This window comes from Camelus ferus, chromosome 11 (assembly GCF_009834535.1).
Source record: "Camelus ferus isolate YT-003-E chromosome 11, BCGSAC_Cfer_1.0, whole genome shotgun sequence".
NCBI classification, from domain to species: Eukaryota; Metazoa; Chordata; class Mammalia; order Artiodactyla; family Camelidae; genus Camelus; species Camelus ferus.
In genome coordinates this window covers 8,020,651-8,092,739 of record NC_045706.1, presented here as the reverse complement: position 1 = coordinate 8,092,739, position 72,089 = coordinate 8,020,651, and the positions used below count along the sequence as shown (strand labels likewise).

Below are 72,089 nucleotides of genomic sequence, written 5' to 3'. Positions count from 1 at the left end.
CATGCATAAAGCTGTGGGTGAGTGTGGTTTGTCTGGGGCCCTGTGGTTAAATGTGATATTTACCTTTGAAAGACTTGGCTTTCTTGCCACAAAGAATCAGACATTACAGTGAGAAAAGGGTATGTTCCCAACTGTCCGTAGGTGGAGTAGAGGGCTTGTCACATACAGGATGCTGCCAAGTGTTCTTATGTGTTACCTCCTTGAGCCTCACGACAAACTCATGAGGGTGAATATTATTATTTATTGCTGTTCTACCGTTGAAGAGACTGGGCAAATCAGTCGGGATGTGTTTGGTTGTACCAGGAAACTCAACTCCGATCAGCTTAAACAATAACTTATTATTTCAAGTAACTGAAAGATCCAGAGTTAATGGCAGGTTTGAGTCAGAGTTTCAACAGTGTTATCAGGGATCCAGTTTCTTTCCGTGTGACTGCTCTGCCTTCCTTAGTATCTCCGTCTTGCTAAGGCTGATCCCTTTCCTGGGTCCAAGATGGCCGCCAGCAGCTCCCAGGACTCCGTGCTTCCTTGTCCACATGCGTGGGATGCTTTTGTCCCAGCATGCCCTGCAAGAGTCCTGGGGGTTCCCTCTGATTGGACTAGCTTGGGTCACATGGCCATGGCTGAATCAGTGATGTGGCCTGGGGGATGGAATGAATTGACTGGCTTAGCTTAGATCACTTTTGCTACCCTGGGAGCTGGCATTAGTGTCAGTGTTCTCGTATCTATGAGGACCTCAATATGGAAGCCTTGGGGAATGAAGACAACCCCACAAGTCCACCAGGGACAGGGACATGAAGTAACTGGTCCATCGTTCATGCAGGTGTTAGTGACAGAGCCTGAATCTGAACCCAAGCAGAGGTACTCAAGAGCCCTTTCTCAAGCCATCATCCTTCTAGCATTCTCTAACTCAAGTCTTGTGGTGAATATCTCATACACCTCTCTTACAGTTTCTTTGCTAAGAATGTCACTGTGCACTTAAGTAGTACAAACTGTCAGCAAACAGTAATTCCAGAAAACCACAGGCTGCATTATCACCTGATGACATGAACTGGTAGGAAGAGCTCTGAATTAAGAACTGCCATTGGTCACCTCGTTAACCTTGGATGGGTCACCTCAACTTGCAGGGCCTCTGTTTTTCTCACAGATAAGTGAGGGATGATGTCTCTGCTTATGTACCTGGTGGAGTTGTTCCAGGGCTTAAACAAGAGAGTACTGTTTGAAGGAACCTGAAAAGCTCTAAATATCTGTGTGCACATAAATTATCATTATACATAGGATCATGATCAGTTTCATTCAAAATATGAGAAACTGACATTTTGTAAAAGGTCCTCTCTTCAGCCTCAGACACATACTGTAATTTAACAAAGTTTTTCATTGATGTGGCCTAGAAATATCACCCAACCGGAAAATTATCTGGTGTTAAGGATGTTTCATGAAACCCATGCCAAGGTGGCAGGATATGTATTCATAAGAAGCTTTTAGTTGCCTCTTGTTGTGTGATGCCTCTTGAGGTGTGATGATTACATATGTAAATGTTATTCTGCTTCCAATTAAACTACAGCCTCATTGAAATGGAAGGTGGAAAGATCCTGACCAACTCCATTTCAAGATACAGTATACCTATTAGGTGGAAAAAAGCACATGGAAATAGTAGGCATCAGATGGCACTTAGAGATGTGATCTGTCCCCTCCCTTCCCCATTACCTACCTTCTCTGAGGCTGCGTTATGAATAGAAACAAGCAAACGAAGCCCACACTTACAACAAAATGGCAGAGTCACCCAAAGATTTGACATTGATTTTCAAACAGGTGGTTTTAAGGGTACCTTGTGACCTGTGAGGATGTAATGTCATTACCAGGTGTGTTCACTAACCTGTATTATGTATTGTTGTTTCTGATGAGGTGACCAGAAAGGTGACTCATGCAGGGAGGTCAATGGTATCCTTCCTTCCTTGTTGGCTTCCTTTACTCTTTGCACAGTTATTTATTGAGAGCCCCCCGTCTCAGGCCTGGAAGATGGCAGTAAATGAAACAGATATGAACTCCTGTGCTCGGGGAGCTTATAGTCAAGTGTGTTTCATGTCCTTTCCTTCAGGAAGATGTTAGACAGGACTTCCTTGGGATCCTTGGGATCCTTGGGGCAGAGACACTGCACGTTGACTTGTAATCCTCCTTGAAGACAGGCGATTCATGGTCTGGGTGGGTGAGGCCTCTGGAGGTGGGCCAAGGTCTCTGACGTTTTTTTATCCGAGGCGCTGGGTGAGGACACGGTTGACTTGTCCTCTGTGCTGCAGCCACACCTAGCTTCATGCTGCTCCTTGGACACACCATGTGTCCTCTCATCTCTGACCTTTGCATGTGCTCTTCCTCTGCCTGGAACATGACCCGCATTGCCCTCCTCTACCTCCCTGCCCAACTCCTGCTCCTCCTTCAAATGTCAGGTTACATACTTCTTTCTTTGGAGACTTCCCCTGAGTCCTCACGCCTGCGTTTGGTGTTCCTGCTGCACGTTCCCATGTCTCCTTTATTACTGTACTTACGTACGTGCCTGTTTAGCCGTCTGCTGTCCCCTCTGGGCTCTAGGCTCTAGCCACACTTGGGTGCCACTCTATCCCAGGATCTAGTGCATGGCCTGACATGGGTTGGGGTCTTGGTAAGTATTTGCTGATTGATGAGCAGGTTCTTGTCTTCCTCATAAGACTTAGGGTGCTTTCTAACCCCCGTTTTTCATTTGACTGCTCCATTGCACTGAACACTTGTAACAACTTCTTTTTTTGAAACTCTTCCCCGCCTGGTTTCTCAACTGTTGTTGTCTGCTGGTTTCCTTCTGGTCCTAGGGTCATCTATCTCAGCCTCCTTTCTGTGAGTCCTTTGACAGTGGACATTTGTTGGTGGCCCCTTGACCATTGTTTCCCTATTCTCTCTCTCCCAGGTCTAACTTCATTGATCCTTGCAGTTCAGGAAAGCTGATACCACCCCAGGTTCTGAGGGTAGAGCCCATGACCTGGGTTAAGCCACTTGGCACATTCTGTGCCCCTGGCCAGAGGCACTGATTTATTTATAAGTGGGTATCCATCTGAGCCAGTCTGCAAGAGAGGAAGCTCAGGACTTGTGCTGGGGCAGAGATGCTCCTTTTTGAGGAAAGGTGTAGCTCTGGGAGCCAGCCTTAGGATGAAGACAACATTGAGGAAAGCTGAGCAGAGAGATGGAAAGAAAATGGGTCCCTGCAGACCTGACTGTGTCCATGGATCAGGCTTGGCCTAGGCCAGAGATTCCCTCTGGACTTTCCAATTTCATGAATTTATTTTATTGAGGTGACTATTCTGTCACTTGTAACCAAAAGCAACCTTAGCAATGCGTGTTCCTCTTCCATCCCTTGGAGGCTGTTGCTCAGCACAGTGTTGTCTTCGACTTTCTTCTCAATTCCACACCTGCCCTGGGCCTCAGGGTTCTCCTGTATGATGAAAATTATACTAAAATTATACTTAAATTGTACTATGACTTAAGTTGAACTCACACCCTCCTCTTGAGTTCACCTCTCTACAGATCCAGATGCCTTCTGCTCATTTCCACTTGGATGTCTGGGCAGCACCACTATCCTAATGTGTCCCAAGATGAAGGGGACTCTTTCTTACCTTGTAGCTCCTTCTTCTTTTGCCTTCTCTCTCTCAGTTACTGATCGGCATTGCTGTCTACCTGGTTGCCCTAACTGGAGTCCTTGTCCCCTCCCCTCCCTCACTTCTCACCCTGCCCATGAAATCATTCACCAAGTTAGACTGACCTCCTCTGCCACCTTCATAATCTCTCAAGAGCATCCACCTCTACCCATCTTCACTGCTGAGTCTAGTCAGAGCATCACCATGACAGGATCTTCTCAACAGTCCTGGACTTTCCAGGGCTATTCTCACCCATCCATCCGAGAGCCAGGGGGCCCTTCCAAAGTTGGGCATGATGTCCCTCCCTGGCTTAAAATCTTTGGTGACTCCTTGCCACCCAGAAAATCAACAGGGGACCCTCATCTTATGACTGAGACTAGCTCCTGGGTCCCTTCCCACTTCTTCCTCCTACATCTTGGCTTGAGCTACCAGACATATTGATATAAGCAAGCCTTGCTCTCTGTGACCTCAGCACACAGGTCTTTGTCTATGCTGTTCCCTTTGCCTGGAAGGCCCTTCCTCACCTCCTTTCTTTTTTCTTCCTTAGTTGCCTCTTCTTTGACCTTCAAGACTCAGTTTCCTTTGAGAGGCCTCTTCTAAGTCCCTGCTCCAAGTTTGGGTTTGGTGCTTTTCCCAAGGGACCCTCTGCCCTGCTCAAAGACCCCCTCAGGCTGCAGTGGACACTCAATGTGTGCTGGCGCCCACTCGTATCAGCTCACCCCAGCTAGTAACAGCTCATGCCAGCTCAAACTGGCTTGTGAGAGGAAAGACCAGGCATCCCTTCCCAGCCCCAAGTCCAGTGCTCTCACACAGACAGCTTGAAATTGTCCCAGTGGAAGTATTTACACCATAGGAATCTGTGTTACAAATCAGGGCATTTTTGTTTGTTTGCTTTTCCCCCAGAGAACTGGTTTACCAGCACATCCCTGGGCATAGCTGTCTGCTGACCCACCCAGTCCCTCTCTAACCTATAAGGTCCTCGGGCAGCCCCGGCAGCCCACCCAGTCTCCGCCCAGTCTCCACTCAGGGCTCACTCACAACACCATGCAGGTGTTTAGGGTGCTGTGGGCACCACACCCTCCTTTCTCCTTGCTTCTGAACCACAGGGAAGCTAAAAGTCAAAGCTTTTACTCCTCCAGATTCTGAAGAGCTGGAAGGGATTTCTGACGAAGTATCATATTCTGACCCACAGCCTGGAGCCCTTGGTGTCCCTAACTTTATCTGTCCACGCGCTCCTTCCCAGTTGCCACTAGCCTGGTCCAGTTTTCTAAAGGAGACACATTTCCAAAGAAGTGTGTTCTTTTGTTTCCAAAGGAGACAATTTAGAGTGGACACTTTTCCATCTCTCGGGGATGTGTGGTTTGAGCAGAAACAAAGGGAGTTAACAGACAAGGTGTTTATTAAACAGACCATCCAGGATCCATGTTTTCTTAAAAGGTAGCATAATTGAATGGGTGAAAAATAACCTTGGAAAATTGTTCTTTTTTCTTTTTTTGGTCAGCCTTCACTCTTGATTTGTTGAGTGACCAGGGTGAGTGCTTCGTACTTTCTCCTCCACCCCTTAATTAATTAATTAATTGTTTCTTTTCCATTATGGACTCTTACAAGGTATTGAATATAGTTCCCTGTGCTATACAATAAATCCTTGTTGTTTATCTATTTTATATGTGGTAGTGGGCATCTATTAATCCCACACTCCCAATTTATCCCTCTCCACCCCTTCCTCTTTGGTAACTGTATGTTTGTTTTCTATGTCTGTGAGTCTGTTTCTGTTTTGTAGATAAGTTCATTTGTACTACTTTTTAGATTCTACGTATAAGTGGTATCATATGATATTTGTCTTTCTCTGACTTACTTTTCTTAGTATGATCATCTCTAGGTCCATCTATGTTGCTGCAAATGGCATTATTTCATTCTTTTTCGTGGCTAAGTAATATTCCATTTTGTGTATATGTGTGTGTGTGTTTATTACATCTTCTTTATCCATCCATCTGTTGATGGACATTTAGGTTACTTCCACGTCTTGGCTATTGTAAATAGTGCTGCTATGAACATTGAGGTGCATGTATCTTTTTGAATTAGAGCTTTTGTCTTTTTTGGATATATGCCTAAGAGTGGGTTTGCTGGATTATGTGGTAACTCTACTTCTAACTTTTTAAGGAATATCCATACTGTTTTCCACAGTGGTTGCACCAAACTGCATTCCCACCAACAGTGTAGGAGGGTTCCGTTTTCTCCATACCCTCTGCAGCATTTATTATTTGTAGACTTTTTAATGATGGACATTCTGACTGGTGTGAGCTTCATACTTTCTTGCTTCCTGGGAATAGCTTCAGTCTTCTGCAATTCTAGGGAACTTACCAGCTAAACCTTGGTGCTTGAATAGATAAATTCAGTTCATTTGATAAATAACTTAAAATGTTGGTTTAAAGACTCTAAAGACTCTGTAATTGGCATGGAGTTGTATATTTATTGTATACATACTTTGTGCCAGACACTGTAATAGGGGCAGTTGATACAATTTACCAAGATAGAATCCTTTCTCTAAGGAACTTGTGGTCCAGTCCAATGGGCTGCACACATAAGCACCTGCTATTTAAGACAGTAGCAAGTGCCTATCAAGGAGTCACACGTAAATGAGATTCAGGGAGGTTGCGGGCTTTAATTCATTCAGCGCGTATTTGTTGAACATCCCTCATGTCCTGGGCTCAAAGTGGGCTCTGGGGATGTGGTGCTGGACTCAGAGCCAAGAGGTGGGGCAGGTAAATAAATAATTACCAAATAGACTGATACTCACTGGAATAGAGGTTCATGCTCAATGCTCTCAGGAAGTAATTCTACTAAGATTTCTGGGAATCAATATGGCTTCTCACAGGGAGTGACCACCAATTTGTGATATGAATAGATGTCTAAGAAATCTGCTACCATAAACAACCAAAAAGAAGAGAGGCAAGTGCGTTCTGAGCGAGTGAGAAGCATCACCTGAGTGTGGAGGAAAGACTGGACGTGTTGTGTGGGGACAGTGGCCGGGCTGGGTGACAATGGCTGGGCGTCTGGAAGGAAGGGGTCTGATGGGCTCCCTTCCATGAGATGCATGGGAGGTGAAGCCGTGAAACCCATGTATTTCTGCATCATTGTCACCATGATTATCTTCCAAGGCCAGAGGGAGGATCTCCAGGGGAAATCTGTGAGTCCGAGTTCCACTGCCCTCAGCTAATATAACTTACACTCTTGGTCCTCTGGACCAGCCACCTGGGGTTTGTCTGGTGGTGTGGACCTCCTGGGAGTTTGTCTGTCAGCTAAACCAGAGTCTCAGTTACAAAGTTGAGAACTGGGCACATTAGGTAGATTTGTGACACTCCCCAGAGGATTCTGGGCACTTAAACGAATGAACGGATTTTGCCAAGACATAAATACAGCCTTTTCCTTAATGACAGATACTCCAGCAATCTCCCACCTGTGCTTCCTCGCCAGGTAATCGTGCCGAATTGTTTTCAGGGAAACTCACTGAGATATCGGAAGATACGGGGGCAGGTTGGAGCCCGGGGGAGGGGAGGATGGCTTGCTCATTTGAACTCAGGGCTGGTGCGGTGGACATGGGCATGGAGGTGGAAAACTGAGCCCATTCTAAGCTGAAGGTCAGTTTAGTCTGATCCTGCTTAATCAACAAGTATTTGTTGAGAATCTACTACAGGCAACCTCATTTTATTGTGCTCTGAAGTTAAGTGCTTATTTTTCACAAATCACGGGTCTGTGGCTACCCTGCAACGAGCAAGTCAATTGGTGTCATTTCTCCAATAGATTTGTTCACTTTGTGTGTCTCTGTGTCACATTTTGGTAATTCTCGTGATATTTCAAACTTTTTCACTGTCATTGTGTTTGTTATGGTGATCCGTGATCAGTGATCTTTGATATTACTATTGTAATTGTTTTGGGGCACCACGAACTACCCATATAAGATGATGAACTTAACCAATAAATGTGTGTGTTCTGACTGCTCCACCGACTGGAGTTATCTGACTGTTCCCCCATCTCTCTCCCTCTGATCAGGCCTTCCTATTCCTTGATACACAACAATATTGAAATTAGGCCAGTTAATAACCCTATAATGGCTTCTAAGTGTTCAAGTGAAAGGAAGAGTCGCAAGTCCCTCACTTTAAATCAAAAGCTAGAAATGACTTAGTGGGGAAGGCAACTCAAAAGCCAAGATAGTCATATCTTGAACCGGTAGTATCTATGAGGAATGCCTGTGTGTTCCAGGTACGGGGTCAGGATCTGATGATACAGAAATGGCCAAGACACGATCCAGTTCCAAAGATACCTGCCATATAAATGACCACATTATAATAGAATATTCCAGGTCTCAGGCTCTGAAGCCAGACTCTTCCAAGTTTGAATCCTGCCTCTGCCACTTACTGTGTGACCTTAGGCAAGCTACTGAACCTGTCTGTATTTCCATTGCCTTATCCTCAAAACAGGGATGATGAAAGCTCTCACCTCACAGGGTCGCTGTGAAGATTAAGTGAAATGATGTTTGTGACGTGCTTGGCACTGTTTTGTAGCTAGTGGTCACTAAAGGTACGACTGTTTACAGCCCAAGATACAAATGTCCCCCACAGTAATAGGAGCTGTGATGGTGGTGCGCACAAGAAACAGAGGGGTCACGCACAAGGAGTGGTCAAGTAATTCTTTATGTCATTTACTCTTTACTAATTTTTTTCAGGTGTGTTGATCTCAGCACCTTGAGGTCAGGGCCATGCTCTCTGCTTTTCTGCTTGGGCACAGGAAGGTCATAGGTATTACCTGCTGGCTTATTGGTGGAGACAAATCTATTCCAGTTCAATTGCCATTAACACACATTTCCTGACAATCCTTGCATTTGTTCACCAAATGTTAATGGGTCCCCTGGGGTCCCAGGTACTGGCGATGCTGAGATGAACTTAGTCTCATGCTGGATCTTTTTATGTCTAGTGTGGGAGCCAGACTTGACAATAAACCCCTGTGATTCAGGCTCGTGCCTGCTGCCGCCATCTCTGGACAGCAGTATTAATACTAACAACTCCAGTGATAACAGCTAACATTTATTAAGTGCTTACTGTGTGCCAGGCCCTGCCCTGGGAGCTTCACAGTCATGACCTCATTTCATCCTCAAGGAAACCCTAGCGGGTGGGGACCACTGCTCTCCCCATTTTACACCCAGAGAACCTGAGGCTCAGAGATGTTAAGTGATTTTCCTAAAAACACAGAAGGCTGCTGGCTGTCCTTTATACTTGTTGTGTATCTTTATACTCAGGAGTTCTTATTCCCAGTGTGGGAACCTTGTCATTCTCAGCAAATCCCCTTGAAAGCCCCAAGTTAAAAAACATTTCCGGTGCTTATTATAAATCTCTGCATAGTAAACTGACTATAACTCAATAAAAAAAAATCTCTGCATGGACTAAACGCCCCCTCTGACTCTGGCAGATATCTGGGCTTAGCACTGGTCAACTATGTAGAATTTTACCCAATGCCAAAGGTTTATTTGGTCAGTCTTACCCACAAATTTGTTACCATACATATGTGAATTCAATAAAATCATAGTTCTTTCAAAGTCTCCTGTGATCCACATTTTAGTAAGAAAAACTGCTCTTAGATTAACAGTGAGTTCTACTGTATAGCACAGGGAACTACATTCAGTGTCTTGTAATAGCCTATAATGAAAAAGAATATGGAAAGGAATATACATATATATGTATAACTGAAACATGATGCTGTATGCCAGAAATTAATAGAACATTGTAAACCGACTATCCTTCAATTAAAAAAATTTTCTTTTAAAAAAGACTGCTCTTGTCTCCAACAAGTGAGGTTTCGAACAAACAATAATTGGTATTTCTAAAGAGAAATTCACTTGGTTCACGACAAAGTTCTGGGAAATTCGAGAACAATCAGATCTTGGAGTGGGACAGGCTTAAGGGTAAGAAGTGCTGGCTCAGGACAAGAACAAAAATAAAAACAAATGAACAAACAAAAAATTAAGAGCAGGTGATCCCATGTGATGGAAGGCAGGGACTGAGGGAAAAGTGAGAATATTTATTTAGCACCTGCTGTGTACCAGCACTGAACAAGACTCCTGGCAAATGTTATCTATCAGAGTAATTGGTGACAAATTCCCCACACACAAAATAACTTTGCCACCCTCTACTGAGAAACATTTCTAGCCTAAGAAGGGAAAGAAATGCTAGAAAACTGTGTAATGCTATAGCGGCGTCACTGGCCTTTTGGCTGAGTACAAATTTGGTTTGCTCAGCCAATTTCTATTTCCTAAAGCAGAGGGGGGCAAACTGTTTATGTAAAGGGCAGATAGTATACATTTTAGGTTTTGCTGGCCATACAGCTTCTGTTGCAAGTACTCAACTCTGCCATCGAAGTGTGAGAGTAGACACAGATAACATATAAATGAATGGGCACCGGGCAGTGTTTCAATAAAACATCATTTGTGGATATTGAAATTTGAATTTCATACAATTTCCACATGTGAAAAACTCTTCTTTTGATTTTTAAAGAACTTAAAAAAATGTAAAACTGAGAACCATTCTGAGCTTGCAGGACATACAAGAGTAGGTGACAGGCCAGATTTAGGCTGTGGCTGGTTTGCTGACCCTCGTCAGAAAGAGAAACCTAAATTGTATCTGGGTAGAAATCACATGTGAGTAGTACTAAGCCTTGACAGGAAAAGTGAGCTCGAGGGTAGATGCCTTTAACTGTGGTCGTCCTAACGGCTCTCGGGAACTGGACTGTCATCTGGTAATCCAAGTATTTATGTGCAATTTCCATGTCGGCCAACCTGTTTTGAGTTTATTGAATAGATCAGACAGTAGGTTAAATAACTCGTTTTTTAAACCCTAATTCAGGTGTATGTGCAATATGGAAATCTGAATATGTTTAGGATTTTGATGAGATAGAAAGTTGAATCTGTCAGATAGCCTCTGAGATGCGCGGGTTAGCTATTACCTTGATTCTCAGCTCTGCGTGCTTCAGGTGGGTATCAGTTAACGGTAGGAGATGTGTGAGAGCTTGTGATCAATTTTTATTTATTTATTTATTTATTTATTTATTTATTTATTATTGAAGTATATCAGTTTACAATGTTGTGTTAACTTCTAGGGTGCAGCATAGTGATTCAGATATATATATATATATATATATATATATATATATATATATATATATATATATATATTCCTTTTCATATTCTTTTTCATTATAGGCTATTACAAGATATTGAATATAGTTCCCTGTGCTATACAGTAGGACCTTTTTGTTTACTTTATGTATAGTAGTTAGTATCTGCAAATCCCAAACTCCCAATTTATTCCTCCACCCCCTTTTCCCCCTGGTAACCATAAGTTTGTTTTTTATGTCTGTGAGTCCATTTCTATTTTGTAGATAAGTTCATTCATGTCAGTTTTTTTTAGATTCTACATATAAGTGATATCATATGGTATTTTTCTTTCCCTGTCTGACTTACTTCACTTAGGATGATGATCTCCAGGTCTATCCATGTTGTTGCAAATGGCAGTATTATATTCTTTTTTATGGCTGAGTAATATTCCATTGTGTATAATTAATATTATACACACACACACACACACAGACCTCACATCTTCTTTATCCATTCATCTATCGATGGACATGGTTGCTTCCATGTCTTGGCTATCGTAAATAGTGTTGCTATGAACACTGGGGTGCAAGTATCCATATATCTCTGGGTATATGCCCAGGAGTGGGATTGTTGGATCATAATTACCATGCTGTTTTGATTACTCTAGCTCTGTATTGTCTGAAGTCTGTGGGTTAGTCCTCCAGCTTTGTTCTTTTTCTTCATTATTGCTTTGGCAATTCTAGGTCTTTTGTGATTCCATATACATTTTAGGATTATTTGTTCTAGTTCTGTGAAAATGTCCTGGGTAATTTGATAGGGATTGCATTAAATCTGTAGATTGCTTTAGATAGAATGGCCATTTTAACAATATTAATTCTTCCAATCCAAGAGAATGGGATATCTTTTCTTTTCTTTAAATCATTTTTAATTTCCTTAATCAATGTTTTATATTTCTCAGTGTATTAAATGTTTCACCTCTTTCCCCAGGTTTATTCCTATTTTTTGATGCAATTTTAAAAGGGATTGTTTATTACTTTCCTTTTCTGATATTTCATTGCTAGTGTAAAGAAACTCAGCAGATTTCTGTATGTTAGTCTTGTATCCTGCTACCTGGCTGAATTTGTTTATCAGATCTAGCAGTTTTTGTGTGGAGTCTCTAGGGTTTTCTATATATAGTATCATGTCATCTGCAAACAGTGACAGTTTTACCTCTTCTCTTCCAATTTGGATCTCTTTTATTTCTTTGGCAATAAATTTTAAAATCACCACGTGTACTTCATGTGTTGTTTGTACTCAAATTTACCATTCTGTGTAGACACCAGGATATCCCACCAGCCGAACTCAGTGGAGAGAACCACTCTGCATGGGTTTGTGCCATTACCATTTCTTTTCCATCTAGGGAGCATCTGCCATTTCAGTATCTTGAAAACCAATAGATTTGAAGAGGATGCAGACTGCACTGGACAGGAAACCATTATTAAAAGGAAAGAAAATTTAGCAAAGAGAAGTATGGAGGAAATGAGCTTGAGGGAGGCAGAATAGGTGGAAACAAGCAAGCAGCTGGAGTTTCTCCTTCTTCGGAGGAAATTTCAAGATGAAAAAGCATTTTTGTCTTCCTGGAAAACCTAATTGGCTGGCCTGATACGTGAGAAGCCAGCTCGCGGATCACTTAGTACACCAAATATTCTGGTTTCCCACCAGCCACCCAATCTTTTTGATGAGCAGAGCTTTCTTTTAAGTAAACATTTAAGGCCTAATTGGATCATTGGTGTGGTGTCGCAGTAATTAACTCCCGGCTTGGAGTAGTTACATAAATGAAAGTCTGAGCAGCACCCAGCACTGCGGGGAAGTCAGAGAGGGCCTGTGGGAACCAGCCAACGGGACATATGCACAATTGTTCTCAGTGATGAGGAAGAAATAGCAGGAATATCTCCAGGATACGTGGTGTGTTGTACAGAGATTTGAGGAAAAAAAAAAAATCTCAACAATGGCTGACTAGTGATTAAGGCCTTATTATTATGCTTAGCTAAGAATAGATGAAAATGACCCCCAAAGAGAGAGTGCAGTGTTCTTATTGATTTCATGTCCCATTCACTGGTTAAGACTGGATGCAGAAAGCAACGTGAGCTATTTTCAGCCTAACAGAGGAATTCACCGTAAGGCTACGGGGGTATTTTGCTGGAACCCAGGATCAATACAGCTCGACTTCTGGGAAGGAGTGATTTGGGAATGGGAAAATTTGCTGCAGTTTCTTCACAATCTCCTGTCTCTGTTCCCCGTAGCTTGCCTCACTGCCCCCCCCCCCAGAAGTTTTCTCCATGGCTGTTCTGGTAAATATCTAACTATCAGCTTTCTGGGGGGAAAATAAAGCCTTGATCTGGAGTGTTTGCCAATTTCCATGGTGTAAATACTCCCACTGTGGCTGAGTCAAAGCTCCTGCATGAGGTGGAGCTGGGCAGAGATGCCCAGGAGCACACCATTATACAGAGTTTCCACCACACAGTGCATGGATGTAAGTACTCTCAAGAGCATAGATAGAATAAAATATAAAGTCATAATAATAATGTCAAATAATAGGAAATGATTAAGAAGTGATATGTTGAGTATTCATGACCTTTGTTTTTAATACAATTTATTTAGTTGTAAGGCTATGTAATTTGATTTTTAAAAATGGCTGTGCTAAGAGTTTTGGCTCGAAAAGTTCCCTGTGGTTTAATAGTCAGCTTTTGTGAGCTGGTACATGTGAGCACATCACTGGCTTCTCACTTAAGTGCATAACATAAAGCAGCAGGGCCCGCCCCACAGCTCCCGTCCCTAACAACCTCAGGCCCAATTCCACATTCCAGGGAGAGAGGATCTGGTTGGTTGAGACTGTGTCAGGTGTTCTTTTTGGCCAATCAGCCCTGGCTGAGGGTGGGGTGGAGGCTTTTCTTTCCAGGAACGGGCAAGGATACTGAGTGTGTTGCAAGAATTTCTAGTAGCTTCTATGTCCATGGGGAATATTCAGAGGGTAGCATTCAGGATTTATTATGTACTGGACACTTTACAAATATTTTCTCATTTTGTAGTCAGAATTCTGTGATCTGGGCACTATTGTTCCCAATTTACAGATGAGGAAACTGAGGCCCGGAAACATTTAATGACTTGCTGCAGGTCACACAGGTAGTAAATCACAGAGTTGAAATTCATATTCAAGCCCATCCTTACCTCCAAAGCCTGCTTTCCACCAACCAGTTGTTTCTGATGGGAAGAGATCCTGCAAATGGGACACTTGACCCACAGTGATAAAGTTCCTGACCCTGTGGAGGGATCACAACAATTGGGAAAGAGAAAAGGGGTCAAAAGAAGAGAGACTGAATGAGAGATACGAGAGCAAAAGCATGTATTATTTTTACCCAAAAAAACCCAATCTCTCTGCGGCTGCTTCTCTTTTTTCTTCTAATCTCTGAGGGTCAGGAGGCAGATACTGGCTTCATTGTAATTTAGGGTTTTACTGCAGATCAAGTTGAGTTGAATAGGGGTGTGGATGTTCATTTTTACCTTTTCCATTGTTTGCCTTCCCTGGTCACTTTTGTGTGTTCCTGCCCCCAGGTATTGGGCACAGTTAATTCTTCCTGCAATTAGTATTCATGGTCAGCTAAGCAGAACTAATGCAACAAACCATTTTTACTTTGAAGGTTATATTACATGTGTCCAAGCTCCCGCGGAAAAGGCTCTTTATGAATCAGATATTCTTGACTATCTCTAGGAATTTAATTTTCCCTTTTCTGAATTTTCAAGCCTGCCTATTGAATTCTTTAATGTGATTCTCCAGGAAGCACCCAAGCCAGACAGACAACCGGATATAGCCAAATTGTTGGTATTTTAAAAATCTTTTCTTCCCTGGAGGTGCAAGTCAAGAGTACATGCCCCTGCTTCTTTTAGAGTGGTACGTGTCTCTTCTTTTTACTGGTTCCTTTGATATATGTATATTGTTCCTATCAATCATATTAGTAAAAAAAAAAAAAAGATGCGCATATATTTAAAATAAATACAAGGAGGGTGCTGAGAATTCTGAGTTCTGAACCTTTCAAAACTATATTCAGTTATTGCAGGTAATTTCCCAGATAGCAGAAGAAGCAAGAAATATTCTTTTTAAAAATCCTTAAAATTATTTTTTAGAATAGCAAAGTGACTTCTTTATACTGAATGCCTGATACCAATTAATACTTTAAATGGTCAAAAATGGTCAGAAAATTTGTTTAAGCAGCTTTGGAAAAATCCTAATGACTCCAAAATGATGGTGTAAATCAGCTAATTTAGCATTATTTAAATGTGGTTTAACACAGTGAACACATACAACCTTCAGCTATTCAGCTTTTACAATGTGCTGATTTTGTCCCATTTTCTTTCTTTTTTATTTTCTATATGGTTAAAATTAGCATCAGATTTTCAAATAATGCTCTTCAGAGTTTTACATTACATATAAAACAAAAAATCTAGGAAGAAGTAATATCTGATTTTTTAAAAAAGATGCCTTTAATTCTTGGTTTCTGAATCTTGACATCAGATTTTGTTTATGTTTTTCTTTTCAGACTAAAAGATTTTTAATTTTTTTAAATTTGCATTTCTCCTTTTGTCAATAGTGAATCTTATGTCCATAAGACTGTGTTTTCCATTTTGCTTTGACCACTAGGAAGCTCTGACCCAAAATTGTGGCCAGCTTCTAGCACTTAGAGGGGTGTATGAACCCAGCTCCCCTCCACACCACCCCGACTTAACTTTTTCTCTCTGATTTGTTAAAATTTTGTTTGTGGATGTCTATATGCCACCTACTTCCCTCTTCCACTTTTAAAAAACATTAAATGGAGTGCATGAAGTATGCAACAAAAAAATTGCTCATTGGGAAAATGGTGAAGCCCCTAAGAAGGCATCTTTCATTTTCCTTCTGGGGTTGCGCTCTCCCACCTGGCTGCCTCTCACTTAGGGTTTTTCATTTACATCTCACTCTAGGGTCTCACCCAGAGCTGGGCCCTCCAGTGCCCGATGGGGAGGGCAGTGTGAATACAGAGTTGGGGGTGATACGGTGGCTGAGGAGGGCTTAGCAAGGAGGCCCAGGAAACTCACTTTCCAAAGAGCTCTTACACGTAACGGGAGGAAGCAATTCTGCTATTTGTGAATGAAGTCTTCTTCGAGCCAGGTCTCTGGAGCGCAGTCTTGGCACATGCAACAGGGGCCTTCTGGGCTCGTTGGGCGGGGTGGGGTCTTCTGCCCCCAGCCTGGAGATTATAGTCTGCAAACCCTCTTGTGGTGAATGTGCTGTTTCCATCTCTGTATACGTATGCGTGTGCACACTTTAAAAGCCCCCCTCCTTACTTCCCTCTTCTTTCCCCACCAGTTTTCCTGTGGAGGTGGCTCCCCGCCAGGGCCACCAGAGACCATGTTCACTTTGAGTCTGTGTCTGTCCTTGTCCTGTTCACGCACTGCCCTCATCTCAGGGGAGGAAGACAGGTCTCCTTGGGAAAAAAATACCTGTTTTCCCTAGAGGATTTGCTTAAAAAACTATGGAAAGCTACAGTTGCATCTGGAGAAAAAAGGAAAGTGGAGTTTTCTCTCTTAAAATCTGTTAGGTTAATAAGACACCTAAACAAACAAACATATAAAATGCAAGGCCATTTTTTTTTCTCTGATTAAAGTATAGAATTTTATTGAACACACCAGATGATCATGGCTCTTTTTCCTTCCTGAGATTATGCATTTCAGACGCATAACGCAGTCCATCGACTGTTCATTTCTCAAAGAAAAAAAAAAAAAGACGTCTGTTGGTGGATTTCTTCTCAAAATGCGTGCTTCGGACAGCAGAAATTTCTGACGAGTCAAGTACAGGTGATTAAAGCTTGCAATGTAAATCAGTTAACATCTGTAATTTCCCTTGTTCTCTAATGCTATTAGTTATTTAAAGGGTAAAAAAGGATGTTTTACTTAATTTTTTTGAATCTTACTAGGTACCCGTAGCTTAACTTAATGATTTGTATAAGTGATAGTAATTGCTGGGACTACAGTTGAGTATTATTAGCTATAAAATGAACATGGTTATATGTCCAACAGAACTAGCAAGGGACAGAAATGCAGTTGTATCCAAGAGAAAATAATTACAGCAATAATCAGTGTAATTCATGATAATGGCTGAATTGAATTTCACACCATAGCTCCAAGCACTTACATTTAATGAATGTAGTTTGTGCTTGTTTACTAAAAAGGTTTTTAGCAGAAAATCGATAATGTAACTTCAGTGTTTCTAATTGCAAATGCAATTATTTTTTTTTAAAGCAGTGGTTCAATAAGGATTTTGTAGAGAAAATTGAGGTATGTGAGTGCTGCAAATGCTGGCGCTTTAATTAGTCTACCTGTACATTAGTGCCATGGTGCCTTAATATCTATTTATTACAACATATTGATTAAAATGGATTTGTATTCAATTTTAAGGCTAGCTAATGTAATGGACATTGAAACTTTTCTGGAAGCATTGGCTGGGATTACAACATGTCATTGGGTAATGAGGCTTTCCTTCAAGAGGTGATTTCAGAGATCATCCTCCAACCCCGCTGGTGGGGCCAAGGAGGGGAGGGCCTGGACACGTGCTGTGCTGGTTTCCAAGGAGCGAGTGGCAGGGACACGTGTGGCTTTCGGTAAAACAGGAGGTGGGTGGATTTTATCTTGTTGTTACAGATTCTTGCTTACTTGGGTTAACTTCTGTTGGTACCTTTTCCAAGCCCAAGATACGCCTAAAAGGGTTATGCTGGGGTTGACAATCTTCTCCAGAGTCAATCCTTTGGTCAGATGTCTGTGTTTGGAGATCCCAGCTAGTCCAGCATGAACCCCTCATTCTGAAGAACCTGGAAAAACACATTGTCTCAGGTCTCAGGCCCGTGTTCACGTCTCACACTGATGTGAACGGATGGATCAGTGTTCTTTGCCTACCTGGATCCTTTTCTCAAAATGAACTTGGAGTCGCCCCTTTCCTCCTCTTGAATGGTTGTCATGGTCACCATCACATCACCACCACCACCACCACCATCATCCTCTTTCTTGATGTCTTTATCTCTGTGGCGTGTCTGTTGGATGTGTGATACAGTCTTTCTAAGCATTACTGGAGCTTTAGTCCACAAGTTGGGGGAAGACCCAGCTCTTGTGGAGCCAAATGGCCTAAATTCTAAATATATTCCCTGAATTGGATTTCTAACCTTGCTTTGGTAATATCCTGGTGTTTCTATCCCAAAACCAAATTAATTTTTTTGTGTGTTCAAAAATATATTGTATTTATTTTTGGTTAAAATCAGAAATAATCCAATGCAACTATCAATTTTTGCAAATGAAGATGCTGAAGCACAGAGAGTGATAAGATTTGCCCGTCCCACAAAGTGGCAGAGTCAGAAATAGATGCCAAGTCTCCTGATTCTTCAAAACAGAATTAATTTTAAACTTGAATATTTTGCACGGAGGGAAGGAGTGGGGTTGTGTATTACAGCTTTATAACCAACGTGGATATGCTGTTGAAATCCGAAAGCTTTAAGTGCTGGCTCATACAATATTGCTAGGAGTCCAAGTGAGAAGCAAGCATCCCAACAAACCTGAGCTCCCACAGGGTCTTCTGTCATGCTTTTTTTAAAAATGAGCCCCCAGCAGGAGGCCAGTTGAATTTCTAGACCACCATGACAAGGCCTGGGGTGCTAGCTTTGTGGATTACTGTCCCCTACCTTCCAAGGGCCAGCTAGCCTCCCAGCACCTCCAGGAGGCCTCTCCTAAGAACCAGGGCCTGTGGGTCACTCCCTCCTCTGGCTTCCTATGGTGTATCTTGTGTTGGGGGGCACCTAATTAGCGCTTCTTATGAGCCATGCAGTGTGCTGGGGACATCACACGAATCATGTCCTACTTTTACAACAGCCCTTTGGGGCAGGTGGTATTGTTCCTCCCATTTTCCAAATGAGGACACTGAGGCTCAGTGGTGTTAAGTCAATGGCTCAGACTCAGATGGCTAAAAAGTTGATGAAGAAGCTAGAGTTCCAAGTGTTTCCTGGGAACACTGGCTTCCTGACTCCTTGGTGTCTGTCCCATGTGGTCCACATCAACTCTACCTTCTACTATTAGGTTGAGTCATCAGAGGTGCATATTTTCATTTCTGGGCTAAAAGTTAGATTTCTCTACTCCCTTTCCTGCCACCTCCCTCCACTCCTGGTATCCTGCCCCTAAATCAATAAATGTTGGGTAAGTGAATGATGCGACAACTTGGGTGAATCTGACTTGATCATGTCTTTCTTTACACAGAGAGCACAGCTGCCGTCCATGTCGGGTGTGAGCCTCTGCTCCGTCTCTCTGGATCCTGGAGGCCAAGCATGTGACCCATGTCCGTGTGTTAAGACCCAGCTGACACCTGCACAACAGCACCAGGTATGTTGCTTTTATCTTCATGCGCGCATCCCGCAGAGTCAGTGAGATGAAAAAACCCATGCGAAGCAAGTATTTTGTCAGGGCTGAATGGGGTGGGAAGAACATCAACTGTGGGACCTCTGGGGAGCCCCTTCCCTTCCTGAGCCTCAATTTGCACATCTGCAAAGTGGAGCTAGTGGTCCCTGCCCTGACTCCCTCCTGGGCTCGTTTGGCAAGGCTCAGCAGGAGTGCGATATTCTCCCTGCATTTTGGAAACTGTAAAGGGCTTGGCAAGGATAAGGCCATCTAATTAAGGAGGAGGATAAACAAAAGCCACCAGATGACTGGGGTTTCTGGTAGTGAACTCAGTCCCATCCAAAGGGAAATACCCTACAGGTGCCTCATCCTTTGCTGTCCCCTAATGAGGAAACAGCCCAAGCCTTTGTAACTAGAGTCATTAATCTGCGAACTAAAAAGTTAATGGCCAGCCAAGCTTTCTTCATCCTTTTTGGCGCATGGTGTATATTCAATATGGCTCCACGGAGCCAACCAGAAGCCCCTGCTTGACGGAATGATCTCCGTTGGGCTGGAAAAGACAGACACCCTGACTGTTTGACCAACAAATGTATAGAAAATAGTGGCTGGTAAGTAGCAATTATGTAATAATCTTATCCAAAGAAAATGTGGGCTCAAATTAAGATGATTTCACCAGGAAAACATTAAGGTGTACAAAGAGTTCTTAATAAATAGAAATAAATAGTGCGGGGTTTGCGCCATGGTTATTTTCGATGGTTATCTGCCCTCGCCGCTGCTGTTCGGGCTGCATTTTCCGCGGGGCTCAGAGCAGCATTTTGCTCTACAAAAACAACTAGCTCCTTCCCAGCCAATGATTACTTGTAATTATGCTTTCCCCTGCTATTATTCTAATAGACCTGTCATGTTGCTTGAAGGACTCTGGCGTTTGGAATATACGATGGCTTTTATGGATGGACTGCTGGAACACTTAATATAGCTCTATTTTTGAATTATCAAGTTCTATCCTTTTGAAGTCTGTGTTAGTGGAACTCCTATTTATGAGATGTGCTGTGCTTAAAGGTTTGCTATTGATAAAGAGGTCCAACAGAGCCTTTATCGTAAGCACGGCAGCATTCTCCCTGAGAGATAAATAGCAGTGCTAAAAGGTATGGTGTGTACCTAGGCTGCAAATTACTAGCCAAGTACCTCGTAACAGTGTACTTCAAAAATACCTTTATGCTTCTTGTTTGTTCTCTTTTCCATAGAGATGAATGACATTTCTTAAAACATAGAGGGGTGGATGCATGCTGGTCATCACTGGTCATCAACATCACTCGGGCTGGAGGAACGTGTTTGTTCGGGCGCAGGGTGGCTGGGCTATATGCATACGCGTGGCTTACATCCTCTGTGCTGGATGTTTCAAGAATTTAACTTGTTTTAAGTTTCTTTAATTTAAAGGTGGGTATAGCTGGACTCAAGCACTTTTTGGAGTCGGATGAGAGTTTATAAACAGGGATGACTGTTGTGGGGGATCTAGAAAACCCTACTGAGGACTGAGCAAGGGCTGGCAGCTGGTGTCTTTGGGTAGTGATATGTGCAAAGGGTGGGCGGTGGCATTTGGCTTCTGGCAGAAGGGGCTGGCAGCATGCAGAGATCTTAGAAGTGGGTGGCCTGCTGGAGAAGTTGTCATCAGAAGTGGTTCCCAAAAGTCTGATATCTGGGCAACTTGACCACCAGCTGGGTGAAAGTTTCCTTTAGTTGTTCAACCAGGTTGTTCTTTTGTGGAGCCAAAGTTGCAGGCATTTGAGGCTGAAGTAATTGACAAGGCAGGCACTTTCTTTGGCCTTGGGTAGCTGTCACACGGGAAGACATCGTGCGGTTCACACACGCAGGAATTTGGGGTCAGTGGATGGTCTGGCTGCCTCATTGTGTATAGAAATGCATCTCTGATACTCCAAGGTTCTAGCAAGCATCTCGGATGCAGACAGAAATCCCTTGGCAGCTGACATCAAAGACACAGAAGCGGGACTATGGAGCAGCCTTTGACCGCTGCTAGAATTTGCATCGATTCCCCAAAGAAGGCAGGCTGCTGCTCTGGAGTGTTTGCCTGGTGTTTTTCATTTGGAACCTTCATGCGTCAGACCCTGACTACACACTGCCTGTCTAATTCATCTTCACCCATATATTTTACCATTACGGATAGCCTTCCCCTTAAGCTTGTCTATTTACTAGCTGGTGTGACAGATGACAGCGACTCTGAGCCATGTTAGATGGCATTTGTATGGCTCCGATGCCAGAAGCATTCTAAGCGGCGGTGTTGCATATTTATTGATCTCCATATTCCCGATAATCTGATGCCCGTCACATTTGACAACATTATGTGGAGAGGTCAGCTAGACAGGGCTAATGAAACTGTTTCCAAGATGGATGTTGTTTTCCACAACATTACCCTTGCAAATAGCTGTCAGTGGGGCATTTCACTGTCGGGCCAGGCATTTGAGGATTTTTTTTTTTTTAATAGTTGGTGTTAATATTAAACAAAACCTGAAGCTATTAAATCTTAGTATTTATATACAATAGAAAACATGGATATCCTGGCATCTTTCCAAATGAAAATCTTATTAACAGACATGGTGCTTGTGGCAAAGCAATTGGAGATTGGCTTGGCTGTCGAAAATGTTTGACGGATTAGCTTGAGATGATATGAAGGGCCAAATGGGAACTGGCTGAAGTCTGGAGGATTAAACCAGCAAATAGAAAGGCTGGCTGCAGACCAGAGGCACGTGGTGCTTTTCTGACCGTGTTTCCAATCTTCCACACTGCTGCGAACAACCAGCACAAAACGCGCTCGGATTTAGATAAAGATTTACAGGGAAAAAGAAAGAAAAGTATGAAATAGTGTTTGCAAAGAGGATCCCATTTAACGAAATGCTGCATGTGAATTAATGACACAGGAAATGCACCGGGAGCAGTAATGAAAATATTAAAGATGGGTTTTCCGCACCTGAATCCAGAGGTCTTTGAAAACCCAGCAAAGGGACAGTTAGAGACTTTCTCACTATCTGTCCTGAGGGTCACTGTGTTGGACAGTGAACCTGATGACTCTTCTAAAGAATCCATCCTGGTTTAATTCCAGATGGATATATATTGGTTAAAGATTCACCGAAGAGTCATAAGCAGCTATGTACTGATGTGATTTTTGAGAAATTTGTTGCATATCTCTGTAGGGCCACTGAGAATTTTGGATTCTTTAAGAAAAACATGGTCAATCTTTGGTCTGAAATGCACTATTTTACAAAGGTAGGTATATTTAATTGGTTTCTTCGTGACAATGTTCCTCTTCCAACTCTACTTCAGAGTGGACACAAACAAGGATATATAATGGAATTAGTAGTACTTGGCTACTGGCTCATCCAGAACTTTGTCAACAATGAATTCATTTATTCAGTGCTAGCATTCAGGAACACAAATCCACCACATTGCTTATAGTCACAAAAACTGAAGAACTTCTCAACTTGTTTATTTTGTAGGGTTGGAGGAAGGATGCCAGAGAAGAGGTGATTAACTATTGTGCCTTTTCCTTTAGTGGATCTCTGTACCTCTTTCCATCACGGCCTTTTGCATTGTGTTGAATGAAGAGGTAGAAAAGAATTGACGAGCTCGAGAGCAGTGAAGTTCATTGCTGGGCAGATGCTTCTGTTCTTTTCATTTGGAAAGCTTGCTTCTCCACGCCCCCTCCTCCGCTCTCATGGGATATATACACCATTAAGAGAGCATGTTCTCTCTTTGACAAACACCTAAAAGTAACAGAGGAAACAAAGTCCGGTAATGGCAAAAGTTAGCTCCAAGTAAGGAAGACTGGTACAGCATGCTGCCTGCAATTTGAGAGACACAATTTTCTTTAAAGAAAAACATCAACCAAAAAGTCATACGTGAGAGATGCAAGTTAAAGCTACCCTAGGCAGCTTTAATTTAGGCATGAGCCAATTACCTGAATAGTAGTTGCTATAGTAACTAGTAGATAATACGGCATTTATGTTGCTATTGAGATATCTTGTACTTTACCGGAATAAGAAAAAAAAAAAAAGACTTCTAGGAGCAAAAAGACACTATGTGAAGGGAACATTTCTCATAACCATTTTACTTCTTCCATTTTACTATTTATTTGTGATGAAATGGGCATGTACAATTACAGGTAACCTGGGGTTGGTTTGTTGTTATTGATATTTTCCTGAAATGTCCCTTTAAAAGCCCAATCCCTAGGGCATCTCTGAAGGAGTCCTGGTTGTCATCTTGGATGGCCAACACGGGGAGAATTCTGTGGTGGGCCTGACATTCTGCAAGGTGTAGGCCAACATGGGTCAGCTCAAGGTGAACCCAACGGTCAAGAATGCCCAAGAATTCAGATGCTGTTGGAGGCTGTCATGTTATGTCTTTAATGTTATGCATCATGGGGTATTTGGTGGTTAGTGCGATTTTAGAAAGGATTTGAGATCCTTTCTGGAGACAATTACAGTTTCTCAAGGAGGACTTGTGATGAATGAACTGCAGTTGTCTCACATCCAGGGCTGAAGCTGATGGAGAGGCAGTAGAGAACAGAGGAATGCGGGCAGTTGCCACTTTGCTGTGTGCGGGAGTCTGGCAGGCTGACCCTAATAACTCAGGTCCCAGTTTGGATTTGGGGGCCTGTCTGCTGACTCCATGACAACTCCCCCAGCAGTTGCTCTGCCTTTCACTGCTATATAGTACCACTTCCTAAACTGGTTTGGGGAAACTCCGGGTGCTACCAGACCTTTCAAATTCTTAAAGCAAAATTGATTTACATTAATTTAATTTAAAAACTCATGTCAATTAGGGCTTTTTTCTTTGGGGGTAGAATAGGGGATTATTAAGAAGGGGAAATTCAGAGGTAGGGTCCCACCAGCCCCAAATGATCATAGTGATGGAAACAAAACTTGACTGCATCGCGATGTCTCCATCTGTACATACTCCTCACTTCACACTCTTCTTAAGCAATTTTCTCTCCACAAGATGACACAGAATAAAGTAAGCATTGTCTTTGAAGCCAGAAAACCTGAGTTCGAGTCTCAGTTCTGCCATTTCCTAGGATTGTGGCCTAAGGGAAGGAATCTGTGAATATTTCTCATTTGTAAAATGCTCCTAATAATACCCCCCTGATCAGCAGGGACTGGATGAAGCTAAAACACTCTGGCTGAGCATCTGGCTATGACTTCCATCTCTTGACAGCTGTTCTGTATTCCCACACCTGCGCTGGCCAGTCCCAGATGTCAGAGACTCATTTGATTTCTCTGGCCTCAGTCTTCTCATCTGCAAAATGGTATCCTTGGCCTTGCCGGCCTCAGAGATGCCCTGCTGCTCTTCACATTCTGCGATGATATGGCATAAGCTTTCCCAGGTTCCTAAATGTTGTTCCCTTCTGAGTCTTCATGGCCTAATGCAAATTCATCTTCTTTTCCTGAGTTTGAAGAGCTGCTTAACTGAAAAGTTGGTTTGAAACGAAGTCTTGTATATATCACAGGCATGGCTTCTGGTCTGCAAGGAACAGAAGAAATCAATTTGAGCTTTTTGCCTTTAGGCTGATAATGTGTTTTAATTCCCATTTTACAAATGAAACAATTGAATTTTCTGGAGCTTAAGTGACCCATCCAAGACCTCACCACCCTCAGTATTTTGGTAGCCCCCACCTGCTATATGTTTAATCTCCCAGGGGGTTCACCAGAAGGGGGCAGTTCCAAGGAAAAGTGTTCAAAGGGGGAGGCCAGTGCATGCATCTTTCCTCAGTTACTGTCAAAACAAACTGCATCACCCGAGAAGCAGATGGTGGGCCAGGAACCCACAGGAGGTGGCAGGAGGGAGAGAGAGGGGCATTGAACTGTTTGAAGAGCAGTATTTGGTCACCTGATTCATAATTCCCATCTATCTCCACAGCCCTCAGTACCTGAGACCCTTCAGCACCTCACCTCGCACCATTGCCTCCAGATTGCAAAACCCATTAGACTGTGAAGTAAGCCGAGTAGGAATCAATTTTTTGTCTAGCCCCTGAAATTCTTTGGAATAATATGTCAAAATGGTTATCTCATCTGTTGCGATTGGCTTGAAAATATCAGAATTTCTGTGGATATTTATGAGATTTCCATGTACCATCTGGCTCTCGCCATGTGAGGGTGCCTACACAGATGCCTGGATAATGTATAGGGAGCCAAGCACGTTTATTTTTACAGAGGGTAATTATTACAGCCTCTCCTTCCTGAAATGAGCCTTTTGTTTTATGTTTTCAGAGAGAACTTGTGAAATATTAAGATATTTTACGGCCTTAATGTTCTGAATTGTTTGCCTCTCCATATTGCAATCTAAAACTCATTAACAGTTGAACAATTTAATCAGAATGAATCAAGTTGTGAAAAGGATACACAGGCAGTTCACATAGCCATAAAGCATGGCTGAAACTTTTCTGAACAGCTTAATAAAACTTAGAAGGCAGCAGGAAATAAATGATTATCCTGGACAGTATCAGGGTAAACAGAACCTGGAGCCATGAACTTGGTAATTGTTCTTTCCCACTCAGCACATTTGCCAAGGCTTGGTCTTAATTCATGGGATGGACCAATGAGGATAGGGGTTTAAGTTGCCAGTCCTTCTGTAAATTCTTTCTCTTAATAATAAGCACGATCAAGGAGGCAAAGCGAAAGTGGGTGCATTAAGCCTGACTTCAAATTCCAGAAGTTTTCCTTCACTACAAATAGTCCCCAGGGACGCCGGGAGGCTCCAACCCACAGTTTCTGGGGAAGACCTCAGTTTCAAGATGGACTTATTCATTATACTTTATAAATATCATTCATCCCAGAATTCTCTCTGCAGAGGTAGGCAAGTGTGTTTTGTGGAAATGCGTGTTAGTTTCATTCCTCAGTTTGGGTTGTATCTACATCAAATACTGTCTGACAGAGTTGGCTGTATTATGCATTTGAATTCAAGGCCATCAGTAGAGTGACCAATGTGTCCTTGATTTTCCAGAAACCAGAGACCCTCAGGCAAATTGGAATGGTTGGTCCCCAGCGAAAGCCCCAACTCCAGATATTTCCTGGTCTCAGTGCCTGAAGTTACTCTCCCTTCCAATTTAAGAATTATGCCTACAGCTTCTCAATCAGATGATTATCCAGAATTGTTATATATGTGTATATATACACACATGTATATATATACAGTCATATGTATATACACACACATATACATACATATATATATATGTATATATATATACTTTGTTCTTGTTCATAATTTTTATCCCGTCTTCTTCTGAGAATGAATTGAAACATCTACATATAGGCTTCCATCCTATGTCAGGGTATTTGAAGTTTCCCCATCCCTATGTGTTCAGTGAAAACTTGTAAAACAACAAAATACTCTACTGTTTTGATACTATAAATTCAAATTGCAACCTCTACACCATGCCTTTTTTGTTACTTTGTAATTTGCACCAGCAAAGCACCATTGCTATTCAGCACAGGCTCGTGGGTCCCAAGTAGTGAAACCCTTACAGTCTTGTCACTTTGCTTTCTTTCTCATTATTAAGATTTCACCTTCAGGGTTGAGTTTGTTGGACAGACACGGGCTTCTCAACATCTGATCTGAAACATCCGATCTGACGCTTTTGACCTGTTCAATCAGAGAATTCTAACTCTACCACCCCCTGGCTGTGTCACTGTGGACAAATTCTGTCCCACATTATGCCCCAGTTTTCTCATTTGAGAAGTGGAGTTGGTAAGACTGAGGCTGTAGAGTTGCCAAATGGGTCGCCATAGCTACAACCCTAACCAAAGTCCTAAGGGCTGAGTGCTTTGGTGTGCCAAAACATGCGTGGCCGTGATTTGGCGAAGTCTAAATGGGCGCTGTGGGCTGATCTGGTGGGCAGGGGCCCATTGCTGGCTGGTTGGGGGTGTGCTGATTCTAGTGTAAGTGCAGACCCTGAGCCCACAATTTCAGGGGCACCTTATGGCCCATGGTCAAAAAGGCACCGTCAGAGAAAGGGCCAGCTCAATTCTTTACGAATTATTTCTGGGCTTGTGGAATGTTTCAAGTTCAAAGTCAAGTTGATTGTTTTATCACAGTTTGTATACAGAATAATCCTTTCCCAGTTCCTTACTTGAGATTTTGTTCTACCTGGGTTTACTTCTGAATACTTTCCCTAACTACCCATCATTGAATTAATCAAAATTTGGAAGTGACGTGTTATTTCCATTTGTTTGATGGCTACCCTTAACATTTTAACATGCATATTTATATTAACAAATAATAAAGTTTCTCAGTATCTTTATCCTTCTTCTAAACTATGAGGTCATTAAAACTTTACACGTATCCAGCAGTAACAATGAACGCTTTGGCAATGTTATTTTATCTGTCCCATTATTACCATTGTTATTATCATTATGGAATATTTTATAGCAAACCCCAGATATCACGTGTCACCACTTAGAAATACCTTAGTTGATAAGAACTTTTTCTCCTTAATATAACCACCATGCCATTATTAGCAAACAAAATTAGCAATAATTTCTTAATATGATCATCTATCCCTTCCATACTTAAATTTCCCCTGTTGTCTCAAAAATCTCTTTTTACAGATGATTTGGTTGAATAAGTGGCCAAATAAGGTCTGCATATCATACTTGTATTTTGAAAAAAATGTAAAATGCCCCATGGCCTGGACTTAGCTGGTTGCTTTTACTTGATGTCCTATGATTTGTTCTTCTATGCCCTGAGGTATTATAAACTCTTGTTTCAATTCAGTGACTACTTGAAATTCAGGACTTTTTGGGTAACAGCCCTTCCGAGATGTTGCCATGTACTGATTGCATCACACCACGAGGCACAGAAATGTCTGGTGTCCCACAGTTTTATTGATACTAAGATTGATCAGGGTTCAGGTGGTATCAGCTACATTTCTCATTATGAACCTCTCCATCAACTTTTCATGTAATGCTTTGTAAAAATTATGGTAAAATATGCATAACATAAAACCTGTCATTTTAACCATTTTTAAGTGTACAGTTGTGTGGCATTAAGCAGATTCACAATGCTGTGTAGTCATTGCTCTCTCCATTTCCAGAACTTCTTCATCATCTGAAACTGAAACTCTGTACTCATTAAACAGTAACTCCCCATTTTTCCTCCCCCGGCTCCTGGCAACCACCATTCTCCTTTCTGTCTCTATGAATTTGCCTCTTCTGGGCACCGTATGTAAGTGGAATCACTCAGTATTTGTCCTTTTGGACTGGCTTATTTCCTCTAGCATAATGTCCCCTGGGTTCATCTGTATTGTAGCATGTGTCAGAATTTCCTTCCTTTATATGGCTGAATAATATTCCATTGTAGAGATAGGTCACATTTCGCCTATCTGTTCATCTGTTTACGGACACTGGGATTGCTTTTGGCTATTGTGAATACTGCTGCTATGAACATGGGTGCACTCTCTTGGTGCTTTCATTATTGACTGATGCTCTTTGTCTAGATCCATTACAGGAAGACCTCATTTTATTATGCCTTGCTTTATTGCACTTCCAGATATTGTGTTTTTTTACAAATTGAAGTTTTGTAGCAACCCTGTGCTGAGCAAGTCTACTGGTGCCGTTTTTCAAAAGCATTTGCTCACTTTGTATCTCTGCATTACATTTTGGTAATTCTCAAAACATTTCCAACTTTTTCATTTTTATTATATTTGTTATGGTGATCTGTGACCAGTTGTCTTTGATGTTGCTATTGTAAGTTTTTTATTCTTTTGTAATTTAAAGTATGTACATTGTTTTCTGGATACAACTGCACTGCACACTTAATAGACTACAGTACTGGCAAAACAAAAAAATTCATATGACTCACTTTATTGCAATATTTGCTTTATGGTGGTGGTCTGGATCTAAATTTACAGTATCTCTGAGGTATGCCTATATTTCATTGTAGGTCATAAAATGGTGACTTTTTGATATTTTCTGTTTATTTACCAATTTCAGAATAATGAGTTAGTGTACCAGTATCCCATAAAGGTGACCAATGAGGTGTTTGGGTTTTTTTTCAACCAACTTTTTTTTACAGCTTCTAAAGTTGGTTCTTGTGTCCTGTGACAGCGTTCCAGTAGACTTTTATCACTTCTTTTATTTCTGACACTTTTATTAGTGTCCCAGACTAATCTTGTACATTTCCTACCTGACGGGAAGAAGCTCCTTTTCTCTTTTTTACTCACCACTCTGCTCTCAGAACTTCACTTCTGAACAGCAAACACCAAGCAATTTTCCAGTTCTCTGTGGATACCATCTGAGTGTCCTACAGTTTAATTCAATTCTGACACTGTCTACCTGGAGATAGCATCAGATCTCCCAGGTTAAAAGCTCAGTCCCAAAAGACTGCCCTTCTTCTCTCCCCCTTCAGACACCAATTGCAAGTCCAGGTTTCACCTGTGCTTCTGATTGACTATAAATTGGAGGTTCCCATCACCCCTCCTCATGTTCAGTATTTACTAGACTGGCTCATAGAACTCTGGGAAACATTTATGTTTATCAGTTTATTATAAAGGATACAGTTCAGGAATAGCTGGATGAAAGAGATACATAGGGCAGTATATGGAGGAAGGGGTGTGAAGCTTCCATGTCCTCTTTGGGCAGGCAGACCACCCTCTGCATGCCCAACCCTCCCCTACCGCCCAGCACCTTCGTGTGTTCACCAACCAAGAAGCTTACCAAACCCTGCACTTAAGGGATTTTTATGGAGGCTTCTTTTGTAGGCATGATTGGCCATTGGGTATTAATTCAACCTCCAGCCCCTCTCCCCTCCCTAGAATTTGGGGTAAGGCTGAAAGTTCCAGCTTCTCTAATCAGATAGTTCCCCTGGCAACAGGCCACCATTCTGTGGTTATCTAGGGGCTTTCAAAAATCACCTTATTAACATAAGCTTAGGTGTGGTTGAAAGGGTTTTGTTAAGAATAATAGAAGATACTCCTTTCATCTTGGTCATTCTTATCACTTAGGAAATTCTAAGGGTTTTAGGAGCTCTGTGCCAGAAATGGGGATGAGATAATATATATTTATATATATTTATATATATTTTATAAATCACAATATCACACTACTCATTCCCGAAATCAGCCACTTTTCCAATGAGACCTGGTTCTTCTGGGGCATGGGCTTCAGACACTACAATCTGGGTACTTGTGTGCTCACTGCTGGTGGATTATCACTGTTCCAGGCTTTTTGGTAAACAGAGCTAACATATATATATATTTTTAAAGAGAAAAATTATAAACTCATACTGATATTTTTAATCAGTGTTTTTACTCCTTTGACTTTACACCTGTATATCTTTTATAATGAAAATCTTGGTTCTGTTGAGTTAACATATTATTTTATTCTAGAATATGTCTATAGTGGCTTCAAAATAGTAATACCAACATACATATGATAAGATGCTGAATGCAGTTTCAGATTTTTCCCCCGTTGTTGTTCTTAGATTATATCCCATTAGGTATATACAATCAAACACAGTGCTTTAACATCAATCAAAGTAAATTTTTTCCCTTTGTGTATCTATAACACCAACTTGATATATAGTTAGATTCATTCATTTCAACATGCTTTCAAATTTTAGAATTTTTTTTTAAGAAAAGAAACATAAGATCCTAAACTAAAAAACTATGTGTAATATGTACTAACATAATATATATTTTAATTATATATAATAGATATATCCACAGAAGTCTTGCTTCCATCCTTTCCTATTCTGTTTCTTTCTTCCTAATGAATTATAATCATTTTCATTAGTTTTTGGCTTATACTTCAGCTGTTTCCTTTTGAAATTATAAACAACTTCCTTTCTTCTGGGAAGAAAGAGAACATACTTTTTCTTTTCTTAGACAAAAGATACGTATCTTTTAGTGTGCTTGGTACTGCACTGCGATGCTGTCCTGAGAGCTGGGTATTTGGGCTATTTGCGTCACTTGGCTATTATAATCAATGCTGAAATCAATAGGCTTGTGATTACATGGCTTTGCATTTTTGCCAGTGTATCTTTGGGATAGATTTTTAAAAATGGATTTCTGGGTTAAAGGGTAACTGCAGAGTAAATTTATTAGACAGTGCCAAATTCCCCTCCCTGGTGACTTCTCATTGTGCACCCCTGTAATCACCTGCAACGTAGGAGCCTGCCTGTTCCCCACCACATCAGCATCATCGACAGAGTATATTGTAACACTGCTTTAGTTACTGGGAGCAGTTACAACATTAATTTGTATCTTGAGATTCCTGTAGCACATGGAAAGTACAAATTTGGACCCCTCATTTAAGCATGTTGGGGTTTCTACTTCTTGGATGTTTGGGGGGGTTACTTTTCCCCCACCTAGAACCTCATCAGATGACACTATTTCTCTGATTCTTCCTAAGGTGGAATTTTCTAGCCACATTTTGATGGAGGGGGCAGCCTTTTGAGGCCTTTCTATTATGCTGTCTCTCGGTGTGGGATTCCTTCCCACTGCGGGCCAAGGCCCAGATTCCTGTCCTCCTCTGGTGTTCTGCCTACAGCCCTGAGCGGTGGAACCTGTGTCTGGATCTGATCCCCTCTTGGGCATCACGTTTTCAGCTTCTTTGTTTACCACTCTGGTTTTGAAGGCCCTCTTTAATTCTGGTACCTGGAGATTTCCCTTTCTTTCTTTACAGCCTTTCTGTGTACTACATTTTTTGGTTACATTTGATGTATATATTTCTATGTATAATGAGTGGGAGGGGATTCTACAGAATCTCATGTCTCCATGTTGCTGGAGGAAACTCAATGCGTATTTTTGTAAAAGTTATACCAAGGTAGAGAAGTAAAATGGAAATTGGGAGTGAAAAGATCATTTGCTATGTAAAAATACCCTTTAAGGATGGACTTCTCTTAATGTGTTGAAACTAAAATTTTATCTGTAACCAAATTGAGTTTGTGAGTATTACTCAGAATGGGGTATACCAGTTATGCAAAGTTTCTGTCTCTGTCTCAGATGTGAGGACCCAGGGCAATGGGCTACATATTTCTGCAGTGTAGGCCTGAGCAGAGGAAAAAAAAATCACTAAACGATCCTTTTGGCCTCATTCCAAAGTCAAACTCCAAACACACCACAAAACGTGGTGTATCAGGCAGGTTTCTGGGTAGAATAGATCATGAAGAGAAAAGAAACCAGGATTACCCCTAATGGGATAATTAGGAGAATCCTTTAGTCAATATTGTTTAACTTCCTTTCAGATTCCTAGTTGCCCTATGAATGGTGTTATCAGTGCCTTCTGATAATTTCTGAAAGGACCTAGAGCCAACCTTTCCCCTTTCAAGTGGGTGGGCCTTTCGTTTCTCTTCTGGAACTCTAGATATTTCTAAATTCTGGGCTCTGCTGTCTGTGGTTTTGTGACAGCAATCACGTTAGACTGGAATTAGCCCAGATGGTGGAGGATGGAAAACAGTGTGTTGCGCTTTTCTATGACGCACGGTCAGCTCAGCTTGGATGCTGATGCGCCTTGTGTGCTGGTAAGAGTGGCGGCTCCCAGATGATTCATGTACTGAGAACAGGTTTTGGTGTTACCTGCTGTTGTCTTGTCCCCCTTAACCTGCCAGCGTGTGCCCTGTAGGTATGGAACTTTTAAAACTTTTTTTGAAGAAGAGTTTTTGGAAATCATCTCTAACCTGGATAACTAAATCCTGACTGGTCTTCTTTCCTCTGATTTCTCCCATATTTACAAATTCTAAATGAATAGGCCAAAATGAAAACTCTTGTTAAGTTTTCTAAATGGAGACCTGATCCTGTCACCCCCTCTGCTAAAAACCCTTTGGTGAGTTTTCTGAAGAATCGAGCCCAGTTTCCAGGCCTGGTACCCAGGCCCTCCGATGGGACTTGATGGCCTTTTCCTCTTTCACCCTCCGCAGCTGGCAGCCCAGATGCCCCAAGCTCTTTTGTTTCTTTCCGCCTTTGCTGTAGCTGTTCCCTGGCCTTGTGACACCGTTCCCCTCAGAGGCCATGCCAATAACCCCTGACATGTAGGACCACACGGGGACCAAGGACCGACCAAGGACAGTTGTACCAGGACTCCTGGTCCACCGGTTTTGAGCATTACCTGCGATAGCTCTGTGGCTTTACCTCTCCTCTGTGGACACTTTCTAGGCTTTTCCAGCTTGCTGTGGCCCTCTGCTGGGATAGGACTTCTCAACTCTGCCTACCAAATTCCTACCTCCCCTCAAGACTCGCTGCTCTGGTTCCCAGGGCAGGTCCTCCATATTCCTTAAACTCTTTCCGAGCATTTGCCATGTTAAAATTGTAAACCTTCTCCACTTTTTGCTTGGTGCCCATGTCAAAGGAGGCTTCTTGCCTGGTAAGAGGAGATTAGTTGGTGAGACAAATGAATGAAAGACTACATTCAAACAGGTGTTTTCAGTTAGGCATCATTTTGCCTGGAGGAATTTGAACCAGAGTATCTGGTGGGGCCCCGTCCTATGTGTGAGGAAAGCAGGCAGATTTCATCCTGTTATTAGCTAGTTTATTGCCCTCAGTCTGGCCTGCTCTGCCATGAGGGTTAGACTGGTTTCCTAGACTGAAAGTATCGGAGGCCAGAGACTGGAACCTCTCAATACTCCATAAGAGGAACTGTTCCTAACAGAGAAAATGCTGAGTAAGTCGATGAATGAATCAATAAGAGTGTGTGAAGGGGGAGAGAAAGTCAATCACCATGATGAAAAAAGGAATCTCTGGGAGCTTCTGGAAAGGATCCAAGGACCTGGTATGGACAGGAAGGGCAATAAAAGATTATTTCAGTCCAAGGATAGAGGTTGAGCTGAGCTATGTGTACAAAAGAGGCAACTGTAGTGAAAAGAGGAAGGGAGCCAAGAGGCCTGGGCTTTGCTTCATTGTGACCTTAGGTCAATTGTGCCCAACCGTCTAGCTGTGCATTCATTTGTCTATCCATCTGTCTATTCAGCCATTTATCTATCTACAAACGTCCATCTAGTCTTCCATCAATTCATCTGTCTGTCCATCCACCTAAAAATTCATCTACCTGTCCATTCATCCATCTATACATCTGTCCGTCCATCCATCCATCTGTCCATCTATCCGTTCAAGCATCTATTCACCTGTCCATCCATCCATCCATCTGTCCATCTATCCGTTCAAGCATCTATTCACCTGTCCATTCATCATCCATCCATCCATCTGCTATTCATCTGTTTGTCCATCCATCCATCTATCCATCATTACCAAACACCCACAGTTACTAGTGACTAGAAAACCAGATATGAGAAAGACACTATCTCTCCCTTCATGGGACTCAGTGTTTTATGGGAAGAGTGTCACAAATAATTACTGTGTAATAAGATAATAACTTCAGGATAGCCCTCTCTCCTCAGTGCTGAGAGTGAGAGCACCTTGGTTTGCCTAGAGACAGGAAAGGCTTCCAGAGGAGGCAGTGTTTGAGTCCTGACCTGAGCAAGGTGTTTATTACCCTCAGCCTCAAACTTCACCTCACCTGTGCAAGGGCGGCATGGGGCCGAATGACATCCATCTAAAGATTTCTGTGCTTTCATGAGTGGAAGGTGCACATTTTGTATTGGGTACTAACAAGAGGCATGGAGACAGGTGGGGAGACAGAGCCAGTTTAATACTTGGCTAGCATTGGGGCACCGCATCTTCGAGAGGCCCTCAGAGTCTGTCCAAGAACTGGTTATTGCCCATGGGCAGTTGGAGGAAAAGCTTACTGCCCCCAGTTACTTGTTTCCTGGGACAAGGCTAGAAGTGGGCTTTTCAGACTTGTTCTGGGCCCTGGGCCCATTGTCTGTAGTGTGCCAGGAACCCCATGAATTTTAATAGCCTCCATTCAGAGTGATTAAAACCTTAATGAAATTTAATTATCTTGATGTTAAGCATTTTGTGTTAAGTTATTGCATTCTGACCACTCATTGTTCGCTGCAAGCTCGGGGCAGCTAACCCACCTCTCCCTTAATGGAAAAGAAAGTTGAATATATTTAAATGTAATCTCCCCCAAAGTAATTGCCTTCAATGAAACACCAAGTAGGCGTCAGGATTGAATTTATAAATCTGGCGGCTGCAGATGAGAGCAACCATGTTTGGAATGGTTTTCATTAATCCAGGGTCTCCGGAAGGAGCGATGTGAAAAGTTCAGAATGGAAGTGACAGGTGTTTATGGTTTGCAATTGCATTAAACAGGCTCTTAAATGCAGGTTAAAGGCCTCCATGAAATATAGAATATACCTTAAAACGTGGCCTAAATTTTTGCCATTTTGGACTTTGCATTACTTACCCACAGAATTAGCGGAGCTTTCGGTTAATCAACTGTCAGTGTAAACTGCGGTTGAGAAACCTGCTTATAAATACCGGTAAGCACAGTTTGCTTGGCCTGTTGCTTTTTTTTTTTTTCTCCTTTCTTCTTCCCCTGGGCCTTCCAAAGGCCTTCAGCTGATGGAGAGCTTTTAATTTCACATTTTGGCCCCCACCGCAGGTGATAAACAAAGGTTTCCCTGCTGCTCTGGCTGGGGTCAGTTATCCGGCCTCCCAGTCAGTCCCACTCCCCGTAATCACACACAAAAGGTGCCTGAGATCCACAGCTAATTTGCGGCCTCTGTTTAGCAGAATTTAATAGCAGGTATTACTGCTGCCGCGGTAATTAAGGACCTTTGTCAATAAGACGGAATGGATGGCCACACTTGGTTGTAATCAGTGGGCTCTCGAGAGCCAGAGGAGTGAAAAGGGAGAGAAGCAATCCATTTTGTGAATAACACAGTCCTCCCCGGCCTCCCTCCCTCCCAGATCGGGCAGTGGAATAATAATTCCCCAGGCAATGAAAGTACAGGAATAAAAGTACTTACCCTCCAGCCGGTGATTTTTTTTTGACTTTTTATTTACTCTACTGAGCTTTCTTATTTGCTCTAGGCTGCGTTTGATGAAGTATTGTTTAAACAGCACAGAGCAAAATGGATGTAGGGAGGTGGGGAGAGGAGGAGGGATTTTAACCAGGTGGCAGGGAGGCTCCCTGCTTTAAGGTGGACAGCCATTCGGTGTATCAATTATTTCTCCAGGATAAAAAAAAAAAAAAAAAGACAAAACCAAGTGGCTTCGTGAAGAGGTGGAGGGTGTCATTTAGAGCTGTCTCTGAACATAGTCATTCAGCTCTAAATGGGTCGCCTGTAACAAGCGAGAAGTGAACTTGGGGGAGCATTGTCACCCTGCGCCTCCTCCCTAATGTACCGCTGAATGGCCCTGCAGAGGGGGCGGCAGGGGAGGGGAGGGGGCAGGGGCTGGCGGCCACAATTCAAAGAGATCTTCAAGGTGTGTGCCCCTCACAGTAATTGGAGAGGAAGCTGCCTTTCCCTCGCCGATTCCCAGCCTTTTTACCGGTTTTAACAGGCATGATGCTTTTAATAGTGCTTTGAGTACCATCTCTTTAGACGCCTCTCCCTTTATAAAGCAGCTTTAACTATACTCTTTCTGTCGCTAATGTCTGAAAAACTTCTACCTTTAATCATTCCCGGATGAGGCGGCAAACAAGCAGCCCTTCTTCTTTAGCAATTACGGCTGGGTAGTTGCTGCTGCTGCTGCTGGGAAGGGAGGGAGCTGGCAGCTGCAGGAGGGAGCAGGGGAGCTGTGAGGGTGTGGATTGTGGGGATCTGATGCCAAGCTTAGAGCTTGGGGACATCCAAGGGGCTTCTTGTTAGGGGGATGGCTGTGGGTCAACTTTAAGTGCCCAAATTTGCAAGGTGGAAGGAAAAAAATCCATTTGACAACTATTAACAATGCACCTGGATTTGGTTAATAAAAAAGAATTAAAATTAGTTTTGTGGCTATTCCAGGACCCCTCCCCACCCCAACCTCTGCCATCCAACATACACAGTTTGCTTCTTTCACCTTTAGGAGCCAATCCCAAACTGGGCTGATGGATGAGGTCTTTCTGTGAGATAAGCTTGAAGGGTTTCGCCTGCACTGCTGGGCTGGGTAGGGATTCAGGTTGGGCTGGTTCCAAATGCAGGCTCATAAATGCATATGGAGAAGGAGGGGTCCATCATCTTCTGAGGACCTGCACTCACGCGCACACACACACAGCTTTGGGGAGGGCAGGGGTGGAACTGGGATGGCGGATGGGCGGGCCATGGTAATCCCTGTTTCCTCATCCATCCCACTTGTGGCTTCTGAACACAGGCTTCTCTTTCTGGAACGATTTGTCAGATCAAAGTTCAGCAGATGTTTCAGAGGTGAAAACCTTCCCAGAGAGAGGATCTGCAGGAGTGGAGGGAGACGGGGCTTCTTTAGAGCATTTTCCAAAGGTATCAGCCTGGAAAGCATCCCTTTGGTCCCTTTCTCTCCAAGCTTTAGGGTTCAAGTCCTGACCCTGGAGCAATCTAATTTGTTTTGTTAAGCCATTAAAAAAAGTCTGTAAAATGCAGATAAGAATAGCTTCTATGTTCTCAGCAGGGCTTGTGTGGGTCCATAAGGTGATGCTGATAAGACACTCAACTCACTGCCTGAGGCAGAGGGAGGTGGCCCATTCATATTCGGCATTGTTTATCCTCTACAGGTTCAATGGATTCCTCTTAATTATCTAGAGGACGGGGGTGGGATTGCAGCCTGATTCTGGGGCTCAGAACAGCAGAGCATGTTCTGAATTTCCTGTGATTGTGGGGTTGTGACTGTGCCAATATACTTATACCACCAGGCATCCACGTAGTTAACGACCACTTAGGAAAGTTGTGCTTTGCACAAAATCACAAGGGAGAAGTGACTGCAGAGGTGGCTGGCCTGAGATCGAGGAAACATCTTTCCCAGGTCTGCCCTCAGAGCCATGAGAGGAGGGATGCTGTCATGGGCTGAATAATGCTCCCTAAAGATACAGTTGGCCCTCCATATTCCTGGGGTTCTGCATCCATGGAGTCAACCAGCGGTGGATCCAAAATATATGAAAAAAAAAATTCCACAGCGTTCCAAAAAGCAAAACTTGAATTTGCCATGCTCTGTCAACTATTTACATAGCACTTACACTGTATTTACAACTATTCACATAGTATTTATGTTTATAACTATTTACATAGTATTTACATTGTATTAGGTATTATAAGTAATCTAGGATTATTTAAAGTATAATAGAGGGTGCGTAGGTTGTATGCAAATATTACATCATTTTATATAAAGGACTTGAGCATCCTTGGATTTTGGTATCTGTGGAGGGTCCTGAAACCAACCCCAGTAATCTGTGAATGTTACCTTGTAGAGAAAAAGGATCTTTACCTCTCAGTTTTATTGAGATATAATTGACATATAAAATTTGTATAAGTTTAAAGTGCACAACATAATGACTTGATATATGTACGTATTGTGAAATGATTACCATTAAGTTTAGTTAATATCCATCACCTCACATAGTTAACAAAAAATTTTTCCCTTGTGATAAGAAATTTTAGTATCTACTCTCAGTAATTTTCAAATATGTAATACAATATTATTAGCTATAGTCACCACACTGTACATTAATCCTCAGAATTTGCTCGTCTTATAACTGGAAGTTTGCACTTTTTGATCACCTCTGCTTACTTCCCCCACCCTCCACCCACTACCTCTGGCAACTACTAATCTATTCTCTATTTCTCTGAATTTTGTGTTTTAAGATTCCGTGTATAAGTGAGATCATACAGTATTTGTCTTTCTCTGTCTGATTTATTTTACTGAGCCTAATACCCTCAAGGTCCATCCATATTGCCACAGTTAGTAGGATTTCCTTCTTTCTTTTTTCATAGGTGAATAGTATTCCATTGTAAATATACACCAATTTTCTTTATCCATTCATCTGTCAGTGGACACTTAGGTTGTTTCCATGTCTTGGCTATTGTAAATAATGCTACAATGAACTTGGGGGTGCAGATGTCTCTCTGAGAAAGTCACTTTGTTTTCTTTGGATATTTGCCCAGAAAGTGGGGTTTTCGGATCCCATGGCAGTTCTCTTTTTAATGTTTTGAAGCTGCTCCAGACTGATTTCTATAGTGACTGCACCAATTTACATTCCCACCAGCAGTGCCTTTTCTCCACATCCTCACCAGCGTTTGTTATCTCTTGGCTTTTTGATGATAGCCATCCTGACAGGTGTGAGGTGAAAAAGAGTCTTTTCAGATGCATTTAAGTTAAGGACTTCTAGATGGGGAGATTATTCTGGATTATCTGGGTGGGCTGTAAATACACATGTCTAATAAGAAGGGCAGAGGAAAATTCAACACAGACAGAAGAGCAGAAGGCAGTGTGGAGATGGGGGCAGAGATTGGGGTGATGCTGTCATGAGCCAGGGAAAGCCCACGGCCACCAGAAGCAGGACGAAGTGAGGAACAGACTCCCTACAGCCTCCATAGGGACACAGCCCCGCCAACACCTTGATTTCAGCCTTCTGGCCTCTAGAACTGTGAGAGGATAGATTTCTCTTACTGTAAGCTACCCAGTCTGCGGTAATTAATGCAGGAGCCACAGGAAACTGACACAGATGCCTGGTGGAAGGTCCTTTCCCATAAATGAGTCAGGTGAACACCTGAAGAGAGGGAGGAAAGGTTCTGTGCCCCAGGCCCCCTGGCCAGGGAGGGCTCCAGGTGTGCGGCATGTGTTCTGATACCTGTGGGATTCTGTGGGGTGCACTGCACCCTAGCCCTCAGGAAAAGGGGTGTCAGGTAGGCATGGGTGGCCCTGGGGAGGGGCCACTAAGCATACTAGGTGACTTTAGAGTTCTGGAGCAGGCCTCTGCCAGGCCTGGTTCTCACTGGCTCAACCACAGAGCAGGGCCGAGGCTGTGGGCTGCAGGTCTTAGGACCCCCCCCCCCCCCCGCCCATTGGCAGACCTGGGACAGGCAGAGGTGACACACCTCATTCCATTTAGTGAAAAGAACATATGAAAAAACAGAACGAACATACATCACGACCTCTTTGTGGGCAATTTCTTATGCAGAAATGAGTATGTTTTCTCATGTCATATATAGACATGTTGTCCCAGGTCTGTTCAGCACTGTTTTTATAGGTCTTACTCCTTTACACAATAGACTTAATATTGTGGAATACTCTTTTTGGTTAAAAGGTAGATTGTTTCCACTGTGTCTGTTGTAAACTCTACTTTTTCATGTTTGGATAGTGATTCTAATTCATATAGCACAGTAGAGTTTGCAGTTCAGATAGGACTTATTTCTTGATTGATTTTTGTTAATATTTATTGGGCACTCAATATGTGTTATGAGGAAGAAACGAGAGACTGTGGCTTAGAGGAGGCAAGAAACTTGCCCAAGACAGCTGAGGGTGGTGCTGGCCCCAGGCTTGAACACCCACAGCCATCTGATGGCACAGTTTAGCTCTTAACTCCTGTTCTTTTGGAAGCTGAGGGTGAGAATGGCATCTAGGACTGTGATGCGCCTTTGGGATATCTGGCTGTGCCTCTGTAGATGGCACCCCTCCAGGGCTGCCCTGGCTGGGCCCAGCTACGTCTTCCCTGCCAGGTCTGTGCAGAGTGCTTGGCGCATGAGCCCTCAAGGAGTATTTGTGGTTTTGTGTTGAATTATCACCGGGAATTTAAAAGGCCCCTCAGAGCATATTCCTGCTAAATGTGATCTCTTAGAAAGGCATCTCTAAATATAAGCAGAAGTCAAGTTTGGCAGACCTTCGAGACACAAAGCATATGCTTTTAGTTCCTATGAGGAGAATTGTCAAATTGTTCTAGAAGCAAAATAATTAAAGGGTAATGTTCACCAAATGGACATCACGGTTTACTGCAGTTCTGTCAAAATTGCTAGCAAACCTGAATGTTCGTTTCCAGAGTGGAGGACCGGCGAGAGAGAATTTCTGCTGCTTGCAGGGAGCCTGTGGGCTCCCACAGTGCCTTTGCTCCACATCTGGCTCTCAGTCGAGGAGAGTGTCTGCTGTCCTGCAAGTCCAGTCAAGAGCAGCGGGCCAGCCGGGAACCCAGAGCCGTCTGCCAATAATGCACATTTCGGCTTTGCATTCTACTCAGAGCTCTGAGTGGGGCTTACCTGTGTTTGTATGACCTGCAAATATGAAGCAAGTGTCTGGATGGTGAGCTATGGTAGAGGGAGGCAGCAGGGCCATGTGATGTAGGCTGCAGAGCAGGGAGAATGTGGCTCAGACAGCTGGCTAAGTTCTGGCTGTGTGACCCAAAGCAAGTGTCTTAACTGCTCTGTGCTGCAGTTTCTAGACTGGACAATGAAGAGAATAAATGTATCAGTCATATAGGTTTGTTGATAAGCTGAACTATGATAAACTCACCCAGTGCCCAGAGTAGTGTCTGGCATGCCATCTAATACTCCAGAGGCGTTCACTGCTCTTGTTAACGTTTTAGAAAGTACGGGGCTCTCCGAGCCCACAGACCTGGGACAAGCCCTGTTCCCACCACTCAGCAAGGCTCTCTCTGAGCCTCGGTCTCCTCTTCTGATAACCACGGAAGGTGATGAGGCCTATGCCGAGGGATGACAGGGAAGATTAAATGGGACACTTTGTAGAAAGCATTAGATTCGTACAACCTCTTAACACAAGTTGCTTCCTTCTTTCCCTCCAGGCCTTCCACAACTTAAGGACATTTGCTCTTTTAGCAGATTCTTTGTCTCCAATCTTGATCTTTTTGGCAGCCATTTAAGGCCATTGACTCCATCTACCGCATTAGGTGACAAATGTTCTCCACTTGGGGGCCTCTTTGTGCCTACCTAGGCTCCAGTGCTGTAGGAATTCTGTCCCTGTCCCCAAGAAATGACCCCCCTCAGGGCGGTACCAGATACACTACAGGAATTGAATTTCAGATGCTCAATGAATAAGTTTTTTAGTTTAAGTATGCCCCAAACACCACAAGGGACAGCCTAATACTAAGAAAGTATTCCTTGTTTGGTTTAGAATGTAATCAGTCGTCCTGAATTTTTTATTTGCCAAACCTGGCAACTCAATGGCCCCTCCAGCTCCATGAAAGTGCAAGATTTGGGGTCACTGTCCAGTGGTTTGGGGAATCCCTCTGAGATCACTGGGCCAAGGATCTGACTCTCCTCTGTCCCTTCCTTGGTCTTAGGGCCCTGGGCAAGTCCTCCGCCCCCACCCCCCATTCTGTACCCTGGTTTCCTTCTCTGCACTGGATTCTCTCTCCGTGGTCCTTTCTGATTCCCTGTCTTTGACTTAAGAGTTGATAGAAGACATCCAGCCAACTCGGCGTTTTGGTCCTGTGTAGACACAGTAACCCACTGGCTTGATTGCATCTTTCACTTTTCAAACACTCACTTTGGCTTCATGTGGACACAATCCAAGTGCCTCTGACCTGCCCTTTCAGTCCCAATTCTCAGCACTTGTAAGAAAAAGTCTCCTTGTAACACAGTCCAATCCCCAAGCTGGGTCCCTAAAGGGTATTTTGAAGCCCTTTTAATTTCCAATCCATTAAAAAAATAAATCTTTGGAGGGTTTGCTTCCTACATAGCAGCATGCTTTTTGGCTCGACAGCTGTCAAACTGAAAAACATTCCATGAATTCTCCAAGTAATTTAAAAGTTGCTCCAGCTGAAATACGGGGTGATAGCTACTCAGCTGAAAGGGTACCGTTTGTACCTGGGTAATTCCATTCACTTGATTTTTTTCTTTTTTCCTGAGGAATTACTTTCCTAAGAAGGAGGAGGAGTACATTTTACTCAATTACAAAATGGATGTTCTGATCTAACTTGCGACTCTATTTCTAATTGGATCTGTCTTTCACCGCACCCCCGGGAAGGGCGATCTCTTAAACCATCGCTTGTCTTTGGCAATAATTACTTTTGGTTGTGAACAAAAAGTCCATTTGGGGGGCTCTGTTCTGTGACGTCTGTGTGTATATATATAAAATCCTTTTAGGATCTAAGCCTCCCGCTCACGTATGAGTTTCCTTCTCTTTAGAGATTAAAACGCAGCAGCCACTATTTGTTTTGAGCAAACAGAGTGCTGTGAAGCCCTGTAATAGCTGGTTGGGGGATTTGGAGCCACACGTTTTCTTATTAATCTTGCGAGCACCTTAGAAGGTATGCGGGTGCCTCCCAGTTGCATTCACTCCACACTCACTCGCTTTAATTTCTCAATAATTTCTCCTGCTGCCTTAAGTTATGGTTCTGCTAGCTTTATTTTTGTCCCCTCCCCTTCTCTCTTTCTTATCTTTCTCTCCTCCCTCCCTCCTTTCTCTTTCCTTCCTTTTCTTCCTTCGTGGATTCGAACTTTTTAGTCTCAATAAAAGGGCTGATGTCTGCCATTGGGAAACCTTACTTCCATTTTCTCCCCCAGAAAAATGGAACAGATTTCTTTTAACTAGTGCAAGGCTCTCCTCTCTAAAAGGTTTTTATTATTGAGTGCCTGGGGTCCTTAGTTTCAGACATTTATCTTCTGGCTAAGCAGGAACAAAGGAGGGAGGCAGCCTTCTGCATCTTCTGCACCCCGAGTTTCTGAGTAATCACCCAGCGGTTAAATTGAAGCAGCCACGACATCTTCTTCATTGTGTCACTTTGGGCTTGCCTGTTAATTTATGAGCTTCAACTGTCAAAATAGTTTGTGCAACGGACCCTAAAAATGGTGATGGATCATATCAATCAATCGGGTTTTTATAGCCCTGGTTTCCCTTGCAGCAGACCTGCCTGCTGTATGCAGTGTGTTAAGAGGAAAACCACATACACAGTAGATGTGCCCAAAATGAGTACATGATATCAAAAAAATTCACCCCTTCATGGAGGGCTCTAGAGTGCTTAACATACCAATAACGCTCCACCCTGCAATGCTCATAATGACAGCCGGAAGCTCTTGGACCTGTTGAGAGGGATGTCCTTGTCCAGGAGAACCCCATCACTTTAAGCCTACCAACTCCCATTAGCATCATAACTGGGTCGTCTCAAAATGGTGCCTTCAGAGGCCAAAGACAAGCATGTGGTGATGAGATAAGGAGGATGGGGGCAAAATTCAGCTCTAATGAGACGGAAGTTTTAAAAAATCTTCGTGACTACAGAATCTAAATAGATACTCAATAATTCATAAAATCTATTTGCAGATTTGAATTGCCTTCAGATCCCTGCCTACTTTCCTGAGTAAGTTTGTCAGGGCTGGGCCACTTAATCCTGTGGGGGCTCCTTTAAATACACTTTCTGTGTTTCTTCTGGCTTCTGTGCCCTGGCTAGCGTTTATTATACAGATTTATTTTCACTTAAAAAAAATCACAAAGACAAGTTCATTATTGAAAAACCTGAACAATACAGAGAAGTATGGAAAAGAGGGGAAAAAAGCCCTCATTTTAATCCAAGGCCAGCCTCTGTTAGTATGTGTTGTATTTTCTGCCTTCTGTGAGATTTTACATATTTGAGATAATGTATCTGTACAATTTTGTCTCTAGCTTTTGAAACAATTCTCTAAGCAGTTTAACTTTTTCTGTTTGATCCCATTGTTAGTATGTATCATAGTTTATTTAGTCAATTCTTTTGTGTTGAGTGTTTTAATAGTTTATCATATTTTGTTATTATCAACAAAAGGGGCTTGCTGAAGCAATTCCAAATTTAATGACCTACCGAACTGGATACTTCCTGGTCTCTAAATATCTTCTCTCACTGCAAGAACAGCTTGCATCCCCAATGCCCTCTGGATATGAACCCTTACTAGTGTGCCCTTTCCTTGCCTTCTCTATGCAGCCGATGAACTCCTATTCATCCTTCAACACCCAGCTGAAGTACCCCTCCTCTGTGACTTCCAGATTCTCTCTCTCCATGGAGTTTGCCCCACCCTTCTTTGTGTTAGCTTCCATGCTAGTTCATCCGTGGGCTCACTGAATGGTACTTAGCCATCTCTCTGGTCTCCCTCTGTTGATCTGTAGAGCACAGTGTGTAGCTAAGTCATCTTCCTTGTTGATTCTGGCCACCCTTGGCTGCCCAGGACTGCCTGGCTTGTGTGGAACCTCCAGTCTCCTGAGCTATGCCTGGCACGCTCACAGATAAACTAGTCACTTAGAGGTACAACCCAGGTATTTGGAGGACTGAAATGAAACAACACTAAGAAAAAGAAAAAAGAAAAAAAAAACCCCAAACAAAAAACCCTTTTCAAGCTCCCAGAACTCTTCCTTGATTTCTTCTTTGGGCCTGAAGACATTTACCCTAAATGTCCCTGTTGTTGATAGCTGCTGTCAGAGTTCCTGATGGCATTTGCACTGAAAACTCCTAATTTGATATTTCTCTAGTGAATGTAATGAGTACGAGAAAGTGTCATTTAGAGCTAGTTTTCTCTTTGTGCTTTGACAAATGAAATGCACGTAGTTATCTGTAAATGAGATAATTACCTCCCTACTTTGCTAAAGGCACCTACTAGTGATTTTTTTTAGCCTGTTTCACTTACCGGAAGCTTTACAAAATGGGGAGCCCAGAGCTGTTAACAGACTTGTTGTAACAGGCTCTGAGAAAAGGAGGGGAAAAAAGACTAGTTGTTCCAAAACAATCACAGAAATAGCCCAACGAAATGGCTGGCAGTTCAGACGTAAATTTAAGTCTTCGTTGTGTTTAGAGCAAATGTAATAATAGCTGCAGCCAATATGTTTAATATTACTGATCTTCCAACAATAATTACCTAGAACTTTTAATGTCTGCAATTAGAATGCTAGCCACTCAGCGGTACAGACCTGTGGTAAACTGCATGAAATTGGATACTTGCTGTAATTGGTAATTAATCACTGTTCATTACCAGGAAGGGATGTTGTAGTTATTCTGAGTAGATACGTTATGCTAATTACAGGAAAACACAAACCTACATATTTGAATTTAGAGCTGTTAGGAAAATAAGCAACTCATGTCAATATTCTAGATCTGAGGGGAGGTTAGCCCACCCAATTACGCAATGAGGAAGGGGCCATATATATTTTGACAAGAACGCATCAGGCAAGAGATCCCCTTTTCCTAACGGTCTTGATCACATTTCTGTTCATTTCTGTGGGTAATTAAAATTCTTATCCTTTGTGCAGATTTAGAAATGGTTCCAAGTAAATATTTACATGTGCCTGTCTCCCTCAGTGAGCCCGCTTGACCATAGGACTTCAGCTACTGCGTAATCAGTGCACACGCAGCTCTGTCTAGACTTTCCTCTCAAGGCCAGGTCTCTCCTGGGATGCCCGCCAGCACCATGTCCATTTCTGCAGGCGGCTTCATCTCCTCCTTAGCTTCCTATTCTGTGAATGGGACCATCATTTCCCCAGACTTGAGACTTTAGTTATTTTTCGGGTCTTCCCACCACTTTGCCCCAAACCTACCTCGACCGTCATCAGGCCAGGCCACTTCTACTTTCACGGTCTCTGCTGCCTTCGCAGCCCCCCTCTTCTCACCACTGCTGCTCATTTGAGGGGCTCCATGTTATCTGTCAAGATTGCATCCCAGGAAAATGCAACCTATGGAGAAAGGACTTATAAAGAGGAAGTATGTCTATGAGAATTAATGTCAAAAACCTTAACCCTTGGTGAGGTCCCTGCTCCCTATTAATACTGCCCCCGACAGTCAATGACATAGAGCATAACTTACATAGACGATGAAGGAAGGACCACAGGGACCAGCCAAGCTGTGTCATCAAAGACATGGCCATAAAAGCATATCCCTGGGGTGGAGTCACAGGGTGAGGGTGGGATTACCCTCATCCACCTTTGTTACCTGCGCACTTGCATCTGGAAGCCCAGCTCCAGGTGGAAGGCAAAAATTAAGTTTGTTAAGGGTCTAAAAGCCCTGTGTCCTCCCTTAGACAGTGAAGAAAGAATGAAGTATCGACTGCTTTCTTCTGTGAATATTAATATCTCTGATAGGTCTGCTCTCTCCTGCCAAAGTTGCCCATGTAGGTGGCAAGCTAATAACATCATTGGAAAATTGGGTCATGATGGAGAAATGGGTCCTATAGAAATAAGCCACTTACAGGCAAAATGGTATACACGGAAGCCAGCAAAACCACTGGCCTAGTCCTCTCACAAGGACCTCTCCAGATCTTCGGAGCCTCTTACCTGTTCTCCCAGCACAAGAAGATTTCACAGGTGTCTCTGAGCCGTGGTGGTTCCAGTTCTGCTCTGATTATCAACTTCCACACACCTCGCACTCTGGGGCTGGTCTTGGTTTAGATTCAGAGGATTCCTTTCCTTCCTCTTGGCAGTAGAAAAATAATTCCCCATGGGCATGTGAACAGGAAATGTGGAGGCCTGATTTTGAAGTTGTTGGTGGTGGACCTATGACTTCAGAAATGGACGTCTCACCATTTCTGCCCTGGTGGCCAGTCGCCTTCACAGACAGGCTCTTCAGTGGCACACTGGGACCAAATTAATAGTCAGGTAGAATTTTAAAAATTATATGTGAAACAAATAGCCATCCTGATAGAGCATAAACTTCTTATTCTATTTCCTTCTCAACATGGCCCATCACATGGGGCTTCTTTAGCCAAATTTCATTCTGTTCCCTCTTCCATCATCTCCAGAGTCCCTGAATTGGTTCCTCACCCAACAGCACAATTTCAGCTGCGATCTCTTTCCTCTGCCTTTGTCACGGAGCTGAGTAATGATGTGACAACATGTGATTGGGCGATTGATGTCAAATGTTAGCAGCAACATTCATTTTCCCCTGAAATGGACAAAGAAGAGTATTAGTCATTGAGAAATTTCGTCTAGAAGCTACACCTCACGAGTGATGTTCCAAAATTGAATTGGTCTGAAAATTTAAAGTGGCTTTTAAGTTCTCCTCCTTTGATTGTTCCTCAGGTCACGTAGAGTTTTGAGAGGTTGAGGGAGCAAGTTAGTGATGGGAGCTGCAAGTGTCATTTGTTAGCTCCCTGACTCCTCCGCAGAAATCCATTCCTCCAGAGACAGGATGTCCCTGAGACCTAGTGTCCCATGGAGAAAAATCCTGGGCTGTGGAGATGGGCAGATCTGGGCTCCAGGCTTGGATCTACCACTCCCTGGTTACTCTGTGAGCCTCAATTTCCCCATTTGTGAAATAGGATTAAAAATAAGGATGATTGCCATCCTCATTTTGCAGAAATAAGAAAATAAGATTTAGAGAGGTGAATAAGGGGCACTAATAGGGAGTGAGTATGGCAGGGCATGACCCTCCCTAGGGCCATTGAGTCTCCAGCTCCAAACCAGTGAGATCTTGCCCCGTCTTCCAGCCTCACCAAGAGGGCACGGGGCTTCTCACATACACTCCACGCAGAGAGCTGTCACCCCTCCAGCAATAACCAACCGGTGTGTCTGTGCACGACTTGGGTTCAGAGACAGGGCTCCCCCAAGGTCCCCCAAAGGTCCTTCCCCTTGAATCCAAAATGACCCTGGATGAAAGCTTAAAATTCCCGCTCTCTGTGATCAGCATTTTTCAAGGAAAAGAAATATGCAGCAGCCTGTGCTAGTTATTTAACACCTGGGAAGGCTCCTGCTCGCCCTGAGCCCTCCGTGCTCTCCGAAGTTACTGATATCATCGTTGGGAATGGCTTCCACCCACGGCTCTGATTCATGGCCTGGTTATGATTGTGATTCATAGCCTGCTAAGAAGCGGGTACGGGCGGTGTGTTACTTAGAAGCAGTGCCGAGGAATAGGTCCACCGATGTGATGCAGCCAGATATGCTAATGAGATCGATGCAACGTTACATTAAAAAATCCAAACCTCATTTGCAAGTGAATGTTAATAAGGAGCAAAAGCTCAGCTCAGGCTGGACTGGAATCAATGGCAGGACTAGTTCTTCCTCAGTTAAGTAACATAATTTGTTCAATTTGTTTTATGTCAGTAAGTGAAGAACCTTTTACTCACTTTGATTCATGGAAGGAGGTTAGACAATGGTACAGTAGAAAGGAAATTAACATTTAACCTGCCTGGCTGGGTTTTCTAAAGGATGTCTCAATATGACTGAGGCGGTGTGCGTAAATTCTCCTGATAAACCAGAATGAAACAGCAGCTATTTAAATCCCAAAGATACTCTGGGTGGCAGATATTATACTCCAAAGAGAGACCAGGGGATGTTGGGTCAGGAACTGGAAGACCTGAATTCTAGCCTCATCAATTACTTATTACATGGCTCTAGTCACAAATTCCCCAGGCCTCAGTTCTTGCATCTGTACAATGGAGTTAATGATGCTGACTGCAAAGAGATGTTGTGAGTTCATAAACTGTGACATACCCATATGTCAAAGGATTGCTCTAACAGTTATTTACAGAGCTCCTGCTGTGTGCTGGGCACCATGCTAGTTGCTGGAGATACAGCGATGAACAGAATTGTCAGGGCCCTTGACCTAAAAAAAATAATGGTCTGATGAGGCATCTCTTAAAGTTTTTTATTATGAAAAATTTCAAACCTTTACCAGAGTGGGCAGAATATTATAATGAACCTCACCTACCCAGCACTCAGATTCAAGCATTAACATGATTTTGTTGTGTGTGTGCTTTGCTGATCTTTCCTGGGTTTTGCTGAATTATTTTAAAGCAAATCGCAGACACTGTATTCCTTTTCTGTTGCTGTACAACAAATTTGCACAGATTTAGCTGCTAAAGCAACACACATTTGTTATCTCACAGTCTCTGTGGTTTAGAAGCCTGGGCGCGACTTAGCTGGGTCCTCTGCTCGGTCGCACAAAGCTTCAGTCCACGTGTCAGCCAGGCTGGGATCTCACCTGGGGCTCGGGGGCCTCAGCCTCATGTGGTTGTTGGCAGAATTCAGTTCCCTGTGGTTGTAGGATTGAGGCCCTCAGGTCCTAGAGGAGGTCCTCTCCACAGGCATCTCACCACATGGCTGTTTGCTTCTCCTTTAAGGCCAGTGGGGGAATCTCTTTGATAATTTACCTTGGGCTAAGGGCTCATCTGATTAGGTCAGGCCCACCCAGGGTAATTTTCCTTTTGATCAACTCATAGGCAGCTGATTAACCACCTATCATGGGAGCAATATACCATCATATTACAGGTTTTGCCCCCATGCAGGGGGAGGGTATTGTTCAGAATGGATACACTTGGGAGTGTGAATCTTGGGAGCTGTCTTAGAATTTTGCCTACCATGAACATTTCATCCCTACCATCTTAAATATGCATTTCTATGAATGATGGGCATTTTCTTTGTGCAACTACAATTTTATGGTAATATCTGATAGGAGTTGTTATGTTAGTCAGCTCAGGGTATGTTATGCTGTCATAATAAATGACCCCCAAATCTCAGTGACTTCCAACTACAAAGTTTTGTTTTTTTGGCTCATGTTCCACATGCTTCTTTGGCGTCAGCTCTCTATCCTGAGGCGCAGTTTGAAGGAAGTGCCCATTTCTGGGAAAAGAGATGGAAGAACATGAAAGACTTTTCAAGCTTCATCTAGGAAGTGTCCATGTCACTTCTTCTCAGCTCTCCTTTGCTCATCCTGCTCTCCATGGGCTGGGAGTGCAGTCCTTCCACAGAGAGGGGTCTTTAGGAGACAGTTGAATGGGTGTATATTTTAAAGCAAATAATGGAGTCTCCAAGTTATCTCTTAAGTATCTTTTATTCTAGAAGAGTCTCACTTGCACACTTTTTTCCCCACAAGCCACTGACCCATTGGAGAAAATGGTCAGTTGTCCGGCAGAATGTTATCCATTCTGAATTCGTCTGTTTGCTTCTTTGTGGTGTCATTTCACTTGTATCTTTATATCCTATATTTCTTGTGAGCCAGAAGTTACCTCTAATGAACATTTTGGGGCAGGAATCCTTCACAGCATATTGGTGTATGGTGTTTGGTACTTCCTATTTTATCACATCAAAATGCACGTGATGTTTGGCAAGGAAATCTTTTTAGAAACTTGATACTTTTTAACTGAAATTCTTACTCTTATGTCCTCACATCCATTTATCAGACATTTGTTAGTGATTGGGCCCTGTGCCAAGCCTGGGCATGTGATGAGGTGAATAAAACAAAGCCCCTGACTTAAGGATCTCACAGTTCAGTTGGAGGGGACAGACTTCAAGTGCAATGAGAACAATTAGGCAAGAAAAAGAAACACAAAGTATTCAAACTGGAAAGGAAGGAGTAAAAATATCTTTATTTGCAGATGACATGATATTGTATATGGAGACCAGTAAGGAATCCACAAAATCATCTTTCTGTATATCGGCAGTGAACAATCCAAAAATGAAATTAAGAAAACCAGTTTATCTACTGTAGTATCAAAAAAGAGTAATGTTCTTATAAATAAATTTAACAAAAGAATTTAAGGCATGTACACTGAAAACTACAAAATAGCATTGAAATAAATTAAAGAAGACTTAAGTAAATGAAAGGATATTTGTGTTCATGGGTTAGAAGACAATATTTTTAAGATAGCGATACTCTCCAAATTCACCTATAGATTCAACACAATTTGTATCAAAATCTCAACTGGCTTTTTTTTTTGCAGAAATTGACAAACCAATCTTAAAATTCATATGGAATCCAAGAGACCCAGGATGGCCAAACCAATCTTGAAAAAGGAAGAAAGTTGGGGGATTCATATTTCCCAACTTTAAAACTTACTACCAAGCAACAGGTAATCAAGACAGTGAGGCGCTGGCATAAGGACAGACACACAGATCAATGGACTAGAATTGAGAGTCAAGAAGTAAACTCATATATTCATGAGTAAATGACTTTTAACAAGAGTGCTAGGAACATTCAAATGGGGAAAACAGTGTTTTCAACAGATGGTGCTGGGACAGCTGGGTGTCTCAGGCAAGAGGATAAAATTGGACCTCTGCCTCACACCACACCTATGCAAGATTAACTTAAAATGGGTAAAAGACCTAAATGTAAGACAGAAAACTGTAAACTCTTAGGAGAAAGCAGGTACAGATATTTGTGGAATGGTTTCTTCGATATGAAACCAAAAGGGTAAACAACCAAAGAAAAAATAAATTGGACCCCATCAAAGTAAAAAACTTTTGCTCTTTAAAAGATGCTATTAAAAAAGTGAAAATACAACCCATTGAGTGGAAAAGATATTTGCAAATCATATATCTGATAAGTGTCTAGTATCCAGAATGTATAAAAAATTCCTACAACTCAGCAACAGAAAACCAAAGAACCTGTTTTAAAAATTGAGCAAAGGACTTAGACATTTCTCCAAAGAAGATATACAAATGGCCAACAAGAACACGGAAAGATACTTTACCTTACTGATCATTAGAGAAACTGAAACCCAAACCACAGTGAGATACCACCCTATGCACATTAGGATGGCTACGATTAAAAATAAAACCCAAAAGATGACGGGTATTGACAGAGACGTGGAGAAACTGGAACTCTTGTTCACTGTTGGTGGAAATATAAAATAATGCAACTGCTTTGGAAACCAGTTTGACAGTTTCTCAAATGTTAAACCTAGAGTGACCACATGATCCAGCAATTCCCCCACGTGATCCAGCAATTCTTAGATCTATTCCCAAGAGAACTGAAATATGTCCACACAAAAACGTGTCCATGGATGGCATGGCAGCATTACTTGTAACGGCCAAAAAGTGGAAACAACTAAAAAATATCCATTGACCGATGAAAGAATAAACAAAGTATGGTATATTTATACAATGGGCTATTATTTGGCAATAAAAAGTAATGGATACACTGATGCATGCTACAGTGTGGCTGAACCTTGAAAACATTATGCTGAGCAGAAAAAGTTAATCACGAAAGACCACATGTTGTATGATTCCGTTGATATGAACTGCCCAGAATAGGCAAATCCATAGAGGTAGAAAGTAGATTAGTGGTTGACAGGTACCAGTAGTGGGAGAGGAATGGGAAGTGACTGACAGTGGGGCACAGGTTTCTTTCTGGGGTGATGAAATTCTTTTGCAACTGGTAATAATTGCTATACAACCTCATGGAAATAGGTGGCTGCCAAGGTCCTTCCCAGAGGCTAAATGCCAATTCAATCCACAAGGGACAGGGGTGAACTCTTGGGGGTGTCAGATAGAGGTCACCCTAAAGGAGGTCCAGAAGGGATGAGGAAGAGTTCCAGGGAGCCAGGCAGCAGGTCCAGGATGGAAGATCTGGACCAAAAAAATGTATTCACTTGGTACTTAGGCTCTCCAGAGCTGCATCCTCAGATGCTGCTGGAGACACTGGTTGGATAATGGGCCCTGGACCCCCCATTTCCTCTTGAATCAAAGCAGCCCTGCTCCTGCCTGTTTCAAAGGTGGTGCCTCTAGGTAAGACTTTGTTCAAACAAAAATTTCTGTGATGCAAAACTCCTGACTTTAGTGAGCAATCCTCAGCGTTGTCACTTGTACTACTGGAATATTAGTGAGTCTGCATCTAATAAGGAAGAACATGATGACATTGGCAGTGACCATCACCCACAGTTGTAGCCACCATTCACGGGCCACTAAATATGTGTCGGGCCGCATTCTAGGCGTGCAATATTTGATGTTCGATATTCTAGGTGCAACCCTAATGTGGTGAATGGTCTTCTCATTTTACAAGTGAGGAGCCTGAGGCTCTCAGAATTGTCTTGATGAAGTTTACACAATTAGGGCTGTTGATCTGGGAAATGAACTCAGACCTTTTTAGCTCAGAGGCTGGTGCCCTTATTGTCTCCCTGCCTTGCCCTTGAACAGTGCTTCACAGTCAGTTCTTCTGTGGCAGCCCTGCGAAGGAGGACCTGCTGTTATTCCCATTCTACAGTTGAAGAGAATGAGGCGCTGAATCTCAGTGCGGGCTGCAGAATGGTGAGACGGGATGGGTGCTCTGTGTACAGTGAAGCCACCCTGTTCCCTGTGCCAACCAGGGGAGCCCGCCAGAGCACAGAGACTGGGCCGGTGTTCAGTGTGGCCACCCCTCCCTGGCCATCCTTCTCAGTATACATGAGATGCTCAAATTATGATGTTTTATTCTAATGACAAAGGGTATAACAAGCACAGGAAATGGCCTGGCATTAATCTCCACTCCATCTTGTGGCAGTGACTACAATGAAAATGAGAAATAGTTTAAGCTTAACCCATTCTCATTACAATCATAATTACATTTTGTGGTCATTCTTAGTTTCTAGCAGAACCCAACTGCTCTCCATGTCAATTTGAAAGATACAGACACCCTTAATTTTTCTCCAGCGTTCATCTGCCCAGCCATCTGCCGAGGACTGATCCTTGGGAAGCTGAAAATTAGGCCTAAGGAACTTATCTGTTTTATGTTTTAAATGGTTTGGCGCGGACCTGCTAAACATCTGGATAAATGTAATTTACATGCATGTGCCTCAAAAAACATTGAATCAGGCAACCGCTTTATCTTTCTAATAATATGTTTAATAAAATACTTAAGTTTGGGCCCTGATTATACAGCTAATGGCACTGGGAGACAACCAAGAAGCATGCTGGGTGGCAAGAGAGGAAGGGCTGGGGACCAAAACTTGCTAAGGACAACCCTCCAATTCTTAAGCCATCACTGGGGTCCTGAGTGCATCTGTCCCTGCAGACACTGTGCACCAATAGCATTCGTCACAGTAACTGCACGGCACACAGCTCTGCGGGGTTCTTTTGTGGCTGTTGTGTAACAAATCCATTTACCAATAAGTATCTCTCCCAGTGGTTCATTCATTCTTTTTACACATACTAATTGAGCACCTGTCATGTGCTGGGCATTGGCCAGGAGCTGGGCACAAAAACAAATACTTTCAGGGGGTCCACTTTCTGGGGGTCAACACAGCACAGAAGGCTATCAGGGTGCAGAGGAACACCCCAATCCATATCTACCTCCTGGGGTGGAGGGAGGAAGCCCTCTCAGCATCCCAGCATCCCAGCCTGGCCTCAGCTGGTTGTGGGACGTGGGGAAATCACCTAGCATCCCTGGGCATCAGCTTTTCCACCTTTAAAAGCATCTACCTGGGGCTGTGGGGAGGTAAAGTAGGTACCTATGTTGAAGTGCTTATTAGACTGTCTGGCGTCTACTAAGGACTCACTAAGTAGTTGGCAGGGATTTGTTAGGGGTGGGGACAGGATGTGTGTTCCAGGGTGAGGGCTCAGCCCATGCTAAGATCCAGCCCTGTGAAGGAACACATGAGCATGGCTGGGCTGGAGAGGAGTGGGGAGCAGCAGCAGAGGCTGGATCCTTGGGCAGCCTGGGTGCCAGGCTAGGGAAATTGGGCTTCACCACCGTGCCACGGGGAGCCTTGAAGCCGGGGAGGAGGTAGAGAGGAGATGATCAGGCATTTTGGAAACATCATTCTGGCTACAGGGTGGAGAATGAGTCCCTCCAAACTCAGGTGAGACGAGGGGCAGGGAGGTTTGGCAACAATTCCAAAGAGAACCTTGGTGGTGGTAGGTTTTGGTGGATTTTGTCTTATCATGAATGGTGTTTTACATAGTTTTGTTTAAGAGAGCTTTTGGAGAATTTAGATCCTTGGACGGAACTATTTCGGAATGCCCCCTGTCAGAGCCCCCTGCCCAGCCCAGTGGGTGTAGAGCCAGGTTACATTTTTTTTTTACCAGAGAGTAGGTTCTTGTCTCACACAGGAAAGAATTCAAGAGTGAGCCAGAGTAAAGTGAAAGCAAGTTTATTGGAGAGATAGGCTTTCCACAGACAGAGTGTAGAATGTCTCAGAAGCGAGACCCCGAGGTGTGGGGGTGGTTAGATTTTATGGGCTGGGTAATTTCATATGCTAACAAGTGGGAGGATTAGTCCAACTATTTTGGGGAAGGGACGAGGGTTTCCAGGAATCGGGCCCCCACCCACCCACTTTTTGGCATTTCATGGTCAGCCTGGGAACTGTCATGGCACCTGTGGGTGTGTTATTTAGCATGTTAATGTATTACAATGAGCATATAATGAGGCTCAAAGTCTACTGGAAGTCAAATCCTCTGCTGTCTTGGGCCAGGTTGATTCTAACCAGTTTGTGTCGTATCCTCAACGACTATGTCTTTTTTTTTCTTTTCTTTTTTTAGCTATGTCATTCTTATAATGGTTGTGCCTGGCCCCCTTCCCTCCTGTTTCACTTTTATTTCAAGTGCCCACTTTGGGCAAGGTGTGGAGCATGGTACCACAGAGTTGGGGCATTGGGGCTGTGGCCCAGTTTGCACTCAGAGTCCTGGGGTTTGAGGGTCCCTCCCGCCTCCCCTGCAGAACCCTCACTCTGTCCAGTGACCAAGGGCTCTATGTAAACACAGTCGGGATGCTGGGAGTGGGGTGAGGCTATGGACCTGTGCTAACTGGCCATGTGATCTGGGCACAGAGCAGAATCCAGAAAGAGCTTCTGGATTGGTGGGTTTCACAGCTGAGTCTCCTGGTAGCTCTTTCTGACTTGTGGACTGCTTTTTCCCAATGGCGCAGGGTCCAGCAAGTCAACACGTGTAGGAGACCCACTGTCTCACCTTGCTGCTCCAGTCAGTATCCTGTTGTATCTTGGATTGGTTTTGAAATGTAGTATTAGGCCTCACAACACCATTTAAAAATAAATTCACAGATACAGGCAGGGCAGTTGGCAAAGGAAATCAGGACAGTAGATGAACACTGAAAGGGAAAACACCGTGATAAGATTGGAAAAGTGAATTAGACATTTGCCATTAGACCTGCTAGGAAACGAGACTGGCCCTAACTGACGCGGCAGATCTTCACACGAACTCGGAGGCCTGCCCTGTCCTCGTCCAGCTGTCCCTCCCACCCAGTCCTGAGTCATCCTCAGCTGGCTCCGAGCAGCAGCCTCAGGCTGGGCAGCTCATAATAGGCGGTGGAATTAGATCTGACCTTTACAATTGTGGCTTCTTTTTTTAATTATTAAATTTAAAAATGATTAAATCTCAAATGAGCTGAAATCTTTTGTACGAAGAACCCGTCTATCATTGCTTTTGTCCGTAAAAATATGTTTAACCTCAACCACATAATTAACGCCAGTGAATCCACCAGGCCGGTCAGCGTTATTCTGTGCATGGAGAGCTTGGCCGTTCTCATCTGAAAAGGACTGTGTTAGTTCCCTCGCAGGCATTTTCTCAAGTTTCTTGGCAAAAGCTAGAGGTGGAAAGTTGAATCTCACCTGGAATAGCTTCCACTTTGCCTCCTCCCATCCCCTCCACAATCCAGGTTGAACAGAAAATGCTTCACAATGAGAGAGAAATGTCTAACAAAGGGCAATTAGCCAGGCTGACAGCACATGTTGGGAGAGGATGTGTGTCAGGGGCAGGGATTCAGAGGAGTCAAGTCAGCGTCATGAAGCCCTCGGGTGAAGGCCCAGCCTCAGACACCAGCCGCAGCTTCCCAGCAGGACAGAGGCAAAGTGCAAGTCTGGTGGCATTGAAAGCAGAGATTCCAAACAGGGTTCTGGGAATCTCGGCTCCCCCCGTCGTGCTGAAAGAGCACTGGCTTGAGAGCCCAATGGACTTGAGTTAGGATTTGCATCTTGGCTGCTCGTTGGATATCACCAAATTATTTGCCATCGAATTTTGCAAGTCACTAAACCATTCGGAGCCTCATCTTTCTTATTTATGAAATAAAGGTAAAGAATAAGCATCTTGCAGAGTTACTGTGGTTTAAATGGGATAATATGTCAGATTCTTAGCACAGAGCTTAGCACATAGAAATCAGCTACCTTTCTTCTTTTCCTTTTATTCCTCTTCCTTCTTCTTCTTCCTTAAAAATGGGCTGGCCAAACCGGAAATGGCCAAATAAAAGCTGTGTGTGCATGAAGGGTGTGAGGAGTTCCTGCCCCTTCAAATATCAGGATATATATAATGCAGCTACAGTCATCATGATAGTGTGGTCCTGGCCCAACAACAGACAACACGTCTAATGGAACTGGATAGAAAAGGTGGATGTGGACCATGCACAAATGACACTGCAGACCATTGTGGGGAAGCCGGGAGCACTGGTTAACCACATGGGAGAAATGAAATGGGATCCTGACCTCACACCATACACAAAAGTTGATCCCAGATAGATTAAATGTGAGAGGCAAACCTTGAACATATTAAGAAGAAAACAGAGAAGACTCCTTCATGACCTCAAGATGGGACAGGGTTCCTTAAGAAAAATACAGAAAGGTTGGTAAGTTAGACTACCTGAAAACTCACAACTTGTTTCAACAAAGACTTGGATAAGCTAATTGCAACACAAATAACAAAAGATTAGTATTCAGAGTATAGAGAAATGGGAAATAATCAGTAAGAAACCAATAAACAGTGCAACAGAAATGTGGGCAAAGACTTGTTCGTATAGTTTATGAACTAGTAAAAAGGACTGGCCAATTACAAAGATGCTTTACCACAATTGTTATGAGGCAAATGCAAATTAAAACCACAAAGAAACTGTGTGAAATGATGGATGTATTAACTCACCTTATTGTGGTGAGCATTTCACAACATATACATAAATCTGATCATTACATTGTACACCTTAAACTTATACAATGTTTGCTTGATGTCAGTCTTCATAAAGCTTAGAAAAACATTATCTGTCCACCAGTCATGTACTATGACTAATTCTGCTTGTTCCACACAACCAGCCACTGAAGTTTCTTTATTCCTTGATTTTGTCCTAAGTATTCCTCATCACCTTAGGATAATAACGATATAGCTACATTTAGACACACACACACACACACAACCCCACAAAGTCCTACTGTTTCACTCTTGACAGGTTGACGAAAGTTAAGAAGTCTGACAATACCCTGTATCCGTGAGGATGTGGAGAATGGGAACTCTTACTTATTGCTGAGAGAGAGTAAATTGAATAACCATTTTGGAAAACAAACAGGCATTGTCTTACGAAGCTACGTGTGTGCGCCCCAGCACTCCCACTCCTAGGTACATGCTAGACCTCAGGGAAGCTCTTGTTTTCATGCACCGCACAAGACGTGCTCTGAGGACTTTCATAGCAGCCCTGTGGGGAGAAGGAAAACACTGGAAACCACCCTAATGTCCACTGATGTGAGAATGGTTAGATTGGCTATGAGGATTACACATACGTGAAAACAGATGAGCCGCCGTGCCCCTCAAACACCTGCGTGAATCTTAGAAACGAAGTGCTGAGTGAAAAAAGCAACTTTCAGGAGATCATACAGAGTAAAATGCCATGCTTATAAAACTCAAAACCCACTCAACATGGAAGAATATTGTTTGGATGACAGAATGGTAAGACCACAATTCAAGATCCAGGCTACCCCTTTGGAAGAGGCCAGGGGATGAACTGGGTTGGAGCAAACAGACCACATCACCAGTGCTGGGAACCTCCTGTTTCTTGGGTGCGTGTTGATTTCACAATGTGTGTGTGTTATTATTATGCTTCTTTCATAGCTTGCACACACTGTTTCAAATATGTTTTGTGTGTCATACTCCTTTTGTGAGTCAAGTATTGTGTAATTAAAACCGGAAATAGCACAGAGTGTGTGGAAGGGCTAGGGCTTGACTGGCTGTGGCTGCAGGCATGGTTGGCTCTCGGGAAGGTGGGGAGTGACAAGACCCCTGAGCCATGTAACCAAAGAGGCTGAGCTCACCCTGGGAGGAGGGGAGAGGTGACGTTCTCATGCAGGCTTCTTCCAAGATCCCCAACATGTTTGGGGACATCCTGGGAAAGGAGGGGGACCACCCATGGAAATTCACATATGAAAGAGAACAGAGCCCAGAGTTCCTGGTGATGGGAACCGGCTTTGCCAACGGTGGTCTGTTGGGACTTCTCTTCCCACTTAATGTCCAGTATTAGAGTTGTGTGGTGTAGGCTGTTACTAGACTCTTTAACATAAAAAATAAGGCTGCTGTGATGGGGGGACGTCTGTGAGCTTCAGCCTCACAGCCGTTAATCTGTCTGTAGGGACATGGTGCTGTTGGAATGAACACCTGGGACGTTCTCTTTTCTACAGTTTTGGGAACACAGTGGTTTTGAAGCACAAAGACAGTGGGAAAGAGCTAGTCTACTGAATGTCTGTTGTCCTAGAGAATTTTCAATGAAGTAAAATTCAAAAATGAAATGTAGTGTGTTCTTTCAAAGATAGAGCGTATGAGAAGGCTCTTTGCCCTGTGGAATTAGGACCAGGCCCCAGTGGGGAAAGATCAAATGCCTGTTTCTTCTGCTCCCAACCCTGCCTGTTAAAAAACGGCCTCTCTTCAGTAGAGTGGACCTGAAGGAATGTGGATGGTCCTTTGTTTCAGCAGAACGTGGATTAACACTCCTAAAGATGCACTGAGCGGCCGACAGTAATGCCTTTTATGGAGCTGGTGTGGCATTGCAGTGACCTGGAAATAAGGGGTCAGTGAAAGCATCTGGAGTTTGGGGTGTTGTTTTCTTATTTGTTTATTCAGAAAAATCTCACTGTGGGTTCTGTTCCCAGTCATTTAGCAAAGGTCCCCAGTTTGATCCATTGTCTTTTATGTCAGAAGAAGTAGGGGGCTACAGACCCCAAGAAGGCTGGTCCGATGGGAGTCTTGGTTTCTGCTTACACTGATACTGTTGAAACCATGTCCCTTTTAAAAAAAATGCCGTCCTATGGAAATCACCAGCAGAGATTAGCAGAAGGATCTTGCTGCTGGCGATCCTAATTCGATCAGTATCAGGGATTTTGCTTCTTACTGTGAAGTTAAAACAGGATTCTGCCCCCTCCCGCTGCCGTTTTACTGTCATCTCCCATATTTAAAATGGGTTAAAAATCTCTGCCCAAAATGGACTAAGCAGGGCTCAAGCGTTTAAATTGCAAAACCTAATTTGATAATGCATGGCTTCCCTGTGCTTTACAAAGATAGGTTTTTAAAACTCATATAACATCAGAATATGGAAAAACTTGGCCATTCCCCTCTCCCCACCACCATGCCCAGCCCCAGTCGTGAACGCTTGTATTTTCCCAATGCTTAAAATATGGAAAAGGTAACAATTAACATTGTGCTCCTAGTGCATGTGGTGGCTCTAAATAGCTTATGGGCTCTCTGTCCATCTAGAAGCAATAAAGTCACGTGTGTTATTGCATTAAATGAAAGAAGCATCTCAGATCGCTACACATGAAGATCTCTTTCCCAGTGGCCGGCAGAACCCTGGGGAAGACCTACCTTCCCTTCCCTTCCCTTCCCTTCCCAGTCGGCTTGAGAGCTGGGAGGATGGGCAGAGAAGCCTGGAAAACCGGTTGGCTTCTAATTGTGTCTTTACAGCCAACTAGGCTACCAAAATGATTGTCTTTTTCTCTCCGAGCCTTACTGACCTGTGGCTAATGAGATTTGTGTTTCGATTAGTTGTAGAACATAAATTAGCTAATCAATGGCAATGGATTCACATTATTTCTCATACATGAGTTCTGCTGCAGTGATCTGTATTGAATATTCAAATCAATTTCGAATACTCTGAATGATCCCGCTCCTGTAGCCCGCTGGAATCTGGTGGCATCTGCGGCCTCCTCTCGGATGAGGGCTAGGCTGAGCTCAGCTAACACACCAGCCTCTCGTGGCTTCCAGAGTTCAGCAAACTGCCTTGCTTTCCCTTATACACGATAATGGCCAAATAGGGCTTGGGAGAAAGCTGTGTGGAAAAAGCAAGAGTAACTCCAGGAGAACTTACAGCCCGAGGTGGCCTCTTTCTTGAAAAGCGAGGGCTAAATGGACGTCAAAAAGCAGAGATCTGATTTCAGGATTCTGACATGCAAACTTTGCAGAGAGCATGCTCCTGGGGTCCGTGTCTTCACTTTTCAGCACCAGGAAGCGTATCTTCACTCCTTGCTGGAGTTGTCTCATCTGTACAATTAACTGGCATCTCGGCATAAAATGTGGAAATTTGTACAGTCTTCAAGGCATCTGTGGGCTTTATGGTACAAGTTCTGTTAGTACTGAAGCCACAGAAAATTGAATGTTCCCCCAAGAACTTCCAGATGTGCTTTATTCTAATGGGGTCATTATGCAGTAAATTAAAAAGCAGGGTAAATGGAACTGTAAAATTTAAATTACTCTAAAACCACATCTCTTTGCTTTGAGCATTCATTTGTGGGGTTGCATTTGCAATAAATGTGAATTAGGCAGCTGCAATAACTGTTAATCATATATTTATAAAATAGTAATGAGGAAATGAATAGCAGAGTAAGACAGCTGCACATTTCTCTGTCAGTGTGTCAACTGTGAACATAATAAGATAGGGGAACATTGTTTGGTGCCGGGCTGATAATACAGCTGAATGTAAGAGATCGCTTCAGCCTCTTAACTTTACATGAAATTATACATAAAATCCATAAAAGCCCATAATAATGCATTATGCCTCTGAATTGTATTCAATATTTTTCTTTGCTTTGATTTTCTGAAATGAGCTCGACTTTCACCAAAGCCATCTTCCAGGCATCAGTGAGGCTTTTTTGTTTCAGGCGATGTCGGGCTTCTAAGATTGCAATTGGATTTAAAGAAAACAGGGCCGGTGCGGGCAAGGAGTTAATGGTGGTGCTTTGTTTTGTTTTCTCCGAGTTGCTGTACGTAGCTGGAGGCACGCCTTGTCCTGGGCGGAGGACAGAGTGTGTACCAGCTCCCCAGCTGCCCCCTGGGAGCGGGACTGTGCAGAGAGGCCACTCCCCGTCTGCCTGAGCCCCCGGGGCTGTAGGGTCGGCCTGGCGAGAACAGGAGCATGGCCTTCAGCCGCTGTCTAGCAAACGTCTTCTCTGGGGCCAAGGCTGGGCACTCTGGGCAGGTCTAGAAAAGGTGGTGAGAATGCTATGGACCTGTGTTTGGGAAGGATGGCTATTGCGCTGGGTGGAGTGATGACTGTTCCTTGGAAGCCTCCTTGGCCTGGTCTGGCCTGGTGTTTGAACAAAGCCCTCTGCAGGGACCGTCTGAAAACTGGGGCTTTGAGGTTGAAATAGACTTCTCCTTGAGCACAAAGAGGCCGTGGGGAGCGGGGAACATGTGATTGAGTGTCCGCCGGGTGCTGATCTTGGCCAGCCTCCTCCTGTCCCTCCATCATGTTACATCACTGGGATAAAGCAGATGCTCCTTACTGAGCATTCAGGGCTCTGCGTGGCCTGCCAACCACATCTCCCCGACCCCACAGTAAACACCCACAGGGTCCCGGATCTGCCACGTTCTTGAGTTTGGTGGTTTTGAGTGTACGGTTCTCTTGGTGTGGGATATCCTTCCCTGCTTTGACGCCTGCACTTCCCCTCATGAAGACTTCCCGGACTCTGGACCCCGTTTCCTATTCCCCTGGTGCTCCTTGTACCGTGTGTACCTCACCATGACAACAGCAATCTTACTGCTGCTCAGGATACTGTAACTGAGTGTCGGTGTTCCCCTCAGACTGAGGGCTCCCTGAGCATACCCCAAGGTTGGGTGCTTGTTACATCTTGTTTTGGAGAATGAATGCAGCCACTGGATGTTGGTGCAGGATTAGAGAAAATGGCCTGGGAGGTTTCCCATGTGAACTCTGTCGGTGTTCCCACAACAAGGCCAGGTCCCCCTTTTCTCAAGTCTGCCTCAGCTCGTGGGGTGAAGGGTGGCTGTCTGCCAGGGGCTAGAGAAGGAGCAGTTCTACTGGGAAGAGTGCCCCCAAGATGTTCGCTGTGGGATGTTTCCAAATAGGATGTCAGGAGTCTGTAACCACACGCCCACACTTAGGACTTCTGTAGGACCCTCACTGATGCAGTGAGTGCATTGGAGGAAACCAGAGCCCACTGCTTTCACTGAGAGGGAGGGAGGGGGAAAGAGGCAGAGACAGAGACAGAGACAGACAGAGAGACAGAGAAGAGAAAGAGGAAAAGATTGTCATACACACGTACACTGAACATCCCATAATCTTCTTCCAATCCGTGTTCACTTCCAAGCATTTTATTATCAATTTTCTTTACCCAACAATTTTTTTTGTTGTTATAAAAATACTACCTAGTCATTATTATAGAATGTGCAGCATATAAAATTCCATAATTTAACCATTCTCTTGTTTGTTTAAAAATTCCATTGTTTATCTAACCATTCTCCATATGTTTAACCATTCTCGTATTGCTTATTTAACCATTCTTCGTATGTTGAATATTTATGAACACTTTTTGCTCCTTTAAATAATGTTATTAAAATCCTTAAAACCTTTGCAAATTTCATAAGTACAGTACGATGCCTCATTGTTAGTTTAATTTCAATTTATTTCATTTTATTTCTAGTAAAGTAGAATATTTTGCTTGTTGCTTATTTATGTGTACTTTTTCTCTCGAGATGGTTAAGTACAGCCTTCATTAACTGAGGGAACAGTGCCAGCACCGCGTGTTTTATGGGATGCGGTATTTCATTCAATCCTCACATTAACCCCATTCATAGACTCGATGGTCCGAGTGAGGCTTGGTGAGGTTGAGGATCCTTCCTGAGACGCACAGTTAGTGGGCGCAAGAACCTGGTGCATTGCGGGGCATGTCCCATCATTTTTCTACTGGGGGCTGATAGCTTTCTCTTTAACTTACTGGGGCTGTTTGCAGATTGACTGTTTAACTCATTGTCCGTGTACCTGCAGCGCAGCCTTTAAACAGAGGTGCAGTGTCCCAGTATCCCCATCAAAGAAGGGGAAAAGGCCTCCTTGAAACCCATCGCTCTTCCCATTTTGCCCTTGTTCAGAGATTCGCATCTTAGTGGCTCCACTTTCAGGACTCTTCCCTCTTGTCATCTTCTGATGTCTTCACCATTTGCAGAGTGGGTGGATTCATGACTGTGCCTTGTCTCATCCATGTGAGGAAACTGAGGACTGCCCGGTGTAAGAGATTTGGCAGGGAAGCCAATTAAAAACAAACAAAACCTAAACCAGCATCGACAAAACCCAAGCAAACCAAACCAAACTGAACAAAAAAATTTCTCAATATGTGAGTCAGTTGGTTTGGATTTGGAGTAGAGTTGCCAGATAAAATACAGAATTCCCAGGTAAATGTGAATTTCAGATAAACAACCAATACTAAAATTATTAAAAACAGTTTTAAAAAAAACCCTGAAAAATGTCCTATGCACTGTTTGGGACATAATTATCCCTCAAAATTATTGTTGTTAGAGATTAGTTAGGAGACTTTTGGTCTTTTTTCAAATGTAATTTTATTGGGAAAACTAACATATGTAACAGATAAAAAGGACAGTTTAGCAGTATACATTTATTTTAGAAGTTCAAATGAATAGTATTTAAAAATCAATCAATAAGAAACATAAAACTGTTTCGAAGTTGAGTCTATGAATTACCATTGCAACCTATAGCAGCCTCAGCTCCAATTCAGATTAGATTATTTTTTTCATAGCAGTGAATAAATCCTTCCTGCAAATGACAATTTTTAAAAAATGGCTTACTTTGAGATTTAAGATTCTTGTCAATTAGACAGCAATAAAGGAGAAAATGTATCCTGAGCTGTGCTCAAAAACAAGTAGCAACGCTATTAATGCACCGGAGTGTCTCCATGGTGTTCAGTTCTGGAAGGCACATGATTATGACTGAAAAACCCCACTACATACAGTAAAAGATTGGTGTGCATCAAATATTGGAAGACCCTCCAAGCCCCAGGCTAGAGCGACGCTTGGTGTATCCTGCCCCTGTCCATGGGTCTCTGGGGGACAACAAGAGTGTGTTATGAGATTGGGCTGGCCAATTCCCAGGCCAAAATTGTTGATTATCTCGGCACCAAGAGGCTCTTGTTGGAGCCCGAGCCCAAGGCTTGGCGTGGAAGCACCAGCAGTGGCCCCAGGTATGGACCTGTCTCCACCCCTCGGAGCCTGCAGGTGTTTGACCATTGTTTGTTTTTCTCTTCGGAACCGTAATGGCTACCATTTATTGAGCAACTACTAAGTGCCAGGCCCTGTATGGTGGCTTCACATCAGTGGAAATGTATGGTGGTGGAGAAATTAAGTGTATTTACACTGCTCCCAGGCAGAGGAGCGAACGTGGCTGGAAGGAACACTCTGGAACACCCTGTTGAAGTGGGGCAAGTCCGAGTGATCAGAGCTAATGGGTTTCCTTGGAGGGTGGGTCTGGGAAACCACACCGTCTTGGTTTGATGAGTGGGCTAGTCCACTGCAGGGTGGAACGCTGTCCCCTGGCCGCCCCTCTCTCCCTCCTCCTTCCTCTCCTCTGTGTCACACAAGACATGGCCAGGACAGCACTCAGGGAAGAGTTGTTGAGGAGTGAGTGCATGGTGTAAAACGCCAGCCTGCTACAGTGTGAGCACACGTCAGTCTAGCCCCAACGGGGCACAAGCAGAGCAGTAGTCGAAAAAGGTTGATGTCAGAGGCCACCTCTTACAACTGTGAGCCTGGCACGGAACCTTTCTGAAGTTCAGTTTCCTCATGTAAAGAAATGGGGAAAACAACACCAATGGTGGTGACAATCAACAGTTGTAAGGGATACATCCCGACACCATCTGCCAGACATGGTTCTTAAAGTGCTCCCTGTACCGGCTCATTTAATCCCCACGTTAACCCTCCCTAGGAGATGAGTAACTTTATCACGCCAATTTATAGGTGAGGAAACAGAGGGGCACAGGGATTTAGACCCTTGCTCAAGATCACACAGCTGGGCAATCTGGCATTCAAGTTAATTTTTATGTTCTTCTGCTCTGTGCAAAAGGTGCCTTTAAGATGTCTTCCAGGCCCATTCTCCCCTTCTCTGAGGATTAACCCCCACCCCCAAGATGTCCCTGCAGCCACCTTTATGCGATCTGTTTCCTGACCATGGATGGGGCCGAAGTGGACATCAGACCCAAGCTGGGCCTTCAGGTCCTCTCTAAGGATATGCAGTTGGGGTTCTGAGAGATGGGTCGATCTCCACTGTTTGCTTCAATGTGTAGTGTTGGGTGGTGGGGGAGGTCCCTGTCGCCCATGTGGTGTCCAAAGCAGAGAAAGAAGAGACTGTTTCTTGCCAGAAAAGGGGCTCCGATGTGAAGATCACGTTAAAAAAAAATGTCTGGAAAGAGTTTCATGTACTCTGCTCTTGGGACAAAGTATCATTTATAATGCTTTAAAAGTTGATAGGTATTAAGCCTTGGCATCCTTTTTTAATTTAAGGTTGGCCAAGATGAATCCTCTGCACTGTGTTAACTTGCTAAAAATTCCTTTATTTTACGGAGAAGCCACTGTGCCCCCGAGCCCGTTTTTCCATGTGGGTGGTGGCTGTGGACACCGGTGAGACTCCCCAGTAAAGCCCATCTCCCCTGCAGACTTACAGTCACGTGGTCTGAGTCCCATTAGTAAGTTCAGGCTGCAGCAAAGAAAGAAGGGTAAATAGGTGGGTGTGGGCCCTCTGTGAAGGGCTGTTAATCTCCTCAGATTACTGCCCTATGCACCTCTACTGCTTCCAGCTTCCTTCTGGTGTCTTGGCTCCATTTAAAGTGATTAAAGTGGAGATCTGATTGGATAGGGTCATCCAAATTCTATAAATGCCACTTCCTCACAAATGAACGCTGGCAATCAATTTAATTTTTCAAATAAAATGATTAAATTGCTAGTATTGTTGGATTTTTTTTTATTAAGAAAACCTTTTAAAATGTTAATTATTGGGCCCCCTGAAACACTTTCATCTTTCCCGACTTTGCTCTTGAGAAGAAAGGGTCTGCTTGTTCCCAACACCAACCAAAGGGAAATGCAGGCTTCCCTTTTTCACACCTGCAACCATTCTCCTTACCTCTAATATTTATGTGAATTTAACTTTAATTTTTCTGCCTTTCATCTTCTGAATTAGTCGTATAATGCACAGATCACTCCTTCACCGCTTCTTTCCTGTTTATTTGCCTTAAAAATAGATTCATTAACTAGATTTGGGTGCTCAAGACATGTGACCACATCCATTTCAAAGGGAGATTTAATGGCATTTCGTATTTTTCTACATTACGGAAGATTAAAGTATATTACAATACCCTTTACTGCCCTATTTTCTTCATTTTAGAAGTGGTCAGTTTTAAAATTTTTTCCCCCTCTCTTTCTTTCATCTGCAGTGTTCGATAAATTGTCCGGGCCTTTCAGATGATAGTCCCAGCAAATTGAGCTCTATATTACAACTCGGACGCATTGTTTAGCCCATCAGCAGTCAGATAAATCACCCCTATTCACACAGGACATCAAAAGAACAAATATATGTTCGAAGTGGGTAAAAAGAGGACTGAGTCTCAGATACTTCATTTTCTTAATTGTCGGTGATTATCTGGCTAGTTTCAGGATGATCATTTTGCTGACTCGGAACCTAGACTTACTTGCCTGGTGTAATAGTGGTGTGAAATCTGCATCTGATTCTGCATAGACCTAGACCTGGACTCATGACCACAAATTACACCGTTTGCAGACAGGACGGCGCATCACCTTTTAATAGCCCCCGGGGCAGGCATACTAACATTTTAATAGTGGGCAGTAATATGAAAGGCAGGATCCGGACTTAGGCCTTTTTATTTCAGCCATGTGCCGGCTTGTGAAATAGTCAGGAGACTTTAAGGCATTCACATGCTAGAACAAGGGAGATATTAAGATTTAAGCTTTTTTATTTTTATTTTTTGTAAGGTAAAGGAGGTCAAAGCTGTTGGGTACCCCTTGGGCCGAGGTTTTATTCAGGTGTGCCATCCATCAGCCTGGACCATCACGGGGCACCCTTCCCCCTCTCAGTAGATGCAGCATAACCTTGCAGGACACTAAGTCTAAACAAAGTTTGGAGATGTTGGTAAGCTGTGGGAGGAAAGGGCAGAAGACAGATTTTATGACGGTACAATCATGGGGTGTAGGTTTTAGGCAATAAGCAGGTAGCCTAGTTTTCTCAAAAGAAAAAAGAAAATAATGGAAAAGTGTAACATTCATTCGGAGGCCTCAAAGGCATAAAAAACCCAATTCCAACTGTTATAGGTCCCTGCAGGAGTCTACAAAAGAACTAAGCTTTTTAAGTAAGAAAACTAGATTCTGGCCCACAGGGCCCTGTCACTGCTGCTTAATGGATGAAACTCTTTGGATATAAATATGCTGTTTACTTCTCAGCTTCAGCTTTCATAAAATATAACCTTTTTATGATTTACGACCCACAGAAAAATCGGAGGATGGATTTTTAGCTCTGAATTGGTTGGATGTCAACAAGAAAAATATAGATAACATATTGAAGTAGCGGGGTGTTAATGCCACACAAAATGATGAAATTATTTTTGTTTAGAAAAGTTAAGTTTGTTCTTAAAGTTGTTGGTGGATGGCAGTTGTGAGAGGCAGGGCTGAGGAAAACCTATGAAATGTCTCTCATTTTTAAGTCCTTGTCCAGTGGCTTATAAGTTTGGGCATATTGACTTCAGTTCTCAATCAGTAATGTCTCGTAGAAAAGTTTGGGCTAAGCACAGATTCCTCAAAAATAGGAATGGCCATTCTTCGTCTAAATCACTCAGGTTTTTTAAGAGCTAGATTTCGATCACATCTTCCAACATCAAATATAGAAGCTGTCCCTGATCTGGCAGACAGGAGATGACAGAACAAGTCTTTTTTCCACAAAGGTTATTGGAAAAAATGAAAAACAAAAAACAAAGAAGTGAACAAACTAACCCCCCAAATAAGCAGGCAAGCAAATGCAAGGAAAACCCTCAAATCAAACGCAACCCAGTCCTTGCACGTTGGGCTGGGAAAAAGATCGCATGCCAGTTTGTCATTCAGGGATCTGCATTCATCTCAGCTTTCTAGGCTGGTTTGATGCTTGTGGCTTGGTTCCAGATGAATCGGCCAGGAAGTTTGCAAATACTGTCACGAGCCAAAGAGATGAAGTTGTCACAACAGAAAAGGTTTTCTCTTTTGACTCTTCCGAGCACTGCAGGAAGGGAATTTACTGTTTTCCAAAGCTGCATTCAGCAAATTAAAATCTCATGCACTAGAGGCTGGAAAGCCAGGTCTTCAATCTTTCTACAACCTAGAAAAAACAGAGGTATGAGGCCATGCTTGGGCCTATCTCATCGTGCCCAGAAGGGAAGGGGTCCTTCTTACCCACTGGTCTTTTGGTTTTAGACCACAGGGTCCACTGAGAGGAGCACCAAACATACCCACTTCCTTGAGTGGCCATGCCCAGCCTTGGTCTCTGGGAGAGACGTGTGGCCTCAAAGGCCGAACTGCCATAGACCACGTGGTTTATGGAAAAAAGAACACGGATCAGAATTTTTATGTTGAGTGTCAGCATCCACCTGCAGAATATCTCAACTCTTGTGATCTTCAGTCAACCTGCGTTCAGGAGGGAGCCTCAGGAAGTCTGCTGGCTTTCTGTTTTACTTTGCAGAGGGACAGGGAGGAAATTTCATGCCATTGATCTTTAGTTATAAGCCCCCAGGCTGGACAGAGGGGCTGTGTATTCTTGGCCAGGACCACTCAGTCAAGTTGGGAGCCAGCGCTGAGTTCATCCAATGTTCTGTGAGTCGTGTGGGGTGCCCTTGGGCTCCCAGAGTCTACACTGGTTGTTGGGGGGATTCTGAGCTAAATGTCTTAGTGTGTGCAGTCTATGTAGATTGCTAGTGTAAGCCAGATGCCACGCCCAGTGTTTGGACCTAAAATGGTGCTTTTACGCCTCACGGGGCTAACTTTCTAGGAGCGGTGACCTGCAGTCCAAGGTGATCGGTCCTTAGATCCTTATGGGATCACGGGAAGGACCCTCCATGGACTTTGATAGGGTGGTGGTGGGTGTTAAGGAAGGCTTCCTAGTCAGAGGAGCAACGGATGTTTCTGGCAGCAGGGGAGCCACCATGCAGAAACATCTGGAGGTCAGTGACATTATGGAGTAATAAAGGAGCAGAAGGAATTCAGGGTGGCCACAGCACAGAGTGCATTTAGATGAGGCAGCAGTTCATAGTTCAGAACGCTGTTTCCCAAAATGTAGGGGGTATGTACGGGGAGAGCTCTTGACAAAAATAGATTGCTGGGTTTTATCCGGAGAATGGGCTGGACCCCCCACAGCCCAACAGACGTGGCCCCAGGCCTCAGGCCACAGAACGTTCAGAAGGCCTGTCAGAGCACATGCCCCAGAGGCAGAACCCGGCATGAACCCCCACACAGAACAGGGAAGGCAGACCTGAAACTGGCCCTGATGGCATCCAGGGAGCATGGCAAGCCTTGAGGGGCAGGTTCCTGGTAACCACATGACCCCTTGAGGTTCTCCCTCAGCCCTGGGGGCCACCTTCACTTTCAAGCAGCTTCCAGAGCAAACTAAGAGGTTCACTCTGCCCCCACTACAAACAACTTCCACTTAGTCAGCACACATCGGGTCCTTGTCCAATCCTATAGTGTGAGAAGGCCTCGCTTTCCCAGCTGGGAGTCCAAAACAAGGTCTCATTACTTTTCCCATTTACATGAAATGACTCAAGTCCTCATGGCTCCTCCCTCAAGAATGCCCTTCTTTGCTCTCCGAGGACCTTCCTCCCGGAAGCACTGGGTCCATTCTTGAGCCAAGGAGCCAGTCCTGTGACGGTCCCCTTCCTAGGCCTCATATCGTGTCTGGACATAATTGTAATGGCGGATGTTATCACATGCATTGTCATCGTCACCGTCATCATTATCACCAGGGCCGTCCTTACAGTCCCAACTGCATCTCCCTAATCTCCCAGTCTCCCTATCCGTCCTGGGGTGTATGTGGTGTGGGATTACTGTCTCCATTTTACAGATCCGCGAACCGAGCTTCACAGGTCATGGCTTGTCCAAGGTCACACAGGAAGTGTGATCCCTTGCACGCGATGAAGCTAGCTCCCCCGGCAAAGAGATGTCAGGAACATGAGTTGAGGGGAGTGTTTGGGGGCTGGGGCCCGAGCTGGGGCTGTCACTCGGGTATGGCTGGCTCTCTCTGCTGGGCAGCACTGCCTCATGGAGAGGAACGTGCCAACCTCAGAGCTGCTCCAAGCAAGCTGGCTGCCTCTGTTTTCTCTGGGTCAGGGAGGAGACCCCGTTGGAGTGGGTAGACACTGAGTTGGGGAGAGAGGGGTCTCTGTCA

General features: G+C 43.5%; 1 long non-coding RNA gene across 2 annotated transcripts; it reads left to right on the top strand.

Moving 5' to 3' along the window:
• The first annotated feature begins 11,986 nt into the window (after window positions 1-11,986).
• Window positions 11,987-52,228, top strand: LOC116666946. Of its 2 annotated transcripts, XR_004323749.1 has the most exons (4): window positions 11,987-14,728; window positions 16,529-16,665; window positions 19,105-19,227; window positions 51,655-52,228. It is a non-coding gene; the product is annotated as an uncharacterized LOC116666946 (long non-coding RNA). The 2 variants fall into 2 exon arrangements; XR_004323750.1 differs by lacking the exon at window positions 11,987-14,728 and having other exon boundaries at window positions 14,735-16,665.
• Window positions 52,229-72,089: the final 19,861 nt, after the last annotated feature.